The following is a 72,089-nucleotide window of genomic DNA, read 5'->3' as shown; positions in this document are numbered from 1 at the left end:
GTCCACTGAGTCCTATGCGAATCTCATCTGGAAACACTCTCACAGACATACCCAGAAATTATATTTAATCTGGACACCCCATGTCCAGTCAAGTTAACACTTGAGGTTAACCATCACAAACCTGATTATGAATCTCTATTTATTCAAATCTTTAGTGTCAGTATAAAGTTGTATATAATTTTTCATAAAGTTTACATTAATATTTTATAGTTAGACTATGTATTACCAAGTTTTTGTTATTGTTATAGATAGATGGAGTTTATATTTGTTGTATTTCTGTTACTTTTGATATATAAAATTTTCATATTTACTTATTTTTTTGCTCTCAATAATACAATGCATTTTAAGTTGTGATAATTTTTTCAGATAATGTTCTGAGTTTTTAGAGAATACCCTTTACAAATAATGTATTTTTTACTATGGTATCAATAGCTATATCTCATTTTGTTTTTCCATATTATTTCATAGGCCAGGACTAGCAAAGCAATACCAAAAAATGTGGTAGCAACATCACCTTTGTCTAACTTCAGAATAGATGCAAATTTAGTGTTTGGTAATATAGATAATTCAAATATATTACTTGTGTTAAGCAAAGATGCCTATATTTTCCATTCATTCATTAAAAAGTATTTTATCAAATGCCCTTTTGATACTCCTTTCAGTTTAATATTTTTTAGTCTTTTCTCACTACCTTGAATGCCCTTAAGTATTTTTTTTATGGCTTTTAAAGTAACATTTATTTTTTTAAAGTTAACATGTGCATGTATAGGAAACTGAAAAACACAAGCAAAGAACAAAGCCATCCATAATCACAAGCAGTTTACAGTCTGACGTGTTCTTCTAAGTCCTATGTATCTACACAACTAAGCTTTCATTTTTATGTAATTAAGATGGTACAGTTATATATCATGCTTTCTCACATATCATGAATATTTACCATTTCAAAGTCCCAAAGCTATGAGTATTTTTATAACCAAGAATACCCTACATCAACTCAATCTGGAAGAAAATGTAATCCTGCCTTACTTGGTGACAAAAATTTCATAAAGGACAAAAATAGCAACAGACCTCTAGATAAAAGATATTCACAAAGTTACAATTAAAATACTGCGTTCCTTTAATGTTCCATTAAAAATGAGACCCAAAGCAAGAGTACACAAAGTGTAATATTTCTAAGAGAATTATGGTTTATACTTTAAAATATTAGCAAGGTGGCAAGTTTTGACTGAAGTACTTAACATATTCCTATAGCACAGTCTGAAGAGATGCACGCACATCAGTGGTTATCACCACAATGTGAATATGAACACATCCACACACACCCCTCATATGAATAACTCCTGATGTCCATTTCTGAGATGGTTCAACAACTCCATGTCCAAGATGCCTCTTTTCTAACAATTATAACAAAAAGATATTTACAAATTGGTTAATTCACTAGCTCTACTTTTTATCAGACATTGTCACCTCAGGACATCTAAAAAGCTCCAATGTTGCAAAACAAAGAACCTTGCCCACAATAAACACAGGAACTTTACAAAAATGCATATAGACCTATAGTTATAACCTGAAACTTTCTTCTAGGTATGGAGATATTAGCAAAGAGCCCTTCCCTTCACCCTTCCTCTTCTCCCTCCTCCACCATGTCAGTGACTAAATACAGAACACCTGGCTCCAAGAAGTGGATTAACAAAGACAGTCCTTCCTAAAAAACTAACAAGAGGGCTTTTATAAAAGGATTATTTTACTACCTCTACTTTTAATATACTTCAGGCATTATCCTTGAATACACAGCAATATTAACTAATATGCACATATGTAACAATGGTTAGATAATTTTAATTTCTCTAAAGACTCATGGGCACAGAACCCTTTTTCTGTACTTCCTTCCCTCCCCACTCCCTTGTGAACCGTAAGCATACTCTCCAAGACATCAAATTTAACAATTCCATTCCTCAAATACCACCATTCCTATAAATTAACCCAAAAAAAATACTTAAAGGGCATCATTTTAACTCTTTTAACATATGTTGTGCACTTTCAAACATCTAGAAAGACTAGCCATCTCAAATAAGGATTTGTTTGATTAAACTGCACATAGAGGCTATAATCTTAAAGTGTCTTCTGAATAGGAAGGAACTTTCTAGCCTAAAACCCTTCCCCTTTTCATCTTTCTCAACACAGTGGACAGTACAATAAGCATCTGTAATGCTTAGAGAGGATTTTAACAATTTTACTTCTCATGTTTTCCGAACAGTTCTTCTTAGGAATCTAACACAAACTGTACACTATGTATTTGTTTACCAACTACTTCTGTCATACACTGGTAACCTCTGTAACATCTAGAAACACAATATATTGTAAATTAGAACAGTTTGTCCTTCACATACACTATATACACAGCTAAGTAAAACACAGTGCACAGGCACAAGGGAAGATGGTTAACCTTGCCTAACTATTAACATACTGGTATAAAGCCCTTTGCACTTTCTTCTCCTTCCTCCCTGAACCAGTACATATATAATAATGTGTACCACCCAGAGAGGTGGTTTGATCATCCCATTTCCAAAACATAGTATTTGAAATGAATTTTAACAAAAGGATATATACAAAATGTGTTATTTTACTACCTCTACTTTTTTAAAAAAATATATTTTATTGATTTTTCACAGAGAGGAAGGGAGAGGGATAGAGAGCTAGAAACATCGATGAGAGAGAGACATCGACCAGCTGCCTCCTGCACACCCCCCACCGGGGGATGTGCCCGCAACCAATGTACATGCCTTGACCGGAATCGAACCTGGGACCTTCCAGTCCGCAGACCGACGCTCTATCCACTGAGCCAAACTGGTTTCGGCTACTACCTCTACTTTTAACATACTTTGTGCACTTCTAAACATCTAGAAAGACTGGATGTTTCAAATAAGGACTTAAGTTTGTCCACTATATACACAGTAGTGTTGAATAAACTACACACATGTAACAATGGTTATATCTGAAAGTGTCTTCCATATAAGAACATTCTAGTCTGGAACCCTTCATTTCCTCTTGACTACCATCAACTCAATGGGTTGAGTAGGCACATGTATCACTTACAGGTAGATTTCACAATTTGATTTCCAAAGTTCTTTTCAGAAAACAGCCTTTTGATGAATTTTAACACAAAGTGTACAAAATGTGTTAGTTTACTAACTCTACTTTTGTCATACATTGGCAACCTCTTTAATATCTAGAGACTAGATATTATAAAATTAGGACCTATTTGTCCAGTATATTCACAATATATACAGTAAAGTTAAATGAAATGCATGTAACATATAGGGTAGCAAAGGATAAGCTAAAATTTTCTATCACACACTAGCAAAACATCCTTTTGCAATTTCTTCCCTCCCACCTCCCTCAACCTTGTAGTGAACAAGTACATAGAGTACACTATTTGGAGAGGTGGTTTAACAGTTCCATTTCTAAAGACAATATTTTCTATCAGGTTTTAAAAGCTATTTACAAGAAGCATTATTCTACTACTTCTACTTTTAAGTACATCAAGCACTTCTAAATGTCTAGAAAGACTAGATATTTCATATAAGAACTTACTTCTCCACTATGTGTACAGCACTGTTAGCCCATAATTATTGAAAGTTTGCCCACTGTAGTCTGATTATTTTCCAACCTTCTACAGATTTCAGAATGTGGTGTTACCCTAGAAGAGACTAACATTAGATCTACTAACTATTTAGAATATATGTATTGATCCTTTACTGGTCAATAATGCTTTAAGGGCCATTTCCTACTATTCTCCTGCTGTACTCTGTCTCAGGTGACTGGGCCCCAAAATTACACTGTCCATGCTCCCTTACCAATTAAGGGAGTTCTGTCAATGGGAGCCACTAGCAGGATATTTGAAGGTGAGTGGAGAGTGGAGACCAGATTCTAGGGCAGTGATGGTGAACCTATGACACGCGTGTCAGCACTGACACGCGTAGCCTTTTCTGATGACACGCGGCCTCTGAGGCGGCCGCATGCCGAGGATGAAACATTTGCTGCCCCTAAGGATGAAACATTTGCGAAATAATGTTTTTTACTCAAAGTGACACACTACCCGAGTTATGCTCAGATTTTTGGCGAAGTTTGACACACCAAGCTCAAAAGTTTGCCCATCACTGGTCTAGGGTATTGCTCTCATGTCTCTGCTTCAGAGTGCCCTCTTGGTGTGGCTGCATCTCTTTGTGGTTGTAACTCATAGCAGGTCTCCTCCTTCCTAAGTCCCAGTTCCTACCAGAAGGCCCTTACTCCTGTTCACTGTACCACTGCTTCCTGTCCTTGGCCCTCTACACTGGGTTTCACAGTGGCTTCTTCCTGTGCTAATACCCAGATTGCCTCATGGTAGCCTGTTCACTCTTTCAGTTCCTTTAGTACTTTTTGAACATAATATCCCCAATATTAAATTTCCTCTATTGAACTCCATAACTTAAAATTGTTATTTAATAATCAGATGCACAGATAATGGGACAGAAATCATCCAAAAGTCATAATTATATGAAAAAAGAAAGTTGAAAACAAAGGCATTATCATTTTCATTTGCTCCTCTTTATATATAATAATTCCATCACCCAACTAAAAAAGTACTTTAATATCTAGTAAATGAAATAACATTATAAAAAGGGAGATTCATCTGTTCATATATATTGATTTGTGTACCTTAATTCTCAGCCTAGATGCATAAAGTGGATTGCCTCATATATACCAGAGAAGTCACTGAGCTTAATTCTATTTATAATTGATAAATTACATATAATCAGTGGTACCAAGGAACACTTTATGAGGTCATGAGTATTAGAAGAGCTTTTCTACTTTAAAGGTATATTTTCATCACAACTCCTCAGGATATATAAGTGAACACAGAAGAAGTATCATATGATTTAAAAAAAGGAGTAACAGTAAACCATACTGTTTTTATACTTTTAAATATATGAAATGTTATTTTTAACATACTTGTTTTCTTTTTAGAAAATATATTTATTGTTGAAACTATTACAGATGTCCTCCCTTTTCCCCCTTTAACCCCCTCTACCCCATAATATACTTTTCTTATATTAATTCTTCAAAGGCCAATTTTCCTATTTTGTTGGAAAGGCAGACTTAGACAAATACATGCAAGTATATTATAAGATGAGATTCATTTGCTAATATTTTTATTTTTATTGATTTTTAGAGAGAAAAGAGGGGGGAGGGATAGAGAGAGAAAAACATCAATGAGAGAGACACATCGATCAACTGCCTTCTGCATGCCCCAACCAGGGATCGAGCCCGCAACCCAGGCATGTGCCCTGACAAGGAATCAAACCAAGGACCTCCTGGTTCATGAGTCGATGCTCAACCACTGAGCTACACTAGCTGGGCCATTTGCTAATATTTTTAGAAGAATTGAAATAAATTAATATGTAGGAATACATGGCTACCTGGATTATCAGCATTGATCTGAGTGAATTAATTTTATTGCTTTTCTTTAGTTTTCTTTCAGCTCAAGATTACAAATAATTTGATTTCATGTCCCTTTATTTATTAAAGTTTATTTATTTTGAATCTATTATTTCATTAAAATTTCAGCCACATTTTATCTTTCTCTACATAATCAATGCCTTCTATTAATATATCCAACTTCTCTAGGACTAAGTATCATTAAAATTATTCTAACAACAGCCCTGACTGGTGTGTCTCAGTTGGTTGAGATTCCTCCCAGGCGCCTAGAAGTCCTTGGTTTGATTCCCAGTCAGGGCATATGCCCAGATTGAGGGCTTTATCCCCAGGAGAGCGTATGCAGGAGGCAGCTGATGAATGTTTCTCTCTCTTGCTCTACCTTCCTCTCTCTCTCTAAAAAAAATCAATGAAAAAAAATTTAAATTAAAACAAATATTCTAACAACATACTTTATACAGTATACTTTATGAGTTGAAGTAATGCCATGAATAAGTCTATTTCAGAAAACTCACTTTGACTTGAAGGTTCAATTTTTAGAGAATTTTAACTCATGGTATTGTGTATTATAATAATAAACACAATATTAACAATTACAATTCTCAGTAAAATTTTAAATAAGATCGGAATGTAAGTTTTTGTAATGCAGGAAAGGAAATAAAATCTGAAATATTTCAGAAATGTATTTGAAAGTTTTTTTGAAAATTGTAAGATTCTCACAGAAAAGGAACAGTTCCTGTGTCTCCTTAATGCATTTTCTATTTTGAGGATTTCTCAAAAAAAATATATTTGATTAATTTCACCTCTTCTACCTCTTTTTCCATATCTGTACATGAAATTTCTGCCCATTACTTTTATTTGAATCATTTAGGGATTCTATTAAAAAATGGGGCTTCTAGTAGTGAGGAATGATACTATACTCCCTTGGGAAACAGGAGGGAGAGAAAAGGTGGAATTAGAAATGAAATTGGCTTTTAGCATATCCTTAGCTGGGATGAGGGGAAATACGCAACAATTTCTCAAGCTGTGCTGTTGCCAATCAATTCTTTTATCCTAAGAACTATGAAAACTTAATATTACTTCTATCAAATAACTCACTACACATAATTGTCTGTTTATTGAACAATCATTAACATTGCAATTTGGTATATTTGAGAATAGGACAGCATGTTCTATATCCCTAGTACATATAATGGTACCTTCCACACAATAGTTTTTTTAAAAATTTAAATTCTTTATTGTTGAAAGTATTACATATGTCTCCTTTTTTTCGCCCATTGACCTCTCCCCTGCCGCTCCCACTGCCCAGCACATGCCCTCACCCCCCATACTGTCTGTGTCCATTGGTTATGCTTATATACATGCATATACAAAATAGATATTTAATAAAAATTGTTAAATAAAGTGATTAAATGTTCAGTTAAGAAGTATAACATGGTGCAGTATTTCTAGTATGTCAGGTGTGTGTGTGTGGGTGGGTAGGTGTGTTAATAGTGAAATATTGAAAGGTTTCCTGCATTGGTTCTTGAATGGTTTCTAGTATAGTTTTCTAGAGGCAGACATAGAAGAAATGGATAATCATCCATCCTGCCAGTAGGCAAGGATTAACCTGACAAAAAAAAAAAAAAAAAAAAAGAAGACAAGAAACTGCCCAGCTGGCATGGCTCAGTGGTTAAGTATCAACCTAGGAACCAGAGGTCATGGTTCGATTTCCAGTCAGTGCATATGCCTGGGTTGTGGGTTCGATCACCTGCCAGGACACTTACGGGAGGCAACCGATGGATATTTCTCTCTTACATCAATCTTTCTTTCTTTCTCTCACTCTCCCTCTCTTCCTCTCTCTGTAAAATCCATAAGCATGTCTTTGAGTGAGGATTTCAAAAACATAGAGAGAAAATAATTTAATCTAGCTAAAAAGATAATGCATCATGACCAGATGTGGTGTATTCCAGGAATGCAACATTTCCTTAAGATTAAATATATCAAATACTTAATTCACAAAATGAAGAGGACTAGAAGGAAAAAATCATATATATCAATGAAGAAAATGTGCTTGACAAAATTAAAAGTCATTATTAATTAAAACAATTAATTTTTAAAAGAATTCCTTGATTTGAATAAAGAGGATCTCAATTCTTAAGAGCAAACATCTAGTTAATAGTGAAATATTGAAAGTATTCTCTTTGAGGAGAGAACCAAGATGGCGGCAAAGTTAAACAACTAAACTGTGCCGCGCACAACAATTTCAAAAATACAACTAAAAGACAAAGCGTCTACCACCCAGAACCATGGGAAAGCTGGCTGAATGGTAGATTTACAACTAAGAAAGAAAAAGAAAGAACAAACGCGGAAGGGCTGAGATACAATGGGTCCTCACAGCCAATTGGCCTGGAGGTCAATTCCTCCCAGTGACACCAACAACAATCAAGATTTAACTACGAGGGAGGACCAAGATGGCGGCATAGGGCGGACGCCTGATTGTTGCCTACCACAACAATTTTGAAACTACAATGGGAAAACAGAGCAGACACCATCCAGAACCACTGGAGGGCTGGCTGAGCGGATGCTCTACAACTAGAATAAAAGAGAGGGGGATGTGGGAAGATGATGATGCCGGTGAGCCAAAGATCACACTTTAAGAACTACGGCTCTGGCGACACAATGGCGGCCTGGAACGTGCTCGGCGTGGTTCACCCGGCGGTCTCCGGCTGAGGGGATGGCTCTGCTCGCTGCCGAGCACGGACAGACGAGCCCCTGGGGGACATGGGGTGGGAGACTCCGCGCTTGCTGACCTCTGAGTCCTTCGAGAATCTCTGCGCCCTGGAAGCGGCCAGGTGCGCACGCCCAGCGACCGGCCGCCGCTGCAGACCCGAGTGCCGTCGCAGCGACCTCGGACCAGCCCACCGCCGCACACAGGACGCATCGGAGCTTCGCCGAGCCCGCTGCCCAGCGAGTTCCATGGCAGCCACCCCGGAGCTTTGAGAAAATGGCTGGAGGAATTGCTGAGAAGGAATTGACCGATGGGAGTTGGGATCGGGAAGATGAGGCCCCGCTGGGTCCCGGATCCAGGAGCGCTCGCCCGGCGACCGGCCGCCGCTGCAGACCCGAGCACCGTCGCAGCGACCTCGGACCAGCCCGCCACCGTGCACCGGGCACACCAGAGCCTCGCCGAGCCCGCCGCCCAGCGAGTTCCGCGGCACCCACCCCGGAACTTTGAGAAAATGGCCAGAGGAATTGCTGAGAGGGAATTCACCGACAGGAATTGGGATCAAGAAGACGAAGCCCCGCTGGGTCCCGGGTCCAGGTGAGGCTGGGACCCGGGTCAGGGTGAGGCTGAGTCCTGGGTCCGGGTGAGGCCACGCGTCCCTGGGTCCGGGCAGGCCATGTGCCCCTGGATCCGGGTGAGACCACATGCCCCTGGGTCCGGGTGAGGCTGGGTCCTGGGTCCGGGTGAGGCCGCGACCCTGGGTGTGGGTGAGGCTGAGTCCGGGTGAGGCCGTGCCCCTGGGTCTGGGTGAGGCTGAGTCCCGGGTCCGGGTGAGGCCACGCACCCCTGGGTCTGGGAGAGGCCATGCACCCCTGGGTCCGGGTGAGGCTGGGTCCGGGGCCTGGGTGAGGCCGCACGCCCCTGGGTCCGGGTGAGGCTGGGTCCTGGATCCAGGTGAGGCCGCACGCTCCTGGGTCCGGGTGAGGCTGGGTCCCGGGTCCGGGTGAGGCCGCGCGCCCCTGGATCCAGGTGAGGCTGGGTCCTGGGTCTGGGTGAGGCCGCACGCCCCTCGGTCTGGGTGAGGCCACAAGCCCCTGGGTCTGGGTGAGGCTGGGTCCCAGGCCCGGGTGAGGCCGCACGCCCCTGGGTCTGGGAGAGGCCACGCGCCCCTAGGTCCAGGTGAGGCCGCGCGCCCCTGGGTCTGGGCAAGGCTGGGACCCGGGTCAGGGTGAGGCTAAGTCCTGGGTCCGGGTGAGGCTGGGTCCCGGGACCGGGTGAGGCCGCATGCCCCCAGGTCTGGGTGAGGCTGTGCGCCCCTGGGTCCAGGCGAGACCAAACCAGAGTGAGTCGGACCTGCATTACTACCATTTGTCCACCATCCAGAACTGAAAAGTCAGTGCTGACATGTACACATAAGGAACTGGTGGACATTGAAATTGGGTCTCAAAAGAACTGTTGGTCCAAAAAGAAACTCACTACAGACTGATTCATTTGCCTGTCAGCATAACTATTATTGCTCGTCTCACATTCGGTTCTTATAAGTATATTTCTAGTAACAAATGATCTCACTTATCTAGGGGAAATGATGAACAACATAGACTGATGAGCAAGAACAGACCCAGAAACAAGGAGGCATCGATAGGACTGTCGGGCCTCAGAGGAAGGGTAGGGGAGGGTGGGGGAACGGGGGAGAGATCAACCAAAGGACTTGTGTGCATGCATATGAGCCTAACCAATGGTTAAGGACAACAGGGGGGTGGGGGCATCCTTGGGGAGGGGTGTGGGATGGAAATGGGGGGATGAGGACAAATATGTGACACCTTAAACAATAAAGAAATTTAAAAAAAAGAAAGTATTCTCTTTGAGATAAGAAAAAAAACAAATATGCCTATTAATACTGGCAACATGGTTATCACTTTTATTTAGCATTTTTAAGACCACCCCAGCCAGGGAAATGAAGCAAGAACACATCCATCCATACATATATTAAGACATAAGGAGTCAACGAAAGAATTAAATGTTATTAACTACCATTAATAACCATGTTGGGTTTTACATACAATTTTAGAAGAATCTATAGGACAAATTATTTTGAATAAATAAATTTATTAAGATTGTGGTATACAAGGTGAACATAAACAAATTATTTGTACCCCTATATTATTATTTAAATAATCAAATAGAAATGAGATTGATAAAAGCATTTGCAAGGTCATCCAGAAAACATAAAATACCCAGAAATACATTTAAAAATATGTAAAAGATGTCTTTAAAAATATAGCTGAGATAATTTAAAGAATTAAATATTCACTGATTGGAGAATTGCATGTTTTAAAGATAAGTCTCTTCCAACTGAATATTATATTCAATGTAGTCCAATCAGAATCTTTGCAGTTTGTTTTATGGAAATGGAAATTAACATGCTGACTCTAGATGTGTATAGACACATAAAGGGCCAAGTATAGCCAAGGTCATCTTGAAGAAGAGCAAAACTCAGTTACTAATACTACCACGTTTTAAAAATAGTTACAAAACTACACTAAGTAAGACAGTATGGTATTTGCCAAAAAAAATTAGCAAAACAGGTCAATGGAAAAGACTAGAGAGTTCTGAAATAGACCCATGTATAAAAATCACTTGATTTATGATAACTGAATGCAGTGCGGAAAAAAAGTGTCTACTTGTAAAATGTCCTGAATCAATTGGATATGTATGAGACAGAAAAAAATAAAACTTGGTTTCTGAGTTACATAGTAAAAATTCAGTTCTAGATTATTTGCATATCTTACTGTGAAGATTTAAACAATATATAGTGTTTAAGAGAAAATGTGGTAGAACATCTTCATAACCATGGGATAGGCAGCAATTACTTAAACAGGACACACACACACACACACACACACACACACACACACACCAACCAAAAAAACAACTGGTAAAATAGCGTGCATTAAGATTGATATACAGTTGGCATCAAGATACACTATTAAGGGATTGAAAAGCAAGTCAAGAAATGGGAAAAGTTCAGCACAAACTTTCAACAAAATACATAGAGAACTTCTATAAAACAGTAAGAAAAAGGGAGACAACCCAACAGAAAAATAGACAAAAGACTTGAATAAAGACTTTACAAAAGAGGATATCCACATGGTCAGTAATCATATAAAAAGCAGTCATTTTCAATGCTTCAATTTATATAAAGTTATAAAACCGGAAAATGTATATTTTAGGAAACTTAAAAGTTAGAATAGTAGTTACGTGCGCGTGTTTTTATTTTTTAAATGTATTTTTATTGATTTCAGAGGGAAGGGAGAGGGACAGAGAGATAGAGACATCAATGATGAAAGAGAATCATTGACCAGCTGCCTCCTGCATGCCCCCTTCTGGGGATCAAGCCCACAACCCAGTCATGTGCCCTTGACCAGAATCGAACCCAGGACCCTTCAGTCTGCAGACCAATGCTCTATCCACTGAGCTAAACCAGCTATGGCATAGCTATGTTTTTAAAGGAGTAACTACTAGAAGGAGGTATATGGGGAGCTTCTGAGTTTTAGAAACAGATGGCATGTCTGCAACACTTTTTTCACAGCACTGTCTCTGCTGTGCTTCTTCTTCTTCTTCTTCTTTTTTTTTTTTTTAATGTGGATGATGGTAACATGAATGTGTTCAGTTTGTGAAAATAAACCAAGCTGTATCTATGATTAATTCACTTTTGTGTTGCTTTTACATACATTATATAAGTATATAAACACACACAAACTAGCAAAATAAAGCAACAACAACAAAAAGTTCGCTGAATGAAAAAATTTTCAGTCAAAACCTAAACTATAGATCAGCTGTTTATGTTTCTGCCTGATAAACAAATTATAAATTTAAAGTTTAAAAAAGTGGAATAATATTAAATATCTTTGGGGGGAGAATACAGTTTTTTTTATAATATGATCCCAATTCAGAAATCATATATAAATGATAAATACAATAGATTTATCTAAAAGTAAAAATATAAATGGGGATAGGGTCTGAAATAAATATTATAGAAAATTTAAAATAATGTGAACGAACTTTTAAAAATAGATTGACACAGATCTTCTTTTGTTGGGGGGGATTTATTATTGATTAAGATATTACATATGTGTCCTTATCCCCCTATTTCCCCACCCCACCCCCTCACTTATGCCCTCAACCCCCTGGTGTCTGTATCCATTGGTTAGGCTTATATGCATGCATACAAGTCCTTTGGTTGATCTCTTACCCCTTACCCCCACCCTCCCCTAACTTCCCTATGAGGTTTGACAGTCTAATCAATGTTTCTCTGTCTCTGAATCTGTTTTTGTTCCTCAGTTTATGTTGTTCATTATATTCCATAAATGAGTGAGACCATGTGATATTTATCTTTCTCTGACTGGCTTATTTCACTTTGCATAATGCTCTCCAGTTCCATCCATGCTGTTGCAAATGGTAAGAACTCCTTTCTTACCACAGCGTAGTATTCCATTGTGTAGATGTACCGCAGTTTTTAATCCACTCATCTGATGATGGGCACTTAGGCTGTTTCCAAATCTTAGCTATGGTAAATTGTGCTGCTATGAACATAGGGGTGCATATATCCTTTCTGATTGGTGTTTCCAGGTTCTTGGGATATATTACTAGAAGTGGGATCACTGGGTCAAATAGGAGTTCCATTTTTAATTGTTTGAGGAAACTCCATACTGTTCTCCACAGTGGCTGTACCAGTCTGCATTCCCACCAGCAGTGCACGAGGGTTCCTTTTTCTCTGTATCCTCACCAGCACTTGTCATTTGTTGATTTGTTGATGATAGCCATTCTGACAGGTGTGAGATGGTACCGCATTGTTGTTTTGATTTGCATCTCTCGGAGGATTAGTGACTTTGAGCATGTTTTCATATGCCTCTGGGCCTTCCTTATGTCCTCTTTTGAAAAGTATCTATTTAGGTCTGTTGCCCATTTTTTGATTGGGTTGTTTATCTTCCTTTTGTTAAGCTGTATGAGTTCCCTGTGAATGTTGGAGATTCAACTCTTATTGGTGATAACATTGGCAAATTTGTTCTCCTATGCAGTGGGCCTTCTTGTTGTTTTGTTGATGGTTTCATTTGCTGTGCAAAAGCTTTTTATTTTGATGTGGTCCCATTTGTTTATTTTCTCTTTAGTTTCCATTGCCCTAGGAGTAGTATCAGTGAAGAAATTGCTTCGGCATATGTCTGAGATTTTGCTGCCTGTAGATTACTCTGGTATCTTTATGGTTTCCTGTCTTATGTTTAAGTCCTTTATCCATTTTGAGTTTATTTTTATGTATGGTGTAAGTTGGTGGTCTAGTTTCAATTTTTTTGCATGTATCTGTCCAATTTTTCCAACTATATAGGTTATCTCTTGATAGGAAATTATGGGTGGTTTTTCTTTTTCTTTGGACAACTCCTTATTTTTAAAATAAGCATGCTTAGTTTTAATATATGAATAGCATATAATAACTATTTTTAAAATAATAGTTATACATATGTTCATAAATTTAAAAAATCCCAACTCTTCCTCAAATGTATGCTTATTTGCTAATACCAGTTGATTCTTTTTCACAAAGTAGCATTTTAATTCACCAATTACCATAATCCATTATTTCACACTACCCATATCCACTCTGGGTGAGCATGTATCTCAATATTCATACTGTTGCTTTCTCAAAAATTATGTGTACCCTTGAAATCCTAAGTATGTATGTGATACTGCTATCATTAGCTAGGTATTCATAATAGAAAAAGAGCAAAGGGGTAAGGCCAGACATTATAGGCATGTCATTTGTGCAGCTTCACCAGGAAACCACCAGCCTATTCCCTCCCACTTCCCTTAGAACAAATATTTCTTAAACCTTACTATCATAGGAGGATAATGATGCCATGTCTTAGAATCTCTCCCAATCTTGTGAGCTTTGCTCCATTGCAACTATCATTGACTAACGTATTGGCAATTTTGTGTTTCCAGTATTTAATTATGAAGCATTGGGGGAAGGAGTCCAACAAAGGAAAGATAGACACATGCCCTATAAAGCTGGTTGACATAGGGAAGGCGCTTGTCTGTCAGTCACACCTGGGAACAGAAATCATTGGTTAGAATGGTCATGGCCACTGCAAGTGCTTAAAAATTTTGAATACATAATCTCCTAAACCCGTGGTCGGCTAACTGTGGCTCTCGAGCCACATGCGGCTCTTTGGCCCCTTGAGTGTGGCTCTTCCACAAAATACCGCGGCCTGGGCGAGTCTATTTTGAAGAAGTGGCATTAGAAGAAGTTTAAGTTTAAAAAATTTGGCTCTCAAAAGAAATTTCAATCGTTGTACTGTTGATATTTGGCTCTGTTGACTAACGAGTTTGCCGGCCACTGTCCTAAACAAAGGAGTTTTCTCTCTTGGCTTGTGACACTTGGCTTGTGGGGCTCTTTTGCTCCTGCTTCCTTGCCTTTGCCTGTATGGCCCATGGCAATATGTACCCCGCACACAATGGACTAATAGACTACAGTAGGAAACACAAGCTAAGCTAGCCTGATGCTGGACTGGACTCTGCTCCAATATGGAATGGAAACTCTGAACACTGGCTCTGATTTTAGCTCTATTGAAGCCCCAGCTACACTTTTTTTTTTATGACTGAACTAAGGGAAATGGCACTTTGAAAACCCAGGGGTGTAATTCCATGGAAATAAAGCTTTCTACCATATCTCATTCTCCTGTTGGGGCCTCCAGAAATGCTTATTCCAGTGGTACCCCAAGAACTCCACCTCCCACTAGCAACCGGGGGAGGTGAGACCCACTCCCTTCCATTAACATATGTATCTAACATTTTACTAAAAATGTTACTACTAATAGTCAACAAATGAGCATCAGACTTTCTTGTTCTAAAAAAAGTCATATTTTTTAAAGTGATAAAAATCAATTACTTTAATCACATGCCACAATAAAAATCAATAAAAAGGTGTGCATTCCTGGAAAAACTGTCCTTTTGATAGATTTTGTGTAACATACAAAACAAATTCAACTAAAACTAATATTTCTTAAACATTAATATCATAGAAGGATAATAATGTTATATCTTAGAATCTCTCCCATTCTTGTGAGCTTTGCTCCATTGCGACTGTCATTGACTAAAGTATTGGCACTTTTGTGGTTCCAGTATTTAATTGTCCCATCATTCAAATATTAAGCTATGAAGTCTCACTAATTTGTGTCTATACCAACTTAAAGACTGTTTATTCAAAAACTTTTCAAGTTACTTTCATAACACACCCTTATTATGATTGTTACATTCCATGAACCAGCTACGTATCCATTTTAGAGTTTGTAGCCTTTTTCCAATGTCCCTTGAAACGTAATCACCTACACACCAATTGTGTTTGTTATTTGTAAACAAGGAAATCATTACCACTCTGAAATTCTATTTTTTTAAAGTATATTTTTATTGATTTCAGAGATGAAGGGAGGGAGAGAGAGAGAGAGAGAAACATCAGTGATAGAGAATCATTGATCAGCTGCCTCCTGCACACCACACCCCACACTGGAGATCAATCCCACAACCCCTGCATATGCTCTACCGGGAAGCGAACCATGATTTCCTCATTGATGCTCAACCACTGAGCCACATCGGCTGGGCACCACTGTGAAATTCTTTAATGTGTATTTCCAAGTCTCTGAAATAAAAGATTTACATCTTTGTCTTGGAATTGATATGGGGGAACCACATAGATCATGAGTTTAAACTAGGCACTCATGTATCAAATGAACCACGAAAACCACAGAGGATAAGTGTTCTAGAAATAGATGATATGTCTGCAACATTTTTCTTACAGAACTGTATCTGCTGTGGTTTCTTCTCAGTTATTAATGTCACCATGACACTCAGTTGACATTTTAAAGTTATTAATGGAAGAGCCACATGTCAACGAACATCTTTTTGTCAGGGTATGGACCCAAACTTACAAATGTGAATGAATGGATTCTAATCTGGGGTTTTTCTTCTCTGTTTTGGTTTCCACCTTCTTCGCCAGGACCTTAAATTAAGTACTCTGATTTGTTGAATGAATATTAAACCACTTAGTTTTATTTTTCAGTTGACTTTAGCCTCCAATATGTAAAGGACTCAAAAAGGAAAATTAATGTGAGAATAAAATATTGGAATTTCATAAGCTAATAAACATCACTTAACTATGCAATCTATGTAATGGATGAGAGTTAGTCCCTGATTTATTCCTGAAGTTCTAAATAAACTTAAGAATTCAAGGGTCTGCTGGTGGCATTTATAATTCATTTTTTTCCAAAGTATGTTCTATTCAGCAAATATTTATTACATGCTTCCTATGTGCAAGACAGAGCAATAGATATTTCAAATAATACAAATATGAGTAAGATACAATTCTCACACTCTGAAAGTACAAGTGTGTATGCTGGTTTGATTTTTATATGAAGTGCCTCTTCTAATTATTTTTTCTTCTAAATTAATGGTGTAGCACTTTCAAAGTATTGATATTTTTGGAACCTTTAGTTAGAAATGAGAACCAGCATCCCTATCTCATTCCTATCATCCAATTAATGTATTATTTAAACAATATCTTGAATTATGGAATGAATATTGTGTGTGTCCATATTGCATCAAATATTTTATAATTTCCAAAATTTTAATTCTTAATCAGTGAGTTGTTGCTTCCAAACTACAAGCTGTTAAGAAATGTAAGTACTTAGAGGATAAAAGGACAGATTAACTATTAATGTAATGTGCCTGCAATGGTTGACACCCTACTTAGCATGACCATTATGTACTATAGTCTACAAAATTATTCTTCATGCTCCCACAGCAGAGCTGGAGTGCCATATGGCCATGCTTGTTTTTTGTCAAATAATTTTTACATAAACAGCTGGTGAACTGTTTTTATTGTAACAGTGCACACATTTTTTGAGACAGTTGGGAAGGATTGATGCAACTCTAGTCACTGCCTGCTTTCCTGTCAGTGTTAAGGAGAAATTCAGATTCATCTTTTAAAAATGTAAACTTTTGTATTCTTGTCACTATGGTCAGCTAATAAGAAAGATTTTTAATGGAATGCATGAATTATTGGCATGTTTATAAATGTGTAGCAATACATAGAAACTAATCATAAGGGACCTTCAGCTTCCCGTGGCATATACAGTGTTTTTATTTTTACACTCATGAATTTTTAGAGACTGAGCTGATATGTTTTGGACTATTTTATAAGCAGTTTTAATATGACTATATTTGGTTTTGAAACATAACTTCAACACATTTTGATAAGTGATATAATAACCAGAAGATTTTTAGCAGTTTTTCTGTGATTTGAGTTGATTTAAAGACTATTTAATCCAAAAGCACCGCCCACCTCCTTGACAAGAAAATCCATGTGTGAAAACACCAGTGATTTCAAAAATGCAAGTAGAGGCACTTTCTTTTGAATTCTAAGGTAATGACCATTCTTCAGTTTTTTGTAAGGCGATTATCACAGTGCTTAGAATGTTAAATCTAATTTTATATTTGATACTTCAAAAAATCTCCCTGTTACCAGTATCCTGGTAAGAATTTGTGTATTATTACATATCACAGATTCCTTTTTCATAGTATATTTGAGACTATAAAAATATGTTTCATTAGAGAAGGGAGTGATTATTTATTATTGTGCCATTAAAAAGCTTAGGACCTTCGGGTCAGAACAATTGCATTCCTCTACTTTTCACATACTAAAGGTAAATGTGTGTAAAATGTAAGAGGAAATAAGATTTTCCCCCAACCCTACAGCTTTCATTATATTCACCCATCTGTCCTTTGTGTCTTTGATTAATTCCACTCAGGGGCACAGCTATTTGCAAAGAATATTTTATTTTGAAATTCAAGATGGAAAAACAAAGGATCTTTTTCCATGTATCTTAAGTTTGAAGAAATTTTCTGGAATAAGTTTTACAATAGTGAGTACATTTTGTGAGTAAATAGTCATTTCAACATAATACCTGAGAGCAATTTGCTTATGTTGATTTTAATTTGTACCTCACTGTTATTTTCTCCCAATGAACTATGCACCAGATGGATATTTAGAAAATGAATCAAGGGAGACAATACATTTTTGTAAAGGTGTTGTTTTTCCCAAAGTAAAACCATTCAAATTATTTCACTAAAAGTTTAGTTCTAAGGAGATAATCAACTATACAAATGACTTGAACTGTTAAATAGACTATGTAATAATTAGGGGACATTTCTCCATGGGTTGCTTGTATTTATTTGCTCTTTTGAGGCACTGGTTGCCCTTGTTCCAGAAAATTTTTTCAAGAACATATTGTGTGTAGTAAGCCTTGGGAGATTATATATATTCTCCAGAGTGGAGGAAAAGCATGCTCACTGGCCATTATACATAATTAGAATTCCCCAAGCACAAGATTTATCTCTTGCAATGCAATTCTTTTGCATGATCTGGTGTCACTTGTCCATCTTGATATCGCTTTGTGATTACTGGGGTTTGGGTAACCAGTCTGAGAAAATACAGATGCTCCTCCTATCGCCATTGCTGTGAATGATAAAGTTCTTTTGCTCTTATCTAAAATCCTCATGTATTTTGCAAGCATCCTTGAAACTGTGGTTGGCTGACTATTAGCTTGCAAGGATAAAAATCTTAGCTGCTTCACAGATTTTTTTTTTTTAGATTAAGGATCCTATGTTTATTGGCAGTGTTATATTAAGCAGCTTATTAGGAAATTTGAATAAGATCAGCTGACACCAATAAAAACGTGGCAAGTAACCCATTTCAAGGATTCCTATTTTACATGATGTTTAGCTAGGAAGTTATCCCCAATTAGAAGTTAGGTCTCTCAAAACATTTTAACAATATTCAAAGGTCCTCTCCGGTGTTATTCAACTGATCATCAGAATGCTTAGTTAGCAAATTGTTGGTGGCCCTGACAACTATTCGCTGTCGTGATTTCAGAGACATCTTCTTCAAATAAAGATTCAGGGGGAGGGATCCGTCACTGTTTCCGATGCGAATGCTTGGGAATTACCTTTGGTTTTACGCCCAAAAAGCCACTGCAGTTTGGGGCTCCACATTTACAAATGGTCTTTACACTCCCAAGACTTTGTAAGTTGTAGTTGAAAGTCAGTTCTGTGCCCGCTTGAATGTCACATAGGGCAAAAAGCCCAACACGGGTATCTCCATTCACATACCACTTCTGTGTTTCACAGTTGGGAAGGCAACAATGATTCATAAAGCGGGTGTAATTTCCCTTGGGTCCAGCATCAATGACCCTGTATCTATCTAAAGTGAGCATGTAAAAATTAGTGATCCCTTGTTCTTGGGCCTGACGGATCCGAGCCTTGCATTCGGCGTCATCTATCAGCTCCCCCACATACTCACCCACCAATTCACCCTTTTTAATATCTGTTTTGGTTCGAAGACCCCAGCCCCTCTCTAATGTGCGAAAAATTTCCACCTCTGGGTACTGGCGCTTAACAAAGCACTGGTTTTGGCAGCGTTCTCCAGCAGGACATACTGCAGGGTGGCACTCACAGAATAGCACACGGTTGATACAATCAGAACCTATTCCACATGGGTTTTCATCAGTTGCCTTGCAATTACATTCGGGGATATCCGACAGGTCTACGGTAAAGATCTGTGCCCGACCAACAGGCCGGTTTGTCTTTATATGTTTATAAGGTGCTGGCTTCTTATCGTTCTTTTGTTCTTCCTGCAGTTGTCTTAGCTCTTTCTGCACCTTTAATTCTTCAAACCTCACTGCCGCCTCCTGCAGAGCTTTCTTATAGATGGCATCTACTCTCCTACTCATTTTAGCCCTGCTGCTTGTATCCCGTTCCATGTAGGGGAAGACCCTGGCCTTGTGCGTCCACAGATAGTCATTGGAGCCAAAAAACAGCACTGGGAATTCACCAATATCGTGCGCCATATCATTGACCTTTGGAGGTACATCTTGAGGATGACAGATCTCAGCTGGCCACCACCTGTACCTGCCAACTTTAACCCAAACCAGTTCCATGTAATGTGGCTTTTTACCAGCTCTGCAGTCATCACAATACCAGTCTCCTTCAGGAAATTCGATGCCCACACATTTCAGGTGAAAAGAAGCAGGGCAAGCATCACAACATAGAAGGTTGCCCCCCTCTGAACAGACAAAACACCATCTAACGTTAACATGCTTGTGATCTTTGCAGCCCTCCTTAGGTGTAAAATGATTAGGGCAGATGATACTATTAGGTGTCAGGATTTTTGACCCAGCCGCCAGACAAAGGTCATTGGCATGGTATGCCACGGGGCAGCGCACGCATCTCATCAAGTGGCCTTCAGATGCCGAAACTCTAGCTGGATTAGCAGCATGGCAAGTTATACATGAGTGGAGTGGGCAACGAAAACCCCTATCCTGCATGACAGTAGGTGGATATTTTTGGACACAGTTGGCATGATAAAACTTCCCACACAATGGCAGAAGGCACCTTTTAACACTGTTCCCACTCTGTTTACAAATAAAACACCTGTGGGCCCCTGAGCGACATTCATTGCAAATAAATTTCCTCTTGGGCACCTCCGTTAACCCAAGGCACTCTAAGTGAAATGCCCCACGGCATCGAGCCTCACATATGAGCAGTTCACCCCCCTTCTCACAGTTCTGACAAACATCGCCCTTGTGTGCGGCAATGCCACCTTTTTCATAGCGCTGTCTTTTGGCTGCAGGCATTCCTTGGTGGTTCTCCGTTGCCTCTTCAGCAGCCTTCCTGATCTTCGCAGGCTTCCTGTGCGCCATCACTTCTCCCTTGCAGAGCTACTTCACAGCTCTTGGCAGCAAACACACATCTCCACTTTTCCTATTTGCAAACAAAATGCAAATAAGATTAGCCTTTAAAAGGTGTAAAAATAGATGGCTTTAAAATTTTTCATTTTGCCCCTGATTTGTTTTATGATATATTTCAATATGTATCACCAGTTGTAACTTCTTCAAATCATATAACTAGCTTCAAATATATCATTAAAAAGTGAGATATAGCCCTGGATGGTTTGGCTCAGTGGATAGAGCACCTGCCTGTGGACTGAAGGGTCCCAGGTTCCATTCCAGTCAATGGCACTGCCTGGTTGCAGGCTCGATCCCCAGTGTGGGGCATGCAGGAGGCAGCCGATCAATGATTCTCTTTCATCATTAATATTTGTATCTCTCTGTCCCTTTCCCTTCCTCTCTGAAATCGATTATATATATATATATATGTGTGTGTGTGTGTGTATATATATTTAAAAATGAGATATGTGATATGGTGAAGAGTAGAAGTAAATTGGGAAATATACTTTTTATATCAGTTACTTATCTAAGTGACTACAACCATTTCAACTTGTCTATTTGTAGCACTGTATTCATTCTTTTAACAGAGCATTGAACTCACTGAGATTAGTAATGTTAAAAGTAAACTCTAGCCCAACTGGCATGGCTCAGTGGTTGAGCATTGATCTATGAACCAGGAGGTCACAGTTAAATTCCCTGTCAGGGCACATGCCCATGTTGCGGGCTTGATCCCGTGTGGGGCCTGCAGGAGGCAGCCAATCAGTGATTCTCTCTCATCATTAATGTTTCTATCTCTCCCTCTCCCTTCCTTTCTGAAGTCAATAAAAATATACTTAAAAAAGAAAAGAAAGAGTAAACTCTATATTGCTGCATATACATTATTTTTACTTGTTTATTTTTTTACTTTAAATGTTGTTGGAACTGAAAGGATATATATTGACATGTCATATATTTATATAAATTATATAAATTACATATTCATATGATTTATATTTTAATTGTATATTTATATCATTTAAAATATAATTTGCATAAATATACAATTTATATAAATACATTATATAAATTTACACTGAGTGGCCAGATTATTATGATCTCTAAACGCATAATAATCTGGCCACTCAGTGTATATCCTATATAATAAAAGGCTAATATGCAAATTGTCCCCTTGACTAGGAGTTCAACCAGCAGGCAGGCCGGCCAACCGCCCATGTCTCCTCTCCCTGGCCAGGCTGGCCAGACCCCACCCATGCACGAATTCATGCACCAGGCCGCATATATATATATATATATATATATACACACACATACACATACACACACACACACACACACACACACACACACACACACTGAGTGGCCAGATTATTATGCATTCAGAGATCATAATAATCTGGCCACTCAGTGTATAACCATAATTTATACAGAAACAGATTTATATATTTCAATATTATTTATATAGTTGTTATATATAAATTTGTATGTATTTTATTCACATATATTTGAGGAATATATGTGAATATTTAAGCCACATCACTATCACTGCCATTGTTAATTATTTACCTGAATTTCTTGTGTTTAAGCAGCATGACCAATTAAAAAATGTAGGAAACAAATAATTTTACTCGTAACTTACATTGATTATCTTATATAATTACGTAAAGTAGTTACACACAGTGTTTGCATGGGATCATATGCAAAAATATGAGGGAAACAAAGGTATTTAACTACTGAACATTTGCATGACTTTTTGTCACAGACTCTTGTCCTATCCCCTTCCTTGTGTCTTTTTTCTTTTCAATTTTAACTACTGCACACTTTTAAACATGCCCTCCTGTGGAGGAGGAAGGAAATGCAGTTTTACAACCCAATGTGATGCTGTAGGTATCATAACTGAGTTCTACATACATGTGGCAGCTATATTACTATTTCCATGTCAGAGCTATCTACAGTATATTATAATGCTTGCCAGAACAGGGGATATCTTCTCCCTGAATTTCATCAGCATTCGGATTAATTCACTGGCCCCAATGTTGACCAGAATAATGGTGCTGGTGGGGTTAGAGTTCTGGACAACATCACAAAGTTATTTCTGTCACCAAAGAAGAAGGATTAGCCTGAAGAATAGGTACAGTTCTAGTCAATCATTTTTATGCAGTTGCACTTGATGTTATTATGGGAAACTTGAAAGCTAGAATTAGAGTACATTTTTTATCCTTTAAGAAACTTTTCTAGCTCACAGATTATAAATAGTACTAAATGTTCTTCATAAATAGTATCTGCATGACGCCATGTTTAGGATTGGACCCTATAAACCCAGAAATAAGTTGACATGAAAAAAGAGACTTTTGGACATTCACCATCACAGTTACAAGAAAAAGCAGCCCAGAAATAACCCACTCCTATATGGTCAATTAATCTATGACAAAGGGATCGAGAACATACAGTGGGGTAAAGACAGTTTCTTCAATAAATGGAAAAGACAGTTTCCAAAAAAGACAGTTTCTTCAATAAATGACAGTTTCTTCAATAAATGACAGTTTCTTCAATAAATGGCATTGGGGAAACTGGACAGATACATGCATTAAAAAATGAAACTAGACTACCGTCTTACACCATATACAAGAATAAACTCAAAATGGATTAAATAAATGAAATATGTGAAACCATGAAACTCCTAGAAGAAAACATAGGCAGTACAATCTCAAACATTTCTTTTAGCAATATTTTTCTGACATATATTCTTGGGCAAGGGAAACAAAAGAAAAAAAATTACACATTGGAAATACATCAAATTAAAAAGTATTTACACACCAAGGAAAAACATCAACAAAATGAAAAGACAACCCACTGACTGGGAGAACATATTTGCCAATGATACATTTGATAAGGGGTTAATATCCAAAATTTATAAAGAACTCAGACTGCCGAAACCGGTTTGGCTCAGTGGATAGAGCGTCGGCCTGCGGACTGAAAGGTCCCGGGTTCGATTCCGGTCAAGGGCATGTACCTTGGTTGCGGGCACATCCCCAGTAGGGAGTTGTGCAGGAGGCAGCTGATCGATGTTTCTCTATCATCGATGTTTCTAACTCTCTATCCCTCTCCCTTCCTCTCTGTAAAAAATCAATAACCCAATTAAAAAGTGTGTAGAAGGCCTGAATATACATTTCTCCAAAGGAGACATACAGATGGCCAATAAATATATGAAAAGTTGTTCAACATCAATAATCATCAGAGAAATGCAATTCAAAACTACAATAAGATACCACCTCACACCTGTTGAATTGGCTATCATCAATAAATCAACAAAAAACAAAAAGTGTCAATGAGGATGTGGTGAAAGTGGAATTCTAGTACACTGTTGGTGGGAATGCAGTATGGTGCAACCACTATGGAAAACAATGTGGAGGTACCTCAAAAAATTAAAAATTAAACTTCCTTATGACTCAGCAATTTCATTTCTGGGTATATATCCAAAGAAACTCAAAACACTAATTTGAAATAATATATGCATCCCCATGTATATTGCAGCATTATTTACAATAGCCAATATATGGAAGCAACCCAAGTGTAGATCAATAGAGGAGTGGCTTAAAAAGCTGTTGTACTTGTACACAATGGAATATTGCTTGACCATAAAAAAAGAATGAACTCTTATGTTTTGTGACAGCATGGATGGATCCAGAGGGTATTATGCTAAGTGAAATAAGTTAGACAGAGAAAGACATAAACCTAACCCTGATATTGTAATACTTACACATGGGGCCAGGTGAGTACTTGAAATATCGGGGGACCACTCTGGAAAGTATGTGACTGTCTAACCACTATGCTGTACATCTGAAACTAATACAGAACACTATTGAATGTAAACTGTGATTGAAAGAAAAAAAAAAGGGAGCTTGTGGTTGATGAACAGGTGGAGTTGCTGGGACTGTGGCGCCTCTGCAGAGAGCGTGGAAGTTCCGTGCCCCATCCCACATACCTTGATCTCTGCCTGTCTTCTGATTGGTTGTTTCTGAGTTCATAGATGCATACAGAAGATATGATATCTGTGTCAGAAGCAAATGACAGTTTATTAGAGCAAAGCAGTACCCACAGTATCGGTATTCGTGTCAATTCCATGAGCCCCATTTTCCACAGGGCAACAAAAAGAGGACTGAATGGGTGCCAGTTATCATGCGAGAAATGGCCCATGGGGAAGTGATTCTTTCCAAGTGGATTGGCTGTGAGTAAACTTTTGGCACTGCCATTACCCTCCTGACATTTAAGTCTCCAAAAACAACTGTGCCAGCCATCCTGTACAGAAAGTTTATAAGGAGCTGAACACTGGCAAACTGAGACCCAAATTATTCAGCCTACCCTTGGATATATGCAGGAGGCATGTCAATGCCATGTCACTGGATCTCTATTCTTGACTTTGAGCCAAATCAACAAGTCTTAAAAATCAAATCTAGCCATTCCTCCACCCACCAATTGTACTTCACACAACAAACTGAACCTTTTAAAATCAAGATATGGAGGGCCTCAAAGTCATGATAAAGAAGACTAACTAACAAGGATAGTGAAATTCGGTGGTCAGAGGTTACATTTTCAAAGGGGCTGGCTTGCCCCTGAATGGATGAACTCAGGACATGAACCTATTTGCATCCTGTTTTTAACTAATTTCCAATCACTCCTGGTCTGCCTAGAACTACTGAATCATTAATGTTTCTATGACTGATGTTTCTTTTTTTTTTAATCTTTATTATTGAGAATATTACAGATATCCCTCTTTTTTCTCCCATTGCCCACCTCCACCCAATTCCCGCCATGCCCTAGGCCTTCACCACCATCTTGTCTCTGTCCATAGGTAATGCATATATGTATATAAGATCTTTGTGTAATCTCTGCCAGCCCCCCGACTCCCCTTCCTTCTTAGATTCTTCAGTCTTAACTGGAGTTTCCTTTGAGTTTGTGAGCTCTTCTCTCTCTAGCCCTGAAGGGTAGGGTTACTGTACTCTGTATGAATGCATGGCGTGATACAACTAATTTAAGAGTCTTTTATAAATAAAGCTTGTGTTAACTAAAAAATAATAGTACTGTATTGTATATTTTAAAGTTGCTGAGAGGGTAGATCTTAAAAGTTCTCATCACAAGAAAAATAATTGTAACTGTATGATGACGGATATTAACTAGATTTACTGTGGTAATCATTTCACAATATAAAAAATACCAAATCATCATGACACCAATATAATGTTATATGTCAAGTATATCTTAATTTTTAAAATCCAGAGAAAAGAAAGACTAGCGATCATAAGAACAAGAAATTAGGGAAAAAAGAAAAGGTTAATTTGAAATGTAACTTAAACAACGTCTAGAAATAAAAATATAGTTATTGAAATTAAAATCCCAATGGACACAACATAGAAATATATAAAACAGGCAACATTTTCAAGGAACTGGAGAAAGAATACCATATTAAACCCAAAGAAAGAGAACATAGGAAATGATTTTTTAAAAAGCAGAAAGGATAAATTAAAAAACAATGGAGCCAACTAATAAAAGCCTATTCTTTGAAAAGATAGATATAACAGTTGTATAGGTATCATAAATTACAAAAGAAACAGGACTGACATTGGTTAAACAATTTTGTACAAAATTTAGGTGCAGAAGGTTTTTAATAAATATTATAAGAGAACACCATAAATATCATTACTGAATGGTGGGTTTTATCATGAAGATATAATTTATCTAATAAATTCACAAAAAATAATAGAAATAGAAAATTAATGCTGGGTAACCCTTAATTAATTCATGGATAAATATGCTAATCTGAAAACATTGCAAACATTAAACAGAAAGGGAGACATATTAGATTCCTCTTAATAAAAGTTCACAGTATCACCTATGGAGTGGTCTTTCCAAACAAAAAAGAGAGAGAGAAAAAAAAGTTAAACCTTAGTCTGATCAAACTTCTGCTGATTTAAAGAAATACTGGCAGAGAAGGACAACAGTGTTGCAATCAGCAACATCTAGGACATATGAAACTAGACAGAACATAAGATGTGGCTTTTTTTTAACAACAACAAAAAAAGACAAGGAAAAAGAGATAATGATTGTATCTTGAGGGAGATATGATGTATAAATTAATGGACATAAAAGCAGTGAAATGAATAGACTCTATAGACTCTATTTGACCATAAGTCAAGGGGTAAACTTTATTTTTATTTTTAAAAAACTATTCTTTATTGTTGAAAATATTACAGATATTCCCTCTCTTCCCCCATTGACCTCCTCCATCCGCACCCCCCTCTGTGTCAGCCAGATAAAGCTGAAAAATAACTGGTGGTTTTAATGTATTAAGGTGGGATATGTAGTGTTGGTTTATGATTCATAAAGACTACTTATATTTTAGAAATGGATACTAGAATATTTAATGTTAAAAAGATATATAATCTAGGATTTGTTATCATTTCAGGGCCAAGAGATGGGGATAGGCATGTGTATAAATGGAGCCCTATTGGCCATGTATTAATGATTGATTGTTGATTCTAATGTCAGGTATATTGGTTTATTACACTACTAGAGGCTCGGTGCACCAGAAGGGGTCCCTCAGCCCGGCCTGCCCCCTCTCACAGTCCAGGAACCCTCAGGGAATGTCCTACTGACAGCTTGGAGGCAACCGGGCTGATCAGGGGAAGGTGCCACCTTCATCACCCCACTGATGTTGCCACTGCCAGCTAAGGCGGCTGCAAGGCCTGAACCCATGGCTGCCATAAGCCCACAGCTGCCATAAGCCCCAGGCCTCACAGCCGATGGGGTTGGTTCACAACTGCTAGGGCTCAAGGCTGCCTGAGCCCTGGGCCTCACAGCCACTGTGGCTTTGTCCGGATGGATGTCCGCCCTAATGAGCATATTACCTTTTTATTAGTATAGATTCTCTCTACTGTTGTATATGTTTTAGAATTTCTACAATAGATAGAATATATATGTAGCCATTAAATAGGAAACCCCAAGTGAAAATAGACCACTATTCAGAAAAATATTAATTACCAAACAAAAATACAAAACTGTAATTGAGAAATACAAACTGAAACTATCCTTAAAACTCTAGGCATTTTTAAATGTTTTCAGACACAGCAGTTGGGCCCAGTTCTATCAAATCATAAGCAAAAAATTAACCACCATATTACATAAACACACCCAAAGATGGGAAAGTTTTCAATTCATTTTCCCAGGCTAGCTCTTTAAGAAACCCAGATGAGGACACCCTGAAAACAGAACTCTGATCCAAGCTCACCCACATAAACACAAAGATCCTAAAGAAATTCCTAGAGGGTTCAATACAGCAGTGAATTAAATGGGAAAAAGAGGCTGAATCCAAGGAAAATTAAAGAAGACATGATATTAGAAAGAAAAAACCTGCCTATTACCACAGCTTTTAAAGAAAAACTTAACACAAAAGCATGGTAATTCCTTTTATCAAACTAACATTAGAGGGGAATTTGCATTTTTTTAAAATCCATAGCAAACAACCTTCGATGTGAAATGTTAGTAGCATTCCCATTGATGTAAGGAATGAGACATACAGACATTGCAGTTTGCTAACAACTCTACTGTGGAAAACTGGACCAGAAGGCATAGCCACAGGTTAAGAACACAAAAATAGGTAAAACCTAGGAATATTTTTTTAAAATATATTTTATTGATTTTTTACAGAGAGGAAGGGAGAGGGATAGAGAGTTAGAAACATCGATGAGAGAGAAACATAGATCAGCTGCCTCCTGCACACCCCCTACTGGGGATGTGCCCCCAACCAAGGTACATGCCCTTGACCAGAATCTAACCTGGGACCTTTCAGTCCTCAGGCCGACGCTCTATCCACTGAGCTAAACCCGTTAGGGCTAGGAATATTTTTAAAAAATAGAAATCATTTGTCATAAACACGATAATCATTTTTAAAAATACAAAGGAAAAGACCACGGATTATTCAAATGAATATGTGACTGAAAACTAATAGACAATGATAGTAAAATCGTTATAGACGATAGTAAAATCAAGAGCCTTTCCTTACAATTCAATAATTAGCACACACATATATTTGTTATGAAAGAGAGTAAAAATGAATTTCACTACACTGTGCAATGTTAGATAAGATCAAATGATGTGGCTCTCACAGTTATTCAGATCGGCCTCTTCCCTGTACAAAACATCTTTTTTTAAGAGAAAGTTGTCAAAAGTCTCAGAAAATTGTCAAAATGAATAGAGATCCCATCATCACTATTCATTTTCTCTAACAGCTCAGAACTTTTCCTGGCCTGCTTAGATTGCGCTGCAGCTCCTCCACCTCACGCCACCCCTGGGATGCAGAGGCACTCTCTGCAAGGGTTGAATTTGAGAAACTATCCAGAGCTTGCAGCAAGCATGTCAAACTCACAGCCTGCGGGCCACATGTGGCCCACAAAGAATATTTTTGCGGCCCAGCCAATATAACGGTATGTAAGAAATGTTTTAATAAAAATTTCATAATTTAATTTTACAATATCCTGTTATACATGCTTATTAATAACGAACTACAATGTTCGCTAATGACTGATTACTATAATCATGTTGCATTCATTTCCCTTACACGCCTTATGCGCAGGAGCACCATTTCTCTACACTAATACTAGCAGCAAATATTTTTGCAGCCGATTGCCACGTCATTAGTCTTGGACTGACCTGTTTGGTGTGTGCAACAGGAAATATTTTGCTTTCGGAGAACAAGAAAAATAGATTTATTTGCATTACGCTTATTAATTTGTGCAGTATTCAGTGTCTGGTAAGTTAATGTTCAAGAAAAAAATATTAATTTTTATTAAAATGTTCTTTTATGTTGATTACTCATTTCAGTACTTTGTATTCAGCATGTCTCTATTGAAATAAACCTATGTTTCTATGAAAATTGAAGCTTTTGTTCTTTTGCGGCCCACATAAACTTAAACCTGGTTTATTTGGCCCATGTTTGGCATGGCCTTTGAGTTTGACATGCTTGGCTTACAGAGAGGTGATATTTACCAAGGAGCCTTTCATTTAAGAACCAAGAGACACCTGACAAACTGGCTATGAAGGGAGAAATTTGGGTACCACCCACACCATCAGACAGAGAGACCACAACATTGGGCTCCCAGGGTGCCTCAGGGCAGGAGGAGCTGAGGTGTGGTGGTTTACTTCCATCTCTGGCATCTGCAGTAGGTGAGATCACCAGTGAGAAGGCAGGCATCCAGTCTCTGCCACAAGTAAAGTAAGGGTACAGAGTAAAGTGAGAGGGAATCCCCTATCCCAAGAGACAGAAGGCCACACACTCCTGCCCTTCCTTCAGCCCTAGAAGGTTGCAGGCAGGGATGGCCTGATCCATTGCCCTCAGAATCTTCTTTCTGGAAATTCTGATAATTAATAGTATTCGACTAGGAGGTTGGCATCAAGTCAGGAGAAAAGATTCCAGCTCCATTTGGGAGTCTATGAAGGACCCTATGGGTATATGGTGGCCATAGCTCCCCTCCTCCATAGCAGGGAAGCATTGGGGAGCCCGGCACCTGCCATCAGCCCTGAGAGGCTCCAGGCAGGGGTGGCTGAAAGGGACACCCCTGACTTCCCTGGCTGGTGGCTCCAGGAGGTGAGGCGGACATTTGGTCAGGGTTTCAGCTTCAGGCCATGCGCTGCCCCTCCCCCATAGCAGAATAAGCCGCTAGGAGCCCAGCTCCTGCCATCAGCCCTGGGAGACCCCACTCAGGGATATCACCCAGAGCATTACGCTCCCAAGGTGGCCTGGGGCAGGAGGACCCGGACTTGTGACGCATTTACTTACATCTCTGACGATTGTAGTAGGTTAGAGACCACACGTAAGAAAGGACGCATCCGCATCCAGTCACCAGAGAGAGGAATCCACTCTCTGCCACGGTAAGGTAAGGATACGGAATAAAGTTTCAGGGAACCCCCTATCCCAAAGAGACACAAAGCCCCACAGTTCGGCCCCGCCATCAGCCCTGCAAGTTTCCAGGCAGGGATGATCCGATCCACTGCCCTCACAATTCCCCTTCTGGGATCTGAGAATTGGGCATTTGGCCTCAGCTCAGCAAAGAGGATTCCAGCTCGGCTCCATTTAGTTGCCTGTGAAGGACCCTTAGGAATATGGCGGCCGGAACTCCCCTCCCCCTACCTCACAGGAAGCGCCGGGGCACCCTATACTTTTCCAGGCAGGGATGATCCGATCCACTGCCTACACAATTCTCCTTTTGGGATCTGAGAATTAGGTGTTAGGCCTCAGCTCAGCAAAGAGGATTCCAGCTCGGCTCCATGTAGGAGTCTATTGAAGGGCTCTATGGGAATATGGCAGTGGGAACTCCCCTCCCCCTACCCCAGAGGAAGACCTGGTGAGCCCTATACTTTTCCAGGCAGGGATGATCCGATCCACTGCCCTCACAATTCCCCTTCTGGCATCTGAGAATTGGGCATTTGGCCTCAGCTCAGCAAAGAGGATTCCAGCTCGGCTCCATTTAGTTGTGAAGGGCTCTATGGGAATATGGCGGCGGGAACTCCCCTCCCCCTACCGCACAGGAAGCGCCGGGGCACCCTATTAGTTTCCAGGCAGGGATGATCCGATCCACTGCCTTCACCATTGTCCTTCTGGGATCTGAGAATTGGGCATTCGGCCTCAGCTCAGCAAAGAGGATTCCAGCTCGGCTCCATGTAGGAGTCTATGAAGGCCTCTATGGGAATATGGCGGCGAAACTCCCCTCCCCCTACCACACAGGAAGCGCCGGGGCACCCTATACTTTTCCAGGCAGGGATGATCCGATCCACTGCCTTCACAATTCTCCTTCTGGGATCTGAGAATTAGGTGTTAGGCCTCAGCTCAGCAAAGAGGATTCCAGCTCGGCTCCATTTGGAGTCTATTGAAGGACCCTTGGGAATATGACAGCCATAGCTCCTCTTCCTCGCTGCAGCACTGGGGAGCCCAGAGCCAGCCATCAGCCCTGAGAGACTCCAGGCTGGGGTGGCTGAAAGTGACACCTCTGACTTCCCTGGCTGGTGGCTCCAAGAGGTGAGGAGGCAATTTGGTTAGGGTTTCTGCCTCCAGCCATGCGCCGCCCCTCCCCCATACTTAGTAAGCCTCTCGGAGCCCAGCTCCTGCCATCAACCCTGGGAGATTCCACTCAGAGGTATCATCCACACTCTCAGACAGAGGGGCACCAGAGCATTATGCTCCCACGGTGGCCTGGGGCAGGAGGAACCAGATGTGTGACGCATTTACTTACATCTCTGGCAATTGTAGTAGGTTTGACCACACTTAAGAAAGGACGCATCCGCATCCAGTCACCAGAGGGAGGCCAGTCTCTGCTAAGGTAAGGTAAGGATACTGAATAAGCTTTGAGGGAACCCTCTATCTCATGACACACAACGTCCCACAGTCCTCCGCCATCAGCCCTATACGTTTCTGGGAAGGAACGGCACAATCAACTGCCTTTAGAATTCTCCTTGTGGAATCTCAGAGAGGTAGAAGTTCGGCCTCAGGTCTGCAAAGTGGGTTACAGCTCAGCTTCATTTGGGAGTCCATGAAGGACCCTATGGGAATATGGCAGCCAGAGCTCCTCTCCCCCACTTCAGAGGAAGCTCCAGGGAGCCCGACCCCGCCATCAGCCCTGAGAGACTCGAGGTAGGGGTGGCTTAAAATGGCACCCTTGACTTCGCTGGCTGGTGGCTCCAGGAAGTGAGGGTTTCTGCCTCGAGCCATGCTGCCCCTCCCTATGGCAGAATAATCTCCCCAAAGCCAGGCCTCTGCTGTCAACCCTGGGAGACCCCAGGCGGGGGGTGACTGAAAGTAGTTCACCCAACTTCCCCAGCTAGTTGCTCCAGGGGACAAGGAGGATTTTTATCAGAGCCTCCTGTCAGAATCTTTTTTTTTTTTTTAATCTTACCACTACACCTTATCCTGCTATACATGGGTACTTGGAAATGTTTTTCTTGCCACTCCATGAACGGACCCTATTTCCATGAGTAACACTATGTCCAGGATGCTGGTTGATAATAGAAATTGTTATCAATAATGTTTGTCAAGTGAATAAATCTGGGTTGATCCCATGACACAATTATGCTTTCTACCCTTGATTGCTTTTCAATATTGCTCAGTTGTCCTGTTGGCTTTCTCATTTCACCTGGTAGCTTTCCAAACCTTCAGTAGCTGGGATCTCCATCTATCCCCTAATTCTTTTTTTAAAATATATTTTATTGTTGATAGTATTAGAGATATCTCCCAATTCTCCCCTCCCCCCTCCCTCCACTCCTACCATCCCCTACCCACTCACCCCAGGTCTTCACTACCCTATTGTCCATGTCCATGGGCTATGCCTATAAGTATATAAATTATTCGGTTTATCTCTTCTCATCCCACCAACCCTGCATGGAGACCCCGCATGGAGGTATGTCAGTCTGTTCCATGTCTCCCTGCTTCCAGTCTTATTTTGTTAGTCAATTCATTTTGTTCATTAGATACCACAAATAAGTGAGATCATGTGATATTTGTCTTTCTCAGTTTTGCTTATTTCACTTAGCATAATATTTTCCAGGTCCATCCATGCAGTCCCAAAGGGTAAGAGATAATTCTTTTTTATAGCTGTGTAGTATTTCATAGTGTAAATGTCTCACTGCTTTTTATCAATTCATCTACTGATGGGCACTTGAGCTGTTTCCAAATCTTAGCTATTGTAAATAAGGCTGCTATGAGCATAGGGGTGCATATATTCTTTTTGATTTTTTTGGGGGGGGTTAGGATATATTACCAGAAGTGAGATCACTGGGTCAAATGGAAGTTCCATTTTTAATTTTTTTGTGAAAACTCCATACTGTTTTCCATAGTGGTTGCACCAATCTGCATTCCCACCAGCAGTGAATTAGTGTTCTTTTTTCTCCACATCCTCCCCAGCATTTGTTGTTTGTTGATTTTTTAATGATAGTCATTGTGACAGGTGTGAGGTGATACCTCATTGTGGTTTTAATTTGCATTTCTTTGATGATTAGTGACAGCATTTTTCATGTGTCTTTTGGCAGTTTGTATGTCCTCTTTGGAGAAATGTCTATTCAGGTCTTCTGCCCATTTTTTCATTGGATTGCTTGTCTTCCTTTTGTTAAGTTCTGTGAGTACTTTATAGATTTTGGATATTAACCCTTTATCAGATGTCTCATTGGCAAATATGTCCTCTCATGCAGTGGGTTCCCTTTTCATTTTGATGGTGGTTCCCTTTGCTGTGCATAAGCTTTATATTTTGATGTAGTCCCATTTCTTTCTCTTTAGTTTCCTTTGCTCTAGGAGATGTATCCATAAATATATTGCTACATGATATGCCTGAGATTTTACTGCCTGTGTTCTCCTCTTAAGATTTTTATAGTTTCATGAGAGGCCTAGTACACGAAATTTGTGCATGCGTAGAGTCCCTAGCTGCTGCCGGCCGAGGGTGCCTCCCTTTCCCCGGCCACCTGCCGCCACCACTGCCGCCGGCCCCAACCCCTGGTCAAACTCCAGGTCTAGGGGACAGTTTGCATATTAAGCTTTTATTATATAGGATGCCTTACATTTAAGTCTTTTATCTACCTTGAGGTTTTTTGTGTGTATGGTTTAGTTGGTGGTCTAGTTTCATCTTTTTGGATGTGTCTGTACAGTTTTCCCAGCACCACTTGTTGAAGAAGAGAGTGTCTTTACTCCATTGTATGTTCTTGCTTCCTTTGTCAAATATTGACTGTAATGGTATAGATCAATTTCTGGGGCCTCTGTTCTGATCCATTGGTCTATATGCCTGTTCTTGTGCCAGTACCAGGTTGTTTTAGTTATAATAGCTTTATAGTATAGTTTGATATCTGGTATTGTGATACCTCCTACTTTGTTCTTCTTTCTTAAGATTGCTGTCGCTATTTGGGGTCTTTTATGGTTCTATATAAATTTTTTGAGTATTCTTTTTCTGTGAATTATGTCATTGGTATTTTAATAGGGATTGCATTTAATATGTAGATTGCTTTTGGTAGTATGGGCATTTTAATGACCTTGATTCTTCCAATCCATGAACATGATATATGCTTTCTTTTGTTTATATCTTCCTCTATTCTATTTTCAGTGTCCTATAGTTTTGCAACTACAGGTCTTTTACCTCCTTGGTTAAGTTTATTTCTAAGAATCTTTTGTTGTTGTTGCAATGGTAAATGGGATTACTTTTTTAATTTCTCTTTCTGAGAGTTCATTATTGGTGTATAAAAATACCATTGATTTGTGGATATTAATTTTGTGTCCTACTACCTGGATACAATTTATTAAGTCTAGTAGTTTCCTGGTAGAGTCTTTAGGGTTTTCTATATCCAATATCATGTCATCTAAGAATAATGAGACTTTTACTTCCTCTTTTCCAATTTTAATGCCTTTTATCTCTTCTTGTCTGATTGATGTAGCTAGGACTTCAAGTATTATGTTGAGTAAGCATGGTGAAAGTGGACATCCTTGTCTTTTTCCTGTTCTTAAGGGAAATGCTTTTAGTTTTTGCTCATTGAGTATTATGTTGGCTGTAAGTTTATTATGTTGAAGTAGGATATCTCTATTCTCAATTTACTGAGATTTTTTTAATCAAAAAACAGTGCTGTATTTTTTCTAATGCTTTTTTGCATCTATAGATATGATCATGTGTTTTTTCTTTCAATTTGTTTATGTATCACATTTATTGATTTGCGAATATTGTAGCAGCCTTGCATCCTCAGAATAAATCCCTCTTGATCATGGTGTATGATCTTTTTAATATATTGCTTGACCTGATTAGCTAATATTTTTTTGAGGATTTTAGCATCTGTGTACATCAAGGATATGGGCCTGTAATTTTCTTTCTTTGTAGTATTTTTATCTGGTCTTGGACTTGGGATAATGCTGGACTTCATAAAAAGAGCTTGGAAGTGTTCCTTCCTCTTGAACTTTTTGGAATAGCTTGAGGAAGATAGGTGTTAGTTCCTCTTTGAATGTTTGGTAAAATTCACCTGCAAACCCATCCGGTCCAGGACTTTTGTTTGCTGGAAGTTTTTTAATTACTTACTGCTTCAATTTCATCAGTTGTTATTGGCCTACTCAGGTTTTCTGATTCTTCCTGATTGAATTTTGAAAAATTGTATGTTTCTAGGAATTTGTCCATTTCATCCAGGTTGTCCAGTTTGTTGGCATATAGTTCTTCATAGTATTTGCTTACAATCCTTTGTATTTCTGTGGTATCCATTGTTATATCACTTCTTTCATTTCTGATTTTATTTTTTTGGGTGCTCCCTCTTTGTTTCTTGATGTCTGGCTAGAAGTTCATCAATCTTGTTTATTGAAAGAACTAGCTCTTGGATTTATTGTTCTTTTGTACTATTTTTTTTTTTTTTGTCTCTGTGTCATTTATTTCAGCTCTGATCTTTATTATTTCCTTCCTTCTACTACCTCTGGGCATTTCTTTCTGTTCTCTTTCTAATTCATTTAATTGTAGGGTTAGACAGTTTATTAGTCCTTTTTCTTGCTTCTTAAGGTAGGTCTGTAGTGCTATGAACTTCCCTCTCAGGTTTGCTTTTACCATGTCCCATAGGTTTTGGGTGGTTGTGTGTTCATTTTCATTTGTTTCCAGGAATTTTTTAATTTCTTGCTTGATCTCATTGGTGATCAATTCATTGTTTAATAACATGCTATGTAGCCTTCAGGTATTTGAGTGTTTTTGAGTTTTTTTTATTGTAGTTGATTTCTAACTTTATGCAATTTTGATCTGAGAAGATGCTTGGTATTATATAAATACTCTTGAATTTGTATAGACTTGTTTTGTGCCCTAACATGTGGTCTATCTTTGAGAATGTTCCATGTGCACTGGAAAAGAATGTATACTCTGTTGCTTTCGGGTGAAGTGTTCTGTAAATATTGGTTAGATCCATCTAACCTAGTATGTCATTTAAGGCCTCTGTTTCCTTGTTAATTTTTTGTCTGGAAGATCTATCCAGTGATGTCAGTGGGGTGTTAAAGTCCCTTACTATGACTGTATTGCTGCCATTCTCTTCCATAAAGTCCATCAAGAGTTTTTTATGTACTTGGGTGCTTCTATATTGGTTGCATATATGTTTATAAGGGTTATATTTTCTTGTTGAAACATTTCCTTTAGTATTATGAAGTGGCCTTCTTTGTCACTTGTGGCCTTTGTTTTGAAGTTTATTTTGTCTGGTATGAGTATTGCTACCCCAGCTTTTTTCTCCTTAATATTTGCATGGAATATATTTTTCCATCCCTTCACTCTCAGTCTGTGTGTATCTTTTGTTCTAAGGTTTGTTTCTTGCAGACAGCATATACACTGAGTGGCCAGATTATTATGCTCTCAGAATGCATAATAATGTGGCCACTCAGTATGTGTGTGTGTGTGTGGTGGCCCATATATATATATGGGCCCAGCACATGAATTTGTGCATGGGTGGCGTCCGGACAGCCTGGCCAGGGGGAGGGGACATGGGCGGTTGGCCGGCCTGCCTGCTGGACGAACTCCTGGTCGAGGGGACAATTTGCATATTAGCCTTTTATTATATAGGATATACACTGAGTGGCCAAATTGTTATGTGTTCAGAGATCATAATAATCTGGCCACTCAGTGTAAATGGGTCATGTTTTCTTATTCATTCAATCACCCTATATCTTTTAATTAATTTCCATTTAAGGTTATTATTGATAGGTATTTATTTATTGCCATTTTTATTTTCTTTATGCCTATGATTTTCTCTCCCTTCTTTTCTTCTTCTTAAAGCAATCCCTTTAACTTTTCTTGCTTTGCTGGTTTGGTGATATTATTCTCCTTTAACTCTTTTTTTTTTTTTCTCTGCAAAGTTTTTATTTTACCTTCAATTTTAAATGATAGCCTGGCTGGATACAGTAGTCTTGAATTTAGGCCCTTGCTTTTTATTACTTTGAGTACTTCATGCCACTCCCTTCTGGCCTGAATTGTTTCTATTGAGAAGTCAGTTGACATTCTAATGAGAACTCCTTTGTAGATAATTTTCTGTCCCTCTCATTACCTTTAAGATTCTTTCTTTGTCTTTAACATTTGCCATTTTAATTATGATGTGTCTAGGTTTGGGTCTCTTTGTGTTCATCTTGCTTGGGACTCTCTGTGCCTCCTGAACTTTTGTGACATTTTCCTTCACCAGGTTGGGGAAGCTTTCTGTCATTCTTTCTTTAAATAGGTTCTCTGTTCCTTGTTCATCCTCTTCCCCTTCTGGTATTCCCGTAATGCAGACATTGTTACATTTCATATTGTCCCAGAGCTCCCTTAAGCTATCTTCCTGCTTATAATTCTTTTTTCTATTTTCTGATGTGATTGAGTATTTATTTCTACCTTGTCTTCCAAATTGCTGATTCAATCTCCTGCTTCATCCAATCTTCTTTTAATCCTTTCCAATGTGTTCTTGATGTCAGACATATAATTTTCCATTTCTGTTTGGTTCTTGTTCATGGCCTCTATTTCCCAAGTTCCTCAAGCATCTTTATAATCATTGCTTTGAACTCTGTCTGATAGGTTGCTTGCCTCCATCTCATTTAGTTCTTTTTCTGGAGATTCCTTTTTTCTTTCTCTCATTTAGGGATTGTTTCTCTGTCTCCCCATTTTAGCTGTCTCTTTGTATTTGCTTCTAGGTATTAGATAGAACTGCTATGCCTCCCAGTCTTTGTGGGATGATCTTATATAGAAAGTGTCTTGAGGGATCTGGTGGTGTAGTATCTTTGTTCACTTCTGGGAATGCCCCTTGTGTGTGTTGTTTGGGCTCTCCTGTTGTAATTGGACTTGATTGTTGATGTCCCATTTGTGGGAGGGATCTCCCCTCTGATTTGCTGCTAGTGAGGTTCAACCCCAATGTCATAGTGCCAGCTGTTATACAGGTGTTCTGAGTCTACTATTTGTGGGCTCACTCGATTTTGCTCTGATGTTGTTGAATCTTGTCCCTTGGTGTATATATCCTGGGCCTCCTGGGAGCTTCTCTAGTGCAGTTGAATGTGAGTCACTGCCCCTTTCTGACCCTGGGCAACCTGATTGAGGTCTGAGAGGTTGAATCTCCTCATAGAACAGTGGTCGGGGACTTCTTAGCCCCGACCAGGGAGGCTAGGTCTGCCTTGAGTCTCATACGTTGATTTACCTTGTTCTGAGCTGTTCTCCTTTCCCACATGGAGCTGGGTTCACAGGTGTCAGCTGCAGGAGCTTTGGGTTCCACTGGCTTTTACCTTACTGAGCAGTCTGGAATGATGTCTGCAGTAGGGATCCAAACTGCTGTTTCTCTCCTGTCAGGATCTTGATATCAGCCTTGGGAGACTCCTGCCATGTCAATAAGACCCATATGACTCGTCACTTCACCTTTTGGTGGGGGTGGGTATGTGGGGGAGATGGGTGCATAAATGCCGTGGTCTAATGCTAAACAATTCAGGTTAGCAGAGGGAGGAGTCCTAGGGGTGACTTTGAGTTCAGTTCAGAACCTAGAGCAATGACTGAAGTGAATTCCTCTTTTAGGGAAATAGAACCCCACAGGGCAGAACACCTAGTATAAGCCCTGGTGTCGCCTCAGCAGGGCTTCCAGGGTAAGATGCCCCTGACTTTATCCTCAGTAGTCACAGGGAGACAAGGATCCAATTAAAAGGAGTTACTCAGGCCCTTCTAGATGTTAAAGTGAGGACCGAGGGGGGTACATAGTGTCAGGCTCTTCCTCTGTGTTTAGCCCTGGATATATTTCATTCTTACCTTTCCCCTTCCCCCATATTCCGGAATATCAGGTGCATGAGAGCCTTGGTCTGATTGCTCTAAGCCTCAAGCTTGAAGAAGGGAGGATACCAGGCAATCAAGGGAAGGAGCCACATAAGCAACCTAAGGATTGAGGGGACCACTCATCAAAGAACAGAAGGTATTTCATATAGCCCTATATGCGATATCATCCCTGGTGGGGTCCCCAGGGAAGATATGTAAAACTGAGGCCTTCCTAAACTCCTCCTCTGGACTTTCAGGAATATGGTAGCCTTAGTCCAAAGGGATATGTCTAAGATCAGCTGAGGGAGCAGTCCAAGGCCCTGCAAAAATCCAAGGTGAATATTCTGAGTGAAGAGTGAGAACTCTAATCCAGAACAGAGAGGGTCACACAGAGCTCTGTGATTACTGTCATCCCAGGGTATCCCCAGACAGGTGTGCTCAGAAGAGGTTCCTCCTCAGTTCTTCATCCATGGTATCAGGGAGGTAAGGGCTTTGGAAAGAGGGGATCAAAGCACCACAGATCCTGCCAGAAGTGGAGGTAATGGCCCTGACTGTGAACTAAAAAAAACACCTGCTCCTCAAGAATAGGAGAGGCTACACAGCGTCTGGAATTGTCAGACCCTGTATTAGCTCCATTAAGATGTAGGTAGGGATGGAAAGTTGCAGCCTAAGGCAAACTCCAGTTACCCTTACAGAGTCCTGCCAGGAAAGGCAGCTCAGAGAAGAGGAGTCTCTCAGGTTCCAAGAACAGTGCTCTCAAGTTAACCTGCAGAGATAGCTGTCAATAAAGTTTCAGGTGGTATCTTCCTGCTAAGGGTATCACACCATTTCATCTTCTTTCCTCCAGGTCACCTTCTTTCCCACACTCTTGCTTTCTGTCCCTGACTAGAGTCATCATGCCTCGGGGACAGAAGAGTAAGCTTCGTGCCCGTGAGAAACGCCGCCAGGCCCGAGAAGAGAGTAAGGATGCAGTGAGTGCTCAGGCCACTGTTCCAGAGGAAGAAGAGTCCCCTTCTTCCCCACCTCCTGGTGTCAAAGATGATTCTCAGAGTTCATCTGCCAGTGGAACACCCAGTGATCCTCAAGTGCTTGGGGAAGTCCACTCCACCACTGCTAGTGCTGAGGCTGCTTCAAGCACAAGATTTACTGAAGATGCCAACAATCAATTGGAGGATGCGCTAAATGCCTTACATGCCAATGATATCGCTGAGTACTGGTACGGAGGCCCTCTGGATGAAAAGGTGGTTGTCTTGGTGCACTACCTGCTGTACAAGTATCAAAGAAAGGAGCCCATTACCAAGGTAGATATGCTAAGAAATGTAATCCAGGTTTACAAGCATAACTTCCATGAGATCTTCAGGAGAGCTTCTGAGCACTTGGAGCTGGTTTTTGGCCTTGATGTGAAGGAAATGGATCCCAACAGAAATACCTATGTTCTCATCAACAAACTGGAACTAAGCTGTGATTCGAGAGAACACAGAGGTGTGCCCAAGACAGGTGTGCTGATGACAATCTTGGGCGTGATCTTCATGAAAGGCAACTGTGCCACTGAAGAGGAAGTCTGGAAAGTGCTGAATATGATGGGGTTACATGATGGGAGGAAGCACTTCATCTTTGGGGATCCCAAGAAGCTCATCACAGAAGATTTGGTGAAAGAAGATTACCTGGTGTACCGTCAGGTGCCTGACCGTGATCCTCCATGCTACGAGTTCCTGTGGGGTCCAAGAGCCCACTCTGAAACCACCAAGATGAAAGTCCTGGAGTTTGTGGCCAAGGTTAATCATACTTCTCCCAGTGCCTTCCCACGCCATTATGAAGAGGCTTTGAGAGATGAGAAAGAGAGAGCCCAAGCCAGATCTACAGCCAGGGCTCGAATTGCTGCCATGGCCAGTGCACGCTCCAAGGCCATTGCCAGCAGCCTTTCCTCCCCCAAGTAAATGCTGAGGAAGATTATTTACCATGTGTTTGAGAATAGCTAATGTTCTCATTAGTGGAAGGTTGGGGGTCAGTTTAGAGAAGTTTATGGCATGTTTATGTTTCCTGTTCTATGTAATAATTTGCATATTTGTCTAAATGTTGCGCCTTTTAATAGAAAGTTTAACTAACTTCTGAATCTGAGTTAATGACTGATCTAAGTCACACATTTACTGATGTTTATAAGTTTTAAGAGTATGAGGTTTACTATTTTAGCATGTCAACTAATTAAAAATAAATTTTAACAAAATGGAAAATTATTAAATCAGTTTCTCATTTGGGAATGAATATTACAATTTCGAATTTTCTCAGTAGTTCAGGCATCTAATAATTTAGCCTAATAAATTTATATTTTAAAATTGCAAAAAAATAGTTGTGCTATTTTAAGAACAAATGTGGAAATTTTCTGTTTAGTTATTTGAAACAAGATAACAGTAGTGTATTGACTGGGCATGTTCTTGGAAATGTGAAAGAACTCAGCATTAAAATAGTTGGGATAAAGAAGCACCGAAATAAATTAAAAGATAAGTTTTTGCATTCTCTTACCACTTTTAGTCTGTTGTTCTGTAATATGAAGATATATATTTTTGGATGTGCTTAGATTATTTAAGAATGTTGACTTAATAAATTTATTAATGTTGACTTAATAAATTTTTGGATGTGCTTAGATTATTTAAGAATGTTGACTTAATAAATTTCATCATAATAAATTAGATCTCTTGCACACGGTGTCATTTATTTCTCACATTCCTTGAGCATCTTCTCTTTAGTAGGCTTCTTACTACTTCTGAGTATGTCAGTATCAACAAGACCTCCCGTGCCCAAACTATGTTAGCGTCTAGGAGCAGCTGTCATGTCAGGAAGATGGTGAGATACACCCTAAGACCTAAGGACAAGTCCAGAGAAAGAGAGAGGGCATGAGAGGCTCTAGCTGTGAACAGTCACATGTAAATGTCCTGAGGCAAGCGGGTTTGGGGCCTTGGGAAACTTTTGGTGTGAGTCACTTTTATGTTAAAAATTGTAACTAAAAAAATGATAATAATGATAAAATTAAACTTAAAATAAATTACGTTCAGCTGGGTAGTGGGTCAGATGAGGAGGCTGTGGAATAGGTAGACAATGGCCAGTCCCTCCAAAAGTGAGTCCAGAGTGGAGAGACTAAAGCCTGCAATGGTAAATTTCTAGCAGTCACTTTAAGACATAAATTAACCAACGAGAAATTTCTATCTGAGGCAGGAATGGGATGTGCCTTGTTTTTTTTTGTCCCAGTGCAGATGGAAGTCCACAAACTATGCATTATATATACATCTCCTCCACAGAACCTTAGAGAAGCAATGGTGATACTGCTTTAACATGTGATGCTCAGAAGCCACCCTGCTTGCTGTAAAATAAGCTCACTGTGTATAGGGTGTTTAAATTAGGTTATCTTGGGTATAAATTGGCAAACTGAAAGTGAGGGATAGATGTTTTGATGAGAGCGAACCAGTTAGCGCTTGACTCATTTTACAGAAGCCTTGTATGTATCCACTGGGAAGTTTTTCTTAATTGCTTATAAACTATTCTAAAATGTTCCTTAGCAAGTTACTTAATTAATTTACTTGATAAGAAGCATTTTGGCTGTGTTGGTATGGATGTCCTACAGGGCTGTATGTTGTCTGATATCTTTAAGGATAAAAATACAATAAAAAATTCCAAGATGTGAGATTGGTGGTGTTTGAGATCAGAATTATAATACTACTAATTGCTAATTATCAAAGGCCCAGTACATACCAGTCACTGGACCAGGTGCCTTACATAAATTAATTATATTCCAGCAGTCCAAGTTGACAAGGTAAGGTAAACATGAGCCAGAGGGCAAGGTAAACATGCGTTAAACCCATTTCGGATGAAGAACCTGAGGCTCATATAGCTTAGCAGTTTTCATGAGTTCACATTGCTCCTAAGAGACTAGCCTGAAAAGAAAGACCTAGTCTGATACTTCCAGAACCCACAATGCTCCACTACTCCCAGCCTAAGGTGGACTTGGTGTATCAATTTATTTCTCTTCTCCCTACTCCACAATGTTTCTCAGGCAATGAAAAGAAGGAACTTAATTGGCTAAGTACTAAGAGCAAGACTAAAGAATGAAGGTATACCCTGGATGGTGTTTCTCAGTGGTTAGAGCATCTGCCTGTCAATTCCTGGTCAAGGGCTCTTACCTGGGTTGCAGGTTCTTTCCCCAGCCCCAGTCAGGTGTGTGCAGGAGGCAACCAATCCATGTGTCTCTCTCTCTTTCTTCTCCCTCTCCACACTCTCTGAAAATGGAAGAAAAAATACCCTTGGGTGAGAATTAACAACAACAAAAAGTATGAAGGTGAAAATGAGAATGAAGCACAATGTAGGGATTGTCTGTGGTTCATTTACCCAGAGTCCTCCTGCTCCACCCCACTCCCCAGCTCCTTGAGAGCTGACTCTGCCCTGGGCCCAGCACAAGTGCCCAGTCCCAGCCCTTTCCTGCATTATAGCACCCTTCCCCTGGGTCTTCCCCAGTGTGCCCCTGTCCAGGCTGGAACTTGTCCTGCCATCCAGCTCTTCTCCACATCCTCCCCTGCAGGCAGCACCCTGCTCCCCTGAACACAGCCCATGTCCCCTGCCTCCCCAGCCTAGAGCATCCCAACTCCCTGCAGATTCCCTCCTTCTCTGCGGACCCCTCAGATAGAAGCAGCCCTTTCCATGCAATTACTTCAGATGGGGAAGTTCACACACCTCTCCTCAGCCCCTCTGGCTGCCTCCACCAATCTCAAAGTTTTTTAGCCAGATCAGCTGGTAGGTAGACTCTGATTTGGCATGAAATCTGCAGGGCCTTGATTTATAACCCTGAGGCTAAAGAGGACTTTTTGAAACCACAATAATTGCAGGAGAATATCTTTTACTTTTTTAAAATTACAGTTTACATTCAATATTATTTTCTGTTAGGTTCAGGTATATAGCAGAATTGTTAGACAATCATATACTTCACAAAGTTCTCCCCCTGATATTGCCAGTCCCACCTGGCACCATACATAGTTATTACAATATTACTGACTATATTTCCTGCAGAAGAGTTTTAAAGGGTGTCCTATCTGGGACAGGCCACTGAATCCGTAGTTTACATATACTACTTTATTTAAAGTTTATGGAGTAGGTGCAACTTGCTTTTGAACTTGAAATCAAATCAAACATGCAAGTCCTCAGATGTTTATGTCTGCAGGAACCTAATTTTTGTTTCTTGAGTTAAAATCGCTCTTTCCCTAATATAGAGCCTAGATCAACTTCTTTACCCCCTTTTGCATGGTGCATATGACCTTGTGCTATGCAGCCTTTCCTGCCAGCAGATCTTATCTAGAACCATCACAAAACATCACTGAGTTTCTAACAATGTTTGACCTTCAAAAGGATGTTGCAAGAGTTTCAATCAGTTCCTCCCATGTGGCTCACTGGGTCCTGGGCACATTTATCTATCTTTCCTCAGTGAATAGGATCTGTAACCGAGGGATATTGAGAGGAACCTTCTTTGCTAGGCTATAGTGCAGATATATACACATACCAGGGTTGCAAGTGCCTTTCTTCTTTGTATTTGCATTATTGAAATGGGACATGTAAGAAGATAGGGAAGGTAAAGGTGAAAAAGAAAAGAGATAAAGGAGGAGAAGGAAGACTTCAAAGACGAATTACTTTATAGAAGGATTTTTCAGTTTTTTTCTTTAAAAATAAAGAACCAGGTGTATTTTAGACATAATGCATCCCTTCAAGGTGAGTCAGGTTCTCTCAGTTTCCAATATTCTTAAGGCTACATATAAGTGTATACGGTGAAGAAAGTGATGTCCCATGGCATTAGGCAGTATGTTATTTCAGTAACAATAGGAATGATATCTAGTGGGTTCTTCCCAAAATGATTTTATTTCTATAGCTCTAAAAAATATGCTATTTTTGTTTGTGTGCTTTTGATTTAAAAATAGATGGTACATTATGTACAAGAGAAAGATAAAGGAAATGGAAAATTATTTTTTCTGTAGTAATGGAAATACATAGAGCCACGCCATTTCTAGAGCAAGAATGGAATACTATAGGAAAAATTTAAAAACAGATAAATACAGCAAGAAAATTTGTATCAGTCATAACAAAAAAAAATGCCATTCTATTAAAGAGAGATTTGAGGCTAATATGCCAATTGAAATAGCTGATATAAAAAAGATGAGGAGGCAGAAAGTTTAGAATTACTAGCCCCAGGGTAGAATTTGCAGGGACCACAGTCAATTCATTATAACATGCTCAATTTACTCATTTTTAAGAGAACATTTAGTCAAATGATTTAGGGACTATTTGACATCTGCAAAATCTCTTCATAGCACTACCTAGATTAATGTTATATTGAGTAACTGGGAGAAGACAATCTTGGGGACACATCTTAGCATTCTGCCAATAGTCTAAAGGTTAATCATTTTACTCCTAGAGAAACTCTTACAAATATGCCCAAAACATATACAGAAAAGTGTTTATAAAAAGGAACATTTTGGAAACAACCTTAATGTATATATTTATCAACAAGGTTATACATATACAAGTGTGATATTTTTATAAAATGTGAAAGGTGGAATTAAGCTACATGTTTCAACATGGATGAATCTCAAAAGTACACTGGACAAAACAGCCAGTTATAGCAGAATTTCTAAAGTATGATATCATACACAACAAATATTATCTGCAAAGTATATCACATATGTGTTAGAGATACCAAAGCAAAGAACTCCTATAAATCATTAATAAAAATCTAATACAGACTTCTAGTCAAGATGGAGGTATAGGTAAATGTAGTACTCCCATCTGCCCACAACCACATCAAAATTACAACTGAAGTACAGAACAACCATCATTCAGAGCTGCCTAAAATCTAGCTGAATGGAAGTCCTACCACTAAGGATTTAAAGAAGAACCCACATTGAGACTGGTAAGAGGGGTGGTGATGAGGAATGGGTTGGCCTCACAGCCATGTGTGGTGGATAAAATTCGGGAGGGATATCTTGGCTGCAAAGGTCCCCTGTGAGGAGAGAGGGGTCCCAGCACTTCACCAGCCTCCCCTCCCCCAGTCTATGATTCTAATGCCAGGAAGCAAAGTCCCCATAACTTCTGGCTGTAAAAACCAGCAGGGATTGAAGCTGAGGGAGACAGAGGACTGCTGGAGTCCCCGGCATTCCCATAAAGGGCCTGCACATGGACTTACTCAGACTTACTCCCTCTGAGCTCCAGCACTGGGGCAGCAGCTTGAAAGGCACCAGGAACATATGGGGAGGAACTGAATTGTCTGGCATCAGGAGAAGAGCTAGGGGGGGCAGCTTTCTGCCAAACAAAAGTGTTAGCAGAGGCCATTGCTCCTTTTTTTCTTTCTTTCTTTTTTTGTTTTGTTTGTTTGTTTGTTGTTGTTAATCCTCACTGGAGAATATTTTTTCCATTGATTTTTAGAGAGCGTGAAGGGAGGGAACAGAGAAACATCGATTGAGAGAGACACATTGATTGGTTGCCTCTTGCATGTGGGGTCAAACCTGCAACCCAGGCACATTGACCAGTTGATTCCATGACCCTTCAGTGCGAGGGCCAACACTCTATCCACTGAGCGACACCGGCCAGGGCCATTGCTCCTTTTCTAAACCCTACCTCAACAATGCCTGCAGGTTGGCCCCATATCTGAGTCTCCATCAACCTGGCTCAACTGTTCACCTCAACCTGGTGATTCCCTGGGACCCCACTGCATCCAACTTTCAGGCCCACCCAAGTTGTTTCCAGTGGCTAAACCCATGATCCATAAGAGGGAAGATTGATAAATTAGGTATCATTAAAATTAAATACATTTGCTCTGTTAATGATCCTGTTAAGAGGATGGAAAGACAAGATATCCAACAAAGAGCTAGTATCTAGACTATGTAAACAACTTTCAAAAGTCAACAGTAAAAACAATTGATCCAATCAGAAAATGGGCAAAAGATGTGAAATGACATTTCACTGAAGAGGACATATGGAAAGCAAGTAATCACATAAAAAGATGTTCAACCTCATTAGCCATAAGGCAAATGCAAGTTAAAGCTACAATGAGATATCACTACATAACTATCATAATGGATAAAATAAAAAAAATAATGAAAATGCCAAATGCTATTCATGATGTGGAGAAACTACTAGTAGATCACTCATCCATTGCTGCTGAGGATGTAAAATGGTACAGCCATTCTGGAAAATGTTTTGACAGCATCTTATAAAACTAAGCACACAATTACTGTACAATTCAGCAATTGCACTCTTGAGAATATATCCCAGATAAATGAAAACTTGTGTTTACACAAATACTGTACACTAATTGTGCATAGCAGCTTTAGTTGTAATAACCAAAAGCTAGAAACAATGCAGATGTCCCTCAGTGAGTGAATGGCTAAACAATTAGTAGTACATCCATATCATGGAATACTATTCAGGAATAAAAAATAATTAAATATTGATGCACAAACTACTGGATGGTGTCCAGGGAATTATGCTGATTGACAAAAGCCAGTTCCCAAAAGATTACAAACTGTATTATTCATTCTATTTATATAGCATACTTTAAATGACAAGATTATAGAAATGGACATGAGACCAGTGGTTTCCATGACACAGGGGCAGGGGGGTGACAGATACACTATGCTATATAAGGGATCCTTGTGGTGATGGAATTAGTCTGTATTTTGACTGTATTAATTTCAATATCCTGTTTGATACATAATAGTAATGTTTTACAAGTGTTGTCATTGGGGGAAACTGCATAAAGGGTACACAGGATCTTTCTGTATTGTTTCTTATAACTTCATATAAACCCATAATTATGTACAAATAAACATTTTATTTTTTAATAAAATAGTGTAATTAATGGTTAAAATTATAGGCTGTAGAGCAGACTACCTGGGTTTAAATATGTTTTTTATTAATCCTCACCAGAGGATATCTTTTCAGTGCTTTTTCAGAAAGAATGGAAGGGAGCGAAGTAAGGAGGAAAGAGAGAGAGAAGAACATACATGCGAGAGAGACATTGGTTGCCGGTGAGCAAACCGAGGTAAGTGCCCTTGACCCAGAATCAAATCTATAACCCTTCAGTGCATGGGCCGATGCTCTTAACCACTGAACATATTGGCCAGGGCTCGGTTCAAATCTTGAATCTATGTCCTGTCATCTGCTATAAGTTTACTTATACTCCCTGTACCGTAAATTCATGTTTAAAATAGGAATAATAATAGAATTTACCTTATAAGGAGTTACTAACCGGTTTAAATAAATTCCTGTAAAGTACATAAAACAGTGCTTTCCACAGATTTATGCTCAATAAATGTTAGCCTTATTTACTATGATGATTATGGTTGTACGTATGTCCATGCTTATGAAAAATGTAAACTTTGCATGGGATGCGTATATATCAACTGCAATTTAAGGGCTATTTTAGGAGCTAGAAATGGGAATGAGATGAAAGGTAAAACTTCATCTGTGCGTATTTTAAATCTCTAAGAAATAGCAGTGAAGCAAATATTGCAAGTATTCAGTAGAAAAGTTGGGTTTTAATTATTCTTTATCTTGTTATATGGTTATATTATTTATAAATTTCTATTTTAGTATTAAAAGCAGGTAAATATATTTTATCTCTGTCATATATTTATATTATGTATATATTGTAAATTACTTTATTATTGCTTTAGAAGGAAATTGTAGTTTTCTTATATTTGCTTTACAAGGACATTTTCAAGTAATTTAGAAATAACACATTTTCTAATGAACTCATTGCATAAGTATGTCTTCAACATTTTTTTTTACACACCAGAAAACCATTTCAACATTTTTTAGAAATAAACTCTTTTTAGTGCATTCTCTTGATTTTCAATTACTTTATAACACAGAGTACCCTAAACAAAATTTTACTTTTTATTAATGACAAGAAAATTTTATGAAATTAATTTATTTTTTGTGCTAGAATTTATTAATATTTCCTGGCATAATTAATTTTTTCTAAAGAATATAAATTACTCTCTGAATTCCCTCAATTGTGATGTTTTTGACACAGTTGTTGCCCTCTCCAGGTTCTCCAATCTTGTCAACTGTCACTCTCAGTTGGAGGCATCTCTCATTTCTCTTTCATCCACACCTATAATGTTCTCCTTTGTATAGCAAGTTATTAAAGTTGATAAAAAAACTAAACAGATCAGCAATCCTATTTAATATCTTAGACATCATTCAAAGTTAATGGCCTCACTGTCTCTGCAAATATCTCCCCACCCCCCTGCCTGATCCCCCAGAAAAGTGTTTCATAAGATTCTCTCACCTCTTAGACTTTGATGTCACTAACGACCATGTTTGTGTTCCTGATCAATATTATGAAAATTTGTTGCAACTATTTGTTAAAATATATTTTAGTCTTTTAATGTTTATTCTTTTCAGTTAATTGGATCAGAACTCAAACCTTAGATGAATAATAATCTACTTATATTAGCCCAAATATAATACGTTCATATATCAATATCAATAATCGTACTTATTGATCAATTCACTTGTTCAAACCATATTTATGGAGTGTCTACTAAAGGCAAGGTATTTTTTTTTAGATACTGAATGTACAGAAATGATTGACATACAATCATTGTAATCCCTGAAATACATATGTTTACCATTTTGGACATTAAGTATTATAAAATTTGATCATTTTAAACTGATAATTTAAAAAGTGGGAAATTAGCATTATATTTATTGTTTGATTTAAAATGCTGAAATTGTTACCACATATCTCATTAAAACTAAGGAAGTTAATTTTAGATAATATATTCTGACTAACTCAGAATACTGTAGAGAAGTACTAAGTAAGAGAAATCTATTAAAAATCTAACTATACATAATCTATCACCTTAGTTACAGGACTCTCTTTTGCTTAATAAGTAGTGCAAAGAAGTAAGATTTATAAATCTGCTTATCCATGCAATCTTGTAAATCATATATGTTACAGGAAATATTATTTGTTTACTTACCTTTAGAAATGTTCATTGATCACTTAGCATATAAAATGATCCACTGGCCTTGTAGTCATTTGATCCACCACTATTTCTATCTAAATATGTCTTTTCTCTCTGTCTCTTCCTCCCTTCCTCTCTACCCCCCTCTCTCTTTTTCATATATAACTTTTTTTGCAGTTCTGAAAACCTCACTCATGAGTCCATTTACATTAGACTTGCAAATTACAAATAAAGCATACAACTGTAGATTTCTATTCAAAACTGATGAGAAAGATTTGTACTTACACACTCTATTATTCAGTTTGGGCTGCTATAACAAAAATACCATAAACAGGTTGTCTTAACCAATAAACAGTTATTTCCCATAGCTTGGAGGATGGAAATCTGTGACTGAGGAGCCAGCATGGTAAGGTTCTGGTGAGATTCCTCTTCCAGGTTGCAGACTGCCTACTCCTTAGACTTTTTACATCATAACAAAGACTTTTGTATTAATATATGAGTCATTGGAAGTTTTTAAGTATAAAAGTAGAATGGTTCATTTGAATTCTACATAACTTACTTAGAAAGTAGAGTGGGGAATGGATTTAAAAAGCACGACATTAGAAGAAAAGATAATTTTGAGGACTAAATCCAGGACAGAGTTGATGAGGATCTCACTAGAACAACAGTCGGTGACTATGAAAGGGTGGATGCCAGAAATATTTGGGCAATGATATTAACACAACTTGGTGATTAGTAAGGAGTAAAAGAGACAAAGTAGTTGTTTAGGTTATCCATTATCACATAGCATATTGGCCCAAAACTTAGCAGCTAGAAACAACAGTAAACATTCATTATCTCATACTAGAGGCCTGGTACATGGATTCATGCACCGGTTGGCTCCCTCGGCCTGGCCTGCATCCTCTCGCAATCTGGGACCCCTCAGGGGATGTCGGATAGCCAGTTTCTGCCCAATCCCTGCAGGCCCGATCCAGACAGGAGGGAGCCCGATCCTGTGCATTGAGCATCTGTCCCCTGGTGGTCAGTGTGCATCATAGCGACTGGTCAACCAGTTGTTCAGTCATTTGGTCACTTAGGCTTTTATATATATAGATAGTTTCTGTGGGTCAGGATTCTGGATCAGCTTACCTAGGTGGTTCAGGCTCTGGAATTCACTTCTGCAGTTGTAGTCACGATGCCAGCCTGTGTTGCATGTCAACTGGTTTGATTGTGTTTAAAGTATCTGCTTCTAAGATAGCTCACTCACCTGGCTATTGGCAAGAGATCTGTTTCTAGATGGTTCTGGCAGGAGGACTCACCTCCTTGCCAATGAAAATCTCCGTAGGGTCACTTGAGTGTCCTTAGGAAACAGCAGCTGCCTTTCCCTACAACCAGCTATCCAGGGCAAAGGAAAAGATATAAGCTGAAAATCTAGCTTTGAAGTCAAATACAATCTTTATGCAATATCCTATTGGTTACATAGGTGGGAAATGACTACACATGGGTATCCATAGCATGAGGCAAGACTAATAGCAGATACAGTGGTAAATAATAGAGCCCACATTCTTGTCTTTGGTGTTTAGTTAGATTATGGTGTCATCTATATAATAAACAATAAAAAGGAGCAAGTTATTGTGGTTTGTTTGTTTGGGGTCCATGTGTGTGTCTGTGTCTATGTGTGTCTGTGTTCAGAAAGTAGAAGGTAATGAGTTCAGATTTGGAAATTATCCAGCAAATGCTAAGTAATATGCTTTGGGAGTGCAATAATATGTTTAGTGATGAAGAAATAGATTTAAGAACCACCAGCATTTTTAAAAATATATTTTATTGATTCTTTTACAGAGAAGAAGGGATAGAGAGTTAGAAACATCGATGAGAGAGAAACATCCATCAGCTGCATCCTGCACACTCCCCACTGGGGATGTGCCTGCAACCAAGGAACATGCCCTTGATCAGAATCAAACCTGCGACCCTTGAGTCTGCAGGCCGACGCTCTATCCACTGAGCCAAACCGGTTAGGGCAATCACCAGCATTTACATCTTAAGATTAGGAAATTTCATCCCAGTAGAGCATAAAAATGAGGTGAACAAACAAAACAACATTGTTTAAGAAAAAATGAGCAAGGGAGTGGGTTATGAAAGATATTAAGCAAGGTGATCAGAGTGGTAGACATAATAAAGATTGGCACTATAAAAATAAAGGGAATAAATAGTGTAAGGAAGTGAGTAGTCATCAGTCAAACAAAGCAAAAGTGTCTAGTAAACTAAAATATACTGATTGGAGCCCTAGCCAATTTGACTCAGTGGATAGAGTGTCAGCTTATGTACTGAGGGATCCTGGGTTCGATTCCAGTCAAGGGCACATGCCCAGGTTGCGGACTCAATTCCCAGTAGTGGGCATGCAGAAGACAGCCAGTCAATGATTCTCTCTCATCATTGATGTTTCTATCTCTCCCTCCCTTTCTGAAATCAATAACAATATATTTAAAATAAATAAAATAAAATATACTCATTTGATTTAGCAGTATTTATGCCACTAATGATGTTGCCAGTGCAATTTCAAGTGTAGGAGTGGAGAAGCAGGAAACATATAACAAAAGGTTAAATACAAGTAATTAGATAAACTGTGTTTAATTATATGTACCAGTTATGTTTCATTTTGGAAACAGAAACCCTTCAGAATATTTAAGACAGTAAATTTAATATTGGGAATGATTACACAGGTGATGGGATTGCTGAAAAAAACAGGCAGGAAATGATGAGGTAACTCCCAGATTAATAATCTCTGAAGCTGCGTTGGCTGAAGGGATGAAGGAAAGAGGGGAAGGGGGGTTACTGACATCCAGAAACCGGGGTCTCCTGGAGGAAATTGGAATCAATTCTTTTAAGAACGGAGGAGAAGCAACTGCTGCTGAAAATGTCCCATTGGCAGACAGAGACAGTGAGAAATATCCTTTCACTTCCTCCCACTGATAGTGCCTAACCATTGGCAGAATACAGTAGACGCCAGCTGACCCAGGAATGTGGGAGAAATATTTTTTTCCTGAAGTCAATGTGATACAAAATGGAAAAAGAAGAGTAAAGTATTTTGAGAACAAATAGAGGAAAGACTGACACAAAGTTTTAAAAACTTGTCAACCTTATAAAGACAAACCAAATTAGAAGCTCCTTGTGAGAAAGTTCATAGAACTGTATTCATAATGCAAAATGAATTTCACTTAAAATATTTCAAAGACCGAGGCCTATGTTCTAGGTAAAATACCCATAAATTGAAGAACTTTTATCTCCGCACTTTTAATGTAGAAAAATTTAGCCTGACTTGAAATAATTGAGCTTGCCGTTATCTTTCATAATACAGGAAGTCATCAAGAATTGCCTGTGCAGAGTGCACTCATGAAATATTTAGAATTCGTTTTATTTCTAATTAAGTATTTCCTTTTTTGATTCAGTGAATTTTCATTTTTGAAGATATGAGATAGTAATAAAATACGATGCATTCAGAAATTCACCATAGTCATAAGAGAACAGCAAGTAAAATATAATTTTATCATTTAAAGTTATTTTAGGTACTTGCTCATCAAAAGGTTAAATATTATTGATATAGTAAAATATACAGCAGTATACAATTAGAGTGTACATTGTAGACGTTCTCACAGTATCCATTCCCCTCTCCCTGAGCCCTAACAGAATCTTAATTTTTTAAAAATATATTTTATTGATTTCAGAAAGGGAGAGAGAGAGAGAGAAAGAGAGAGAGAGAGAGAGAGAGAGAGAGATCAATGATGAGAGAGAATCATTGATTGGCTGCCTCCTGCACACCCCCACTGGGGATAGAGCCCGCAACCCAGGCATATGCCCTGATGGAAATCGAACTGTGACCTCCCGGGTCATAGGCCAATGCTCAACCACTGGAGCCACGCTGGCTGGGCCTACTAAAATCTTAATTTAAATAAAACATTCAATATTCTCATTCCATGTGCCTCAGAGGAATCTGACCCCACACATCTCATTGGTGTGCGAGCCTGAATGGCTTAAGCCAATTAAAATTTATACTACATCTTGGAAACCGGACAGAAGTGGGCAAGTGATTTAAGTGGGTAATCTGTGTGTGGGGTGGATTAAAAGTCTCTTGGAGTGCTGGAATACAAGAGCTATTTCATACCTTCTGCAAATTGTTATATGCTGTTGTGGAGCCCAAAACTGCTGCAGTTTACTTGCTGCCAGACTAAAGAGAGAAAAGGGGGTTGGTTAATGTCAAGATTATTTCAAGAAAATGAAGCAAAAGTTATTGGTATAAGCCAAATCTGAAGCCTGACTTACAATTTTATTGCCAGTTATATGGGCAACTAAAATTCTTTTTTAAAAATCTATACTTTTATTGATTTCAGAGAGGAAGGGAGAGATAGAAACCCAGGACTCTTCAGTCCATAGGCCAATGCTCTATCCACTAAGCAAAACCAGCTAGGGCTAAAATTCTTTATTATTCAGGTAAGTTTAAGTGGTATTTTCTTTCACTAGCTGCCAAAAGCAGTTTACATCAATGTACAAAGTGAATATATAAGTATGCATATACATGTATGTTATTATTTATATACTATTCATATGCACTCATATATATAATTTTAAGCATTTCAAATATGAATAGATATTTTTTAAATTCCCACAAAACAATTTATATGCTATATCTATCCATCACCTCATGTAACAATATACCTGATGTATTATTTTTTTGGAAATGAATAATTTTAACTAAGTAAAAGTATTTGCACTCTTTCACTTTATATTTTACTTTTTTGAATAGAAATTATAGTTTTATATAACCCGTGACCCCACACTTAAACAACCTCCCCTACCATCAAAATCTCATAAGAGAGTGAGGGATACACTTGTTAAAAATCAATGAACCTATGTTGACACCTTGTTATTACACAAAGTTCATAGTTTACAATAGGGTTCACTCTTGGTGCTGTACTTTCTTTGGATTTTGACAAATGTATGATGACATGTATCACTATTTTAGTATTATATAGAATAGTTTTAAAGCCCTTTAAATCCTCTGTGTTATGTCAATTTAACCACCCCTTTCCCTTAACCCTGGACACTGCTAATCTTTTTACTGTCTCCATAGTTTTTCCAGAATGTAGTTAATATTATACAGTATGTCGGCTTTCCAGATTGGCTTCTCTCATGTCATAATACTAATTTAAGTTTTCTCCATTTCTTTTCATAGCTTGGTAGCTCATTTCTTTTGAAGTACTGAATAATTTATATTCTCTGGATATTCCACAATATTTTTTCATTGAATTTATTGGGGTGACATTGATTAATAAAATTATGTAGGTTTCAAGTGTACAGTTCTATAATACAACATCTGTACATTGTGTGTTCACCAGCCTAGTCAAGTCTCCTTCCATCACCATGTAACACCCCTTTATCCTCTTTTATGTCCCACACCCATTTCCCACTGGTAATCACCATACTGTTATCTGTGTCTATGAAGTTTTTGTTGTTATTGTTTCTTAATCCCTTCAGCTTTTTCACCCAGCCCTCAAAGTGCATCCCATATGACAGCTGTCAGTCTGTTCTGTGTCTATGTGACTATTTATCTTTTGTTTGTTAGTTTATTTTGTTCATTTAATTCTGCATAGACTTGAAATCATATGGTATTTGTATTTCTTTGACTGGCTAATTTCACTTGGTATAATACTCTCCAGGTCCATCCATGCTATAGCTAAAGGTAAGATTTCCTTCTTTTTTACAGCCAAGTAGTATTCCATTGTGTAAATGTACCACTGATTTTTTACCCAGTTATCTATGGATGGGCACTTGGGCTGCTTCCAAATCTTGGCTATCCTACCTAATAAAATAGTAATATGCAAATTGACCGCACCTTTGCTGTGCCCAAGCCATGCCCACCAGCCAATCAGGGAGAGTATGCAAATTATCCAACAAAGATGGTGGTTAATTTGCATACGCTGAGGGAGGGAGGAGTGAAGACTGAAGACAACTTAGAAGGAAGAGGGAGGAAAAGTGGAAAGCAAGGTGGCTGCCAGAGGGAAAGCCCGGGTGGGGCGGAGCGGGGCAGAGTGGGGGCAGAGCGGGGCGGGTGGCAGTAGCACCTGGGTGCAGGTGCAGTGGCCGCAACAGCGGTGGCAGTGGCAGTGCACGCGGCTGCAGTGGCCGCTTGCAGGATTCTTCCTGCAAATGGGCTACTAGTTGTAAATAATGCTGCAATGAACATAGGAATGCATATATTCTTTTGAATTGGTGTTTTGGTTTTCTTCAGATATAACCCTAAAAGTGGAATGGAATCACTGGATTATATGGCACTTTCATTTTTATTTTTTTGAGGTAACTCCATACTGCTTTCCATTGGTTCAGTGTCTGAACCAATCTGCATTCCCAACAGTTTATGAAGATTCCTTGTTTTCTTTCCTCCACATCCTCACCAACAATTGTTTGTTGATTTATTGATGATAGTTATTTTGACAGATATGAGGTGATATCTCATTGTGGTTTTAATTTGCATTTCTCTGAGGATTTGTGATGGTGAGTGCCTTTTCATTTGTCTATTGGCCATCTGTATGCCTTTTTTAGGTCCTTTGCCCATTTTAAAATTGGATTTTTTGTGGGGTTTTTTTGGGGGGGACTGAGCTGTATAAGTTCTTTATAAATTTTGGATATTAACCCATTATTAGATGTATCATTGACAAATATGTTCTCCTATTCAATGGGTTGTCTTTTCATTTTGTTGGTGGTTTTCTTTGCTGTGGAAAAACTTTTTAGTTTGATGTAGTCCCATTTGCTTATTTTTTTCTTGTGTTTCCTTTGCCATAGGAGATATATCAGAAATAATATTGCTATGAGAGATGTCTGAGATTTTACTGCCTATGTTTTTTTTTAAATATATTTTATTGATTTTTTACAGAGAGGAAGAGAGAGGGATAGAGAGTTAGAAACATCGATGAGAGAGAAACATCGATCAGCTGCCTCTTGCACAGCCCCTACTGGGGATGTGCCCGCAACCAAGGTACATGGCCTTGACCGGAATCGAACCCGGGACCTTTGAGTCCACAGGCTGACGCTCTATCCACTGAGCCAAACCGGTTTCGGCTACTGCCTATGTTTTGTTATAGGATTTTTATGGTTTCAAGTTTTACATTTAAGTGTTTAATCCATTTTGAGTTTATTTTTGTGTATGGTTTAAGAAGGTGGTCTAGTTTCATTTTTCTGTGCATATCTGTCCAATTTTCCTAACCCCACTTATTAAACAGACTATCTTTACCCCATTGCACATTCTTGCCTCCTTCGTCAAGTATTAATTGACCATAAAAGTGTGGGTTTATTTCTGGGCCAAATTAAATGTTTCTTTACACTTGAATTGGCACACTCTGTCAGTTGTCCTGACCATATACAAATGAGTCAATTTCTGCTTGCAGAATCATAAACAAAATACAGTTAACAAATCCTAGAATTTAACCTAAAATTCCAGTTGTATAATAAATACAAGGGAAGGAGTTCTCAACACTCTTGGAGTTGCTAACACTTTTTTGAAATATAATGAAAGGCACTGAACTTCTACCATGAAGAAAAAACAAACAAAACGCTGTACAATGCGTTAGTACATAACAAAACTTAAATATACTATATTGGATTCTCAGACTGAGTGATTCCAATCCCTGCAATAAGATATTATTTATTCAATAGCGGGATACAATTTAAGGGGAAAAAAACTAGTGTTAATGCAAGTGATTACAAAACTTTAAATAGGTCTAACTGATATTCCTATACTTCAAGTGAGGGAGAATCTGTTTTAAAGATCTTGGTCTGCATCTCTATTTATCCCCCATATACCCTCTTCCATGGAAATAAAATAAAATAAAGAAAAAAAATAAAGATCTTGGTTTAGAAAATGTGATATATGGATAAGATGGTATATTATTCAGCTTTTTAAAAGAATGAAATCTGTTGATCATACCACATTAAAGTGGCTTACAAAATACAGTTCTGGATTTGAAACATTGGCTTAGAAATGAACTGTGAGCTCAAAGATGAGTATAAGCTAATTCGTTCTACTATCCATTTATGTGACTTGAATATGTTTTGTTATTGGTCTTAATACTGGGTTTATTTTAGATTTGCCTATTCAAGGTTAGAACTTTCAAAGATAGTCATCTCATATATATTAACATGTGATTTATGTAAAAGAATGTGTACTTAAATACCCCTGAGGGAGGGCAAGAATTAATTTGCATCCATCATATCTATAACAAATAGTTTGTGTTACTTTGGGAAATACTATATTATATATTTGTTCAAGTATTTGATAATAAAGCAGCATGTGGTTTTCAACTGTCTTTTTAAAGGGTGTGGAAAAAGGAGAATTTTAGCTATTCCCATGAAAAGCTTATGAATAAAGATGTCAGTCTTTTTTAACACATAGAAACATTTAAAGGTGAACGTGTGCTTTGAAGAGGAACATAGTTTCACTGTATATCTTAAATTCCTTTTTTAAAAATATGTTTTTATTGATTTCAGAGAGAAAGGGAGAGAGACAGAGAGATAGAAACATCAATGATAAGAGATAACAACATTGATCAGCTGCCTCCTGCACGCCCCTCATTGGGGATCAAGCCTGCAACCTGAGCATGTGTCCTGACCTGGAATTAAACAGTGACCTCCGGGTTCATAGATCGACGCTCAACCACTGAGCCATGCCAGCTGGGCTTAAATTCCTTTAGTATTCTTTACTTGTTTATAATATAGTGAAACATATGCATCAAATGGTCTATTCAACAATGGAGCAAGAGCATCTCCAATTTTTAACAAAATCTAAGACATGAAATCCAGAAGCACCTTTTTCTACATTTCCATGTTACATGAAAAATATTTTCACTTACAAAGAGGGATTAAATAGTAGATGAGAGTTTGTCAGTAATTTTATTCCTGAAGGAATCAGTGTGGAATGCTAAGATAGGTTTTGCAAGAGCTTAGTATCTGTGCTGCCATAGGCCTCCATTTTTTAAAGCTATTTTCCAGAGTTGAGCTATTGACACTATTTTATCACCTGATACTTTTTTTGACATTCATGCAACAAATATTTCAAATGGAACATTATATCTTGAGAGGCTAGGTAGCTAAAAAAAAAAAAAAAAAAGAGTATGCAATCCTTTTCTTCTCACAATAGTCACAACTTGGCCTTTGATCTGACTTGAGACTCTTTATCCTTCTCTACAACAAAGTGGGAGGAGGCTGATTCTGCTACAATTATGTAGGGCAAGAAGCCATGTATAATAATAATTCCTATCTCTCCTAATGTGGAGCATTTAGATACCAACTATTTGGTAAATACATATGTGTAACACATTTTCTGGACTTTACCTCTTATTTTTCTGCCAGTTAGCATATTTTTTTTTCTTTAAAAGCTCTAAAAGTTTCATGTCAGTGAACAGAAACAGAATATTTTACAGAAAAAAAACTCAAAGATTTTTTTTTTTTTTGGTAAATATGCACCCCTAGTGATGAAGTGTTTGTGCCTGGAATGATAAAGGTAGTTTTCCTATTGTTCGCACAGCAGGCTGGCATCTTTTTTCTTCTTAATAGGGAAAGGTCTTATCCTTAGCAATGCTGAATGAGTTTTTCAGTTACTTGGCAACAATAATTTTTTTTTTAAAGACACAAACAGTAAAGGACCCATCATTAACATCAGGAAAAAAAAGTTGTGCCTCAGCTGGTTTTAATGCCCAAATGGAGACATTAAGTTCCTTGTTTCAAGAATTAAACCCAATGCATATGACCAGGTTGAACACTGGTGTATGCAGCAATCTGAAACATTTTAGCTGTTGTATATTAAATAGTATGTGGGGAAAAGTGAATAAATATGATACATTCGCCCAAATAAACAAAGCACCACAGGAATGCATGAGACAGAGACAGTTTTGTAATTTAAATATCAGGACATAGTTTTGGTACATCCTTATGATCACTGGTACCTCTGATACATATACATGCACTGTGTGAATGATGTTGTCTATTCGTAAAGAATAACTAGAAATAAATACTTGATTAAGAAATGCTGCCATTGCCTGTCCACTGTGGCTCAGTGGCTGAGCATGGACCTATGAACCAGGAGGTCACGGTTCGATTCCCAGCCAGGGTACATGCCTGGGTGGTAGGCTTGATCCCCAATAGGGGGCAAGCAGGAGGCAGCCGATTAATGATTCTCTCTCATCATTGATGTTTCTCTTTCTCTCCCTCTCCCTTCCTCTCTGACATCAATAAAAATGTTTGTTTTTTTAAAAAGAGGATCTCATAATGACCAAAATTTTGAGCAACAAAATAATGCTAATAGATTATAACCAGAGGAATAAAAAGTTCACGAGTCCATAATGATATAAATAAATATTTGGTTAAATACATAGATGGAAGAGACATGAAAGCTCCTTCTTGTAGTGGAATTGCAGTTAATAACTGTGTAAAGAAGGGAAATAGAAACCACTATTAGGCAGATACCACAGTGTTGATTATGGTACATTTGTCTACTAATGGGTGCTAGAATCAGTGAGTTTGAAGAGAGAACATATTTACCTAGTCTCAAAATATCTCCCCACAAGGCATTTGTTGGCTATAGGATAAATCATAGTAAATTTACAGTAGAAACTCCCAGCAGAGGCCACCAATTATGCCAAGTGTGATGTCATCAGTAATAACAGATATTGAAATTAGGAACCCTATGATATGGTGTACTGAGAAACACATGGCACCATTTCTATGGTTCTTTCTCCAAGGAAGTATGAACCCAGTCTGATAATGAGAAGACATTAGGCAGGACCAAACTGATAGACATTCAGCAAAACAACTGATCAGTACTTTTTGGGGCAGTCAATGTCATAAAAAGCAAGGGAAGACTGAGAAACTATTGTGGATTGCAGAAGTACATAAAGAAATAACACCTAAATGTGATGTGGGACACTGATTCAGATCCTTCAAAAGGATAGTAATGGGAAAATGGTGAAATTTGAATGAGGTAGTTAATTTGGTTAATGTTTTTAGAGCAATAATAATTCAAAGTTTTGTGGAGTTTTTTTTTGTTTTTGTTTTGTTTTGTTTTGTTTTTGGTAAAGATGCACCCCTGGTGATGAAGTGTTTGTGCCTGGAATGATAAAAGTAGTTTTCCTATTGTTAGCACAGCAGGCTGGCATCTTTCTCTTCTTAATAGGGAAAGGTCTTATCCTTAGCAATGCTGAATGAGTTTTGGCAATAGTTATCTAAGATAACATTGGAATAGTTGGGTGAGGGATACATTTAAACTTTTTATATTATTTTTGCAACTTTCTTACAAGTCTAAAAGTATCTGAAATAAAATGTTGAAAAAAATAGCCATTATAAGAAAATTCAGGACTTCCACTTCTGGTTGCTGTAAATAACTTAAAATATGCAGAATATATGAATTGACTGAAAAACAGTCAAAACAAGATTATGATTCATAGAAGTAGGAAAACAAATGAGGTAGGCTCCCCAAATCACCCTGTGTTTCTGTTTGGCAGCAATGTCTAGATCAGTGATGGGCAACCTTTTGAGCTTGGTATGTCAAACTTCGCCAAAAAACTGAGCATAACTCGGGTAGTGTGTCACTTTGAGGAAAAAACTAACTCCAAGACTCTAGTCGCAAATGTTTCATCCTCAGGAGCAGCAAATGTTTCATCCTCGGCATGCGGCCGTGTGTCATCAGAAATGGCTACACGTGTCAGTGCTGACATGCATGTCATAGGTTCGCCATCACTGGTCTAGACTGTAGTGCAAGGAGAATAAGCCAAAAGAGAACACAATATACTCAATGAAGTAAGGACACAGTGATCAGAGTTTGGGAATAGTAAGGCTGCTAAAGTTTGCAGGGCAAGTTGTTAGAGAGAAGAGAGCTGGGTAGAGTTAGTTCTCTGGAAATCTGTTGAAGAATCCCCTTGCAGCTTTCTCTGAACATTAAACTGCTCATGTGAAAGGCAGGATACCATGAGGCTGGGCAAAGAGCAAGTACCAGGGGAATTTTAAAAAATATACTGGGAGCAATGAGTTGTACAACTATTGGAAGACAAACAAGGCTAGGGGACTTTTAAGTATTGAATAACCTGAGGGGAGAGTTCTCTGAACACCCAAAGTAATTCAGTGGAATCTCAGACAAGTCTAAGTTTTAGGTATAAGGCTAATGTAGTTCAAGAATAATGGCTACCATAGACCATCCTAACAAAGCTTGGCAATGGGCTTCAAAAGAAACAATATGATGGGTAAATTAATTAACTGCTTGCCTAAACTTTTTATTAAGAAAAATGAAATCTACAGATTCACAAGATACCATTAAAAAAATACTAGGTATACAAGGAAGCTGGGAAATATGACCAAATAGGGGAAATATAACTTGTAATCAGGAGAAAAATCAGAGATCATGAAAATAACAAACAAGGACTTTAAAATACCTGTTATAAATGTGTCCAAAGATTTAAAGGAAAATAGAAACATATTGAATGAACAACTAAATATTTCAATAGAGAAATTGAAACTATAAGAAGAAACAAAATCATTTAATAGATTAGAAATCATATTTATTAAGAATACAGCTGGCTTTTCTTATAGAAATCAACAAACTGATTCCAAAGTTTATATGAAACATAAAAGGAAATACATTAGTCAGTTAATCTTGAAAAAGGAGAACAAAGTTAATGTTTTATGCCATTTGGCTTAAATATTTATGATTAAAATACAGTAGTGAAGTGAGTGATTATCCTAAAGACAGATAACTAGATTAGTGAAATATGATAGAAAATCCAGAAATAGAATCAAATTTATATGATTAATTAATTTTCAACAAAAGTAACCAATAAATTTAATGGGAAAATAAAAATGTTTTCAACCAATGAGTTGGTACTGGATGAACATGAACCTTGACTACTACCCAATTTAATACAAAAACATTAATTTGTGTTGGATCATAGACCTAAAACTTGTAGCTAAGATTAAAGCTTCTAGTAGACAACATAGGAGAATATCTTCATAAGCTGCAAGTAGTCAAATAATTCTTAGACAAAAGCCAGATAACAATAAAAGAAAAAACTGATAAAACAAAATTTTAAAAATCTGCTGAACAAAAGATATGAAAACTAATAAGCAAACCAGCAAGTTACAGTAAGATATTGACAAACCATATATCTGACAAAGGACTCATTTCCAGAATATGTAAAAAATTTCAACAGCTCAATAATAAAAAGAAAAAACAAACAAATAAAAATGGGCAAAAACTGGTATGGACACTTTACAAAGGAAGATAAATAAATGGACAATAAACCCTTGAAAAATTATTCAAACACATCAGGAACATTCAAATTAAAGTCACAGTAAGACAACACCACTTACCAACTAGAGTGGCTACAAATAAAATAACTGATGCCAGAAAATGTTAGTGAGGATGTCAAAAAAACAAAATACACATACATTGTTTGAGTGCAAAATATTGCAACTACTCTGGAATTTTCTAGAAGTCTCTCATAAAATTAAACATACACCTACCTTAGGAACCAGAAATTTCACTTCTAACAATTTAATGCAAACATATGTTTGCAAAAGGGGTTGTACACAAATACTCATAGCACATCTATTCATAATATCTAAAAACTGAAAACAATACAAAAGACCATCTCCTCATGAATGTGTAAAAATTGAATTCTTAGGCCATGGGATAATATTCAATAAAGAAATATTGTTCAATAAATAAAGGATAAATTTCTCTTACATGGTATAAGATGGATGAAACTCAAAAACATTATGTTAAGTCAGACACAAAAGAGAACAGACAGTATGATTCCACTTATATGAAATTTTGAAATAGGCAAGTTCTGTTTCCAGTCAAAATTAGTAGCAAGGACTTTATTTACTCTCCTGCCAGAAATAAAAATAATAAAAACAATCAAGATGAAGAATATATAAAACAGTGGTTTGCAAGATACCACATCAGGTAATGAAGAATAATGATCCCTGAAATTTGGGAAACATAAGGAGTGAGCCCTGTGATTGCCCCAGCATATTGCTTTAAGAGAAATTCCAGGCCTTTGTGCAAGCAGAGGGAACTCAGGCAGAGTTTATAATTTTCCTGAATTGAAGAGACGGAGCTTGGAATTTGGGGAGGCCAAGGTTGCTAGAGTTCACAAGATAAAGTACCAGGGAGATGAGGGCCACATAAACTCCAGAGGTCACACAAGACTGGCAATAGTTCCTGTTCACCAGAGTGGAAAACCACAGCATTCATGGGTCAGTTAGGCAAGATTAGCCAAACAGTAAATGCTGCTTTGGGCCCAACAACCAAAGCTTAAAAACAAGACCCAAAAGGATGATAGAAGGGTTTCCACTGAGCTTTCTTAGTAGTATTTAGGAAACACCAGAATTGTGTGTTTCAGGGCCCACTGCCCTGACAGGGATGAAGAAGTGTTGAGTGGGCAGGACAATGAGCTTACAGTCCCCTCTTCACCCAGACTTATCTGCCTTCAAATCATTGATTGGTTCATTTTTTTAAAAAATGTATTTTGTCACCCTAGCTGGTTTTGCTCAGTGGATAGAGCATTAGCTTTTGAAATGAAGGGTCCTGGGTTCAATTCTGGTCAAGGGCACATGCCCAGTTGTGGTCTCAGTCCCCAGAAGGGGGCGTGCAGGAGGCAACCAATTAATGATTCCCTCTCATCATTGATATTTCTGTCTCTCTCTCGCTCTCCCTTCCTCTCTGAAATCAATCAAAATATATATTTTAAAAAAGGAATTCATTGAGCACACAAGTGAAGTTAAGGATCTCAGGCTAGGAGTACAATTTGGGCAAAGACAGATATATATTAAAAAATAAAAATAATTAAAATATATTTTTATTTATTTCAGAGAGAGAGAGGGAGAGAGAGACAGAAACCTCAATGAGGAGAATCATTGATCAGCTGCCTCCTGTACACCCCTATTGAGGACCGAGACCACAACCTAGGCATGTACCCTGACCTACCAGGAATCAAACTGTGACCTCTGAGTTCATAGGTCAATGTTCAACCACTGAACCATGGCAGCCAGGCCCAATCATGGATTGGGTTTCTGGAGAAGGCTTAAGTTGGAATGAGAGGTCCCACATCTAAAATACTTATAACTACTGTATAGCAAGTAGAGGTTATGCCATAGAATCCTGGCCTTCAGAGGCCTGGGCACCCTGCACTTCATCATCCCTCTCATGGACTCTGGTCATTGCTCTCTCCCTGGGTTCCCCCCGATGTTCCTCACTAGCTGACAGTATTCTGTCTAAATCCATTCCCTGGCACCTAGTCATTCTGATCAAATCCTTCTTTCTCAAAGTCTAAGGGAAAAAGTTATTGGTATTTTAGAATTTTAAAGCATGCCCAGAGGAATTTTGGTACTCAAGGCATCACTGAAGAAATCCTGCTTTCTATGGATGAGAGATGAAGTTAATTTTCTGCTCAACCTACTTAGAAAACGGGGAAATTAAAATAACTGAGATAATATATTTTCACCCAAAAGGTTGACCAAAATTTAAAAGGCTAATAAAATGAAACACCTGTGAGTGTAAATTATTTACATATATTACTATGTAAGAATATGAATCAGCATAGCTTTATTAGAACAGAATTTCAGCAATATTCATAAAACTTTGCAATCATCATATTCTCTCCACTTTAATCCAGTTTGCTCTTCGCTGTCTTTGCTTTAAGAAAACATACATATTTGCCCAATAATTCATGTCAATAATATTGATTTTAGTTCCATTAAACACAGTAACAAATGGCAAACAATGTATGTGTGCATCAGGAGGAGAATTATTAAATTAATGGTGATGGCATATACACCCTTTAGAATTTTAGGGAGTAAATGGTGGATCCATATGTGCTCTCACTGAGAGATCCTGCATTCATTTTAGTAAGTAACAAGGGCAAGAGAACAATATGTACACTATTATGCATGTATATTAAAAAGTCACAATGTATTTTTATAACATATCTATGTAAGGATAAGTCTAGAATACATTTTAAGATAACAAAGTTTTTTAGTTACAAAATAGTCACAGGGGTGTAAAGTACAGCATAGAGAATATAGTCAATAAACTATAATAATAAAAGTGTAATATGCTAATTAGACGAGACGTCTTTCCAGTCAACCTTCTGGACTAAGCCTGGGCTGTGAGGGAAGCCTGGGTCCCGGGTGCCAAAGGGAAGCTGGTGCTGGCAGCCAGGGGAAGGAAGGCCTACTCTTGCACTAATTTCATGCATCTGGCCTCTAGTATTTTAATAACTATGTGTGGTTCGAGGAGGGTACAAGAATTATTGGGGGGATCAGTCTATAAATCATATAAATGTCTAACCACTATGCAGTACACCTGAAACTATATAAAATAATATTAAATGGCAATTGTAATTGAAAACTAAAACATTTTTAAAAATGAAATAACACAAAATTTTAATTGTGGTTACTTCTGAGGAGAGGGATGGCTTTTAGACGAATGTAGTAAGGAAATAGAATTGTGATTCATCCATGCTGTTGGAAGTTTGGAGCAATGAGACTATTTGCATTATGACCTAAAATCAAAATTTCTCTCTGGGAAAACAAAGACACAAGTGGCAGTGGAAAAATGTTGACTTTTTCCTTTTCTTACTAAGGATACCATCTCTGTCATGGAGCCATTTTCTGGGTTTTTAGAGATTCTGTCTACATAGATTCCTGGATTTTTAGAAAGTCTGTCTATGTAGATGTTGGCTCACACAGTGGTTTCTATGATCTTTTCTCATCTGCTCTTTACAGAAGAGGCTTTGGTTTTGACCAACAGGTAAACTCACTTATTGGTCTATGTAGTCAGTGGCCAATCTCAAAGAATTCAGCCCATTAAAATTCTACTGCAAAGAACCAGTAGATTCTGTGCCAAGTCAGACTCTAGTCATCAGTAGATTTGAAAACATTCTGAGAATGTGGTGGAGGCAACCTGGCTAGAGGGGCTGAGGAGAGGTGTGTGAACTTCCCCATCTGAAGTGAGTAATTGCATGGAAAGGGCCGCTGCTATCTGAGGGGTCTGCAGAGAAGGAGGGAATCTGCAGGGAGTTGGGATGCTCCAGGTTGGGGAGGCAGGGGACATGGGCTGTGTGTTCAGGGGAGCAGGGTGCTTCCTACAGGGGAGGATGTGGAGAAGAGCTGGATGGCAGGACAGGTTCCAGCCTGGTCAGGAGGCACACTGGGGAAGACCCAGGGGAAGGGCGCTGTAATGCAGGAAAGGGCTGGGACTGGGCACTTGTGCTGGACCCAGGGCACAGTCAGCTCTCAAGGAGCCTGGGGTGGGGCGGGGGAGGGAATGGCAGGAGGACTCTGGGTAAATGAATCACAGACAATCCCTACATTGTGCTTCATTCTCATTTCCACTCCTTCTTTAGGCTTCTTGCTCTCAGTACTTTAATCACAGGCCTCTGCTTCTTACCATCTGAGAAACATCATGGAATAGTGAGAAATGAATGAATAAACACAAGGCTGGGAGTGGAGCAGTGTGGGTTCTTGACCAATTCAGACTAGGGCTCTGTCACTCACTAGCCTTTTGAATTCTGAACCTTTCCAAACTCTCTGAACCTCAGATTCCTCATCAATGACTTGGGCTTGGTGTCTCCTTCCTTCTAGGACTGTTGGGATGTATGTAATGTGTGTAAAGCACCTGGCACAGTGACTGGTGTGCACTGAGATTGTAAAGAATGGCAATTGCTACCATGATTTTTTTGGACCTTAAATAAGACCCACCCTCCTGCTAAGATTTTTTTTCTTTGTATTGTTGTTGTGTTAATCGAGGAAATGTCTGAGAATATGCAGTGCTAAAGAACAGTTAACTCTGCCCAAAATTCTGCTTAGTAAGAAAAAATACCTTAGCAAATCATTCCTCTTAGTGGAAATAGTATTTAATTTGGATGTTAGGGGATCCCCCTCATCTGCATATTACACAAAGCTCCTAAAATGTGCGTCAAAAACAACTCTTCTCTCCTCCCTCCAGCTGCCCTTTGCTCTAAATCACCCCATTTTTCATTCATTTAACCTCTCCCCAAATCAAGGCCTCCCTTAGAGGTTGACAAATTTTACTCAAGATAAACTAGCTGAAATGCCTTTTTATGGAGCACACCGTTTCTCCCAGCCCAGGGCAAAGAGCGCCAGCACAGTGGCTCCCTGGCATCCCAGCCTGAGGAAGAACTGCCCTGATTGCTCAGAAACTCCCTGGAGATGATGCGGATAAAATTCCAATCCTGTGCCTTGTGTTTTCCTGCTCTGGGCCCAAAGCCCAGGGCACCTTCCATCCCTGTCCCGGGTGGAGATTTCTGCTTCTTCCAGGGTCCCCGTCACTGCTAAAAACAGTTCTCCTCTGGAGGCTTAGCTTCTCAACTCTGAGACCCACCACGCAAGGGTCTGGCCCTTAATCACCACACTCACACCCTCCTCTGAAGCCCCACCCACCTCAACATAACAGCACCTCCCATTGAAGGGACTGAGGCTTCCCAAGACCCCATATTGTCTGCTCTTATCATGACCTCCTTCTTCTCCCCTCCTCATACTTCTTTTCACTGGATTTTTGTCTTAGAGGTATCTCACCATCTTCATTTTACCGGAGCTGCTTCTAGCCTCCATCAATCTAGGGGCAGTAGCTCTGCCTTCTTTTTCTCACCATCCCCCTGACCACCTTGGAGTCTTCCCAAGAGCAGATGCTCAATTGAGGAATTAAAAAAAAAAGAGGCAATAACAATTCATCATGATTTCATTTCTCTTATGTACTTGAATAAAAAAAGCAAGTGCAGGTATATAACTTTTACTTTATAGAACAGCAGAATACAAGGAATAAGGGAAACCCAGAATTGATCATCTTTTACTTTTCTCTGTAATTTTTATCACAACTATTTTGCCACTCATTTCTGTCACATTTCTAAGGAAATACATTTTCTAATGCCATGTTATCTTGTTCCAGATCACTATGTAAGATGGAAGGTTATACCATTTGTTTAGTAAAAAGCAAAACTCTTACTCTTAAGCCTCATAAACAACGTTAAATACATAACCAATATCATTTGTGCACTTAGATTCTGACGCTAATTAAACTTGTTTTAAAGAACAACATTTGAAAACATTCAGCAACAATAAGATAAAGCAATAGTTTAATAACAGAGCAGGAGCACAGATATGATGTGCACTGCGTTCCCTCCAGCACCACCTAACCCCCCACACCACTTCAAGCACAGAGTGAGGGAACTGCTTCAGATTTCAATACTTGTATGGTCTGCTGAAGCTGGCGCTGGAAAGCTCAGTGGCAGAGGAGCTAGTGCGAACCACAGTCGCGAATCTGTGGCGGGTTCTCTCCAGCTCATCCTGCAGGGCCTCTTCGTACCAGTGTGGGAAGGCGCTGGGCTGGGTACCATGAAGCTTGGCTAAGAACTGCAGCACTTCCATCTTGCTGGTCTCAGCGTAGGCTTGCGGGCCCCACAGGAACTCGTGGCTTGGAGGATCACTGTGGGGCACCTGGCGGTACACCAGGTAACCTTCTTTCACCAGATCTTCTGTGATGAGCTTCATGGGCTCCCCGTGGAGGTTGTGCTGCTTGCCAGCATGTATACCCATCGCATTGAGGACATCCCAGATCTCTTCCTCAGTGGCACAGTTGCCCTTCATGAAGATCACACAGAGGATTGTCATCAGGAGGCCCTTCCTGGGCATGATCTCCCCACTCAGCCTGCTATCCCCGGCGTGGTGCAATTTGCTGACCAGGACATAGCTGTGCCCGGCAGGGTCGGCTTCCTTCACTTCAATGCCAAAGGCCAGCACCATCAGCTCGGAGGCTCTCTTGAGGATCTCCTGGAAGTAGGGCCTGTGCTTCCTGATGACATGCTTCATCATGTCTTCCTTGGTGATGGGCTCCTTCACGTTATACTTGCGCAGCATGAATTGCGCCAGCAGCATCGCCTTCTGGTCTAGAGGGCTTCTGCGGGAACCCTCAGACCCCGACTCTGCCTGGGAGGCATCCGCACTTCCCTCGCCGTGGCTCTCGGCACTGGTGTCAAAACTTGGCCATGCGATTCTTGCCTTGGGAAGGATAGTGGCTGCTGCGGCTCCCAGAGGCTCCTGGGACAGCACAGACTCAGGGGTGCTCAGGGAAGAAACCTCAGAAGTATGAGAGGAGGAGGAGTCAGAGTCTTCCCCCTCCTCTGTAGAGGCCTGAGCACTCATGACTCTCGGAGTCTCAACCCAGGCCTGTCTGCGTTTCTCTCGGGCCCGGCGCTTACTCTTCTTTCCCCGAGGCATGAGGACACTGGTCAGGGACAGAGGTCACCGGTGTGGCAAGAGGAGGTGATGTGGGCCCCTGAAGGAGGGAGAGTGAGATGGCGTGTGAACCCTCAGCAGGGTCACTGCACCTGGGCCTTAACCCAGGCCATGTCTGCAGGGTCTGAGGGCAGTGCTCCAGGGGCCCACAGGGCTCCTGTTCTGCCCAGTCTCTGCCCTACAACCCTACAGAGGAAGTTAGGGTGCACCTGGGGCTGAGAGCAGGACTGGCGGGGTTAGGCTCTGGGGGTCCCCTGTGCTCTGAGGAGGAGGATCTTCTCCTTCACAGGATCATCCTATGGACCAACTGTTGGCAGGGCCCGGCCTCCTCCCCTCTCCACTGTGAACTAAACTCCTTACCCCAATGGCCTTACCTCATGTGAGGCCTTGGAGAAATGAGAGAGAGCCCTATCTCATCACCCTGCTGGGGCTGGGCTCCTAGAGCTCCATCAGGAGCAGTGTCTTATGGGATCTCTTTTTTTTCTTTATTGATGAAGGTATTACACGTGCCCTTATCCCTCAATTGCCCCACCACCCCACCACTCATGCCCTCATCCTCCTGGTATCTTTGTCCATTGGTTAGGCTTATATGCATGCATACAAGTCCTTTGGTTGATCTCTCCCTGTTACCCTCACCCTCCCCTACCTTCCCTCTGAGGTTTGACAGTCTGATCAATGCTTCTCTGTCTCTGGATCTGTTTTTGTTCATCAGTTATGTTGTTCATTATATTCCACAAATCAGTGGGGATCTCTCTTTTTTTATGATTGGGGATCTCTTTTTTTTTATTATTGTTTAAAATATTACATACTAGGAGCCCAGCACTCGATTTGAAATCGTGCAGTGCCGCCACCCTGGAGTCGCTTGTCTGGCCCTGCCTCCCTCCCCAGCAGTCATGGCCACTGATAATCAGGCTCTCCCCCAGCACAGGGGCTCAGAGGCCCCTGCCGCCCCACCCCCAGCGGCACT

The 72,089-nt window shown here is 39.1% G+C and overlaps 3 protein-coding genes across 4 annotated transcripts in view; 1 reads left to right on the top strand and 2 right to left on the bottom strand.

Annotated features, from left to right (window-relative positions):
• Window positions 1-19,197: 19,197 nt before the first annotated feature.
• Window positions 19,198-52,054, bottom strand: LOC103298424 (histone-lysine N-methyltransferase, H3 lysine-36 specific-like). Its single transcript, XM_054715053.1, has 3 exons — window positions 52,038-52,054; window positions 24,992-25,058; window positions 19,198-21,043 (listed from the first exon to the last, which is right to left on the bottom strand). The coding sequence occupies exon 3, from the start codon at window positions 20,980-20,982 to the stop codon at window positions 19,198-19,200; it is 1,785 nt and encodes a 594-aa protein (XP_054571028.1). The 5' UTR covers window positions 20,983-21,043; window positions 24,992-25,058; window positions 52,038-52,054.
• LOC103298423 (melanoma-associated antigen B10) lies at window positions 40,682-41,722 on the top strand. The gene has a single exon (XM_008155203.2). The coding sequence runs from the start codon at window positions 40,682-40,684 to the stop codon at window positions 41,720-41,722; it is 1,041 nt and encodes a 346-aa protein (XP_008153425.2).
• A 17,892-nt stretch (window positions 52,055-69,946) lies between the features above and the next one.
• Window positions 69,947-72,089, bottom strand: part of LOC103298422 (melanoma-associated antigen B10-like) — a 10,445-nt gene continuing 8,302 nt past the window's right edge. For both annotated transcript variants that reach the window (XM_054715786.1, XM_054715794.1), the window contains exon 3: window positions 69,947-71,162. In XM_054715786.1, the coding sequence (XP_054571761.1) occupies window positions 70,070-71,104 (1,035 nt within the window). In that variant the 5' untranslated portion in view covers window positions 71,105-71,162 and the 3' untranslated portion in view covers window positions 69,947-70,069. The remainder of the gene's footprint in view (window positions 71,163-72,089) is intronic.

Source organism: Eptesicus fuscus, chromosome 1 (genome assembly GCF_027574615.1).
Source record: "Eptesicus fuscus isolate TK198812 chromosome 1, DD_ASM_mEF_20220401, whole genome shotgun sequence".
NCBI classification, from domain to species: Eukaryota; Metazoa; Chordata; class Mammalia; order Chiroptera; family Vespertilionidae; genus Eptesicus; species Eptesicus fuscus.
The sequence above is the reverse complement of the archived record's forward strand: the minus strand, read 5'-3'. Positions and strand labels throughout refer to the sequence as shown.

Bases quoted from the DNA above. Each gene is read 5' to 3' on its own strand.
- LOC103298423 (XM_008155203.2), top strand. From the start codon at position 40,682: ATGCCTCGGGGACAGAAGAGTAAGCTTCGTGCCCGTGAGAAACGCCGC.
- LOC103298424 (XM_054715053.1), bottom strand. From the start codon at position 20,982: ATGGCGCACAGGAAGCCTGCGAAGATCAGGAAGGCTGCTGAAGAGGCA.